This window comes from Gasterosteus aculeatus, chromosome 15 (genome assembly GCF_964276395.1).
Source record: "Gasterosteus aculeatus chromosome 15, fGasAcu3.hap1.1, whole genome shotgun sequence".
Taxonomy (NCBI): Eukaryota; Metazoa; Chordata; class Actinopteri; order Perciformes; family Gasterosteidae; genus Gasterosteus; species Gasterosteus aculeatus.
Genome location: NC_135703.1, coordinates 708,494 through 780,582, shown reverse-complemented (window position 1 = coordinate 780,582; position 72,089 = coordinate 708,494). Strand labels below are relative to the sequence as shown.

The 72,089-nt window shown below is 44.6% G+C and overlaps 1 protein-coding gene and 1 long non-coding RNA gene across 3 annotated transcripts; one reads left to right on the top strand and one right to left on the bottom strand.

Moving 5' to 3' along the window:
- Nucleotides 1-25,517: 25,517 nt before the first annotated feature.
- Nucleotides 25,518-63,436, top strand: prkd1 (protein kinase D1). Of its 2 annotated transcripts, none has more exons than XM_078089181.1 (21): nt 25,518-26,106; nt 39,304-39,442; nt 44,715-44,846; nt 44,932-45,101; nt 45,771-45,794; nt 46,151-46,358; nt 47,291-47,368; nt 47,527-47,719; nt 47,814-47,937; nt 48,356-48,433; nt 48,922-49,089; nt 49,732-49,843; nt 51,593-51,645; nt 52,969-53,041; nt 53,265-53,371; nt 53,873-54,034; nt 54,854-54,952; nt 56,792-56,952; nt 57,084-57,190; nt 60,035-60,120; nt 60,609-63,436. In XM_078089181.1, exons 1-21 carry the CDS (start codon nt 25,858-25,860, stop codon nt 60,837-60,839), a joined length of 2,754 nt encoding a protein of 917 aa, XP_077945307.1. In that variant the 5' UTR covers nt 25,518-25,857; the 3' UTR covers nt 60,840-63,436. The 2 variants fall into 2 exon arrangements, with proteins under 2 accessions (XP_077945307.1, XP_077945306.1); XM_078089180.1 differs by having other exon boundaries at nt 46,148-46,358.
- On the bottom strand, nt 35,904-37,885 carry LOC120813984 (uncharacterized). The gene is made up of 2 exons (XR_013452660.1): nt 36,844-37,885; nt 35,904-36,735 (listed from the first exon to the last, which is right to left on the bottom strand). It is a non-coding gene; the product is annotated as an uncharacterized LOC120813984 (long non-coding RNA).
- Nucleotides 63,437-72,089: the final 8,653 nt, after the last annotated feature.

Sequence of the window (72,089 nt, the reverse complement as noted above, 5' to 3'; positions counted from 1 at the left end):
AGGATCATCAGTAGATCCACGTTGTATCAATATCAGGTGAACTGAATGAAGCGTCTAAGTGCTTCTTCGTCTCCATAATTCAGATTTCACGCCACTAAACGTCTCCACTCGTTGACACCTGAGACACAAAAAGGTCTTTACACCTCAGACTCCCACCATCGCCTTCCCTCCACTAATAATCAGTCACTATTCATTAATTAATTAAGTTGGGTTCTCTAACTCGGCGCCGCTAATCTTTCTGGTGTTTGGGGGGCGCAGGTGCTAACAGCCGGAGCTAATTGGGGCGCGGAGCCAATTAGAGGCGGCGGAAGACTGACGGTATCAACGGGGATGATGCTCATAAAGATGGCGGAACCCGCAGAGAAGCAGCCTGAGCGGGAGAGGAGACAAGGACACAAGGAGGGAGGAGTCAAGGAGAGATTCAGACCTGTCAGCCGTTTGTGTGGAGTGGAGAAAAGGTGCAGAAGAGATGTGTGTTGTTTTGGTGCAGATGCCTCTGGTCACATAGACCCATCGCATCAACTTCTCTCTGGATTTATTCCCTCAGTAAACGTGTACTGATCACTGATCGTTGTTTAAAACCTCAGATGAAATGCTGGTATCGTACACTTCATATCTGACATCAGATGTAAGCATGTCTAAAAAAACATGTAGGTTCCTCCGGTTCTCTAAAGTGAAGCCAACGTTTCATGAGTTAAAGCTGCATTCTCTGTAGTGACCAGCAGGGGGCGACTCCTCTGCTCCCATAGACGTCTATGAGGAAATGACTCTACTTCTCTGTAGTGACCAGCAGGGGGCGACTCCTCTGCTCCCATAGACGTCTATGAGGAAATGACTCTACTTCTCTGTAGTGACCAGCAGGGGGCGACTCCTCTGCTCCCATAGACGTCTATGAGGAAATGACTCTACTTCTCTCTTGATTTATTCCCTCAGTAAACATTGTAAACATGAGTTTATGGTCTCAGTCTCTAGTTTCAAGTCTTCTTCAACACAACATGATGTTCATTTAGTGACTTATGGTCCATTTAGAGTCAAACAGACCATGAAGCAGGGGATGCTTTAGGGCGGGGCTACACGCTGATTGACAGGTCTCATCATGGCGGACTAGGAATATCAGAACAAATGCTACAGGTGTCACAGCCATTTAGAGGCAGAGGCCGGTCAGGACGTCCTCATGGCAGAATAATTGTTTAGATGTTGTCTTGTCGTCCATTGTCTGCTGTTACGCACCAAACGCCAAGTCGCATTGCCTTTATGTCTGACATTTTATGGCAATACATGTTTCCTGATATCTCGCCATCCATCCATCCATCCGTCCATCTGTGCATCCATCCATCCATCCATCCATCTGTGCATCCATCCATCCATTCATCCGTCCATCCACCCATCGATGCATCCATCCATCTATGTCAAAAACATAAACAACAACATTATAGCTTCCTGTTCGTTTCACCTTTCAGGTTTCACTGACTCGCCGAGAGACGACCTGTGAATCTCCCTCTGCAGACTTCTTCCTCTTCCTCCCTTTCTTAACGTTCTTCTTCCCCTTCCTCCCTTTCTTAACGTTCTTCTTCCTCTTCCTCCCATTCTTAACGTTCTTCTTCCCCTTCCTCCCTTTCTTAACGTTCTTCTTCCCCTTCCTCCCTTTCTTAACGTTCTTCTTCCCCTTCCTCCCTTTCTTAACGTTCTTCTTCCCCTTCCTCCCTTTCTTAACGTTCTTCTTCCTCTTCCTCCCTTTCTTAACGTTCTTCTTCCTCTTCCTCCTTTTCTTAACGTTCTTCTTCCTCTTCCTCCCTTTCTTAACGTTCTTCTTCCTCTTCCTCCCTTTCTTAACGTTCTTCTTCCTCTTCCTCCCTTTCTTAACGTTCTTCTTCCTCTTCCTCCTTTTCTTAACGTTCTTCTTCCTCTTCCTCCCTTTCTTAACGTTCTTCTTCCCCTTCCTCCCTTTCTTAACGTTCTTCTTCCCCTTCCTCCCTTTCTTAACGTTCTTCTTCCTCTTCATCCCTTTCTTAACGTTCTCCTTCCTCTTCCTCCCTTTCTTAACGTTCTTCTTCCCCTTCCTCCCTTTCTTAACGTTCTTCTTCCTCTTCCTCCCTTTCTTAACGTTCTCCTTCCTCTTCCTCCCTTTCTTAACGTTCTTCTTCCTCTTCCTCCCTTTCTTAACGTTCTTCTTCCTCTTCCTCCCTTTCTTAACGTTCTTCTTCCTCCCTTTCTTAACGTTCTTCTTCCTCTTCCTCCCTTTCTTAACGTTCTTCTTCCTCTTCCTCCCATTCTTAGCGTTCTTCTTCCCCTTCCTCCCTTTCTTAACGTTCTCCTTCCCCTTCCTCCCTTTCTTAACGTTCTTCTTCCCCTTCCTCCCTTTCTTAACGTTCTTCTTCCTCTTCCTCCCTTTCTTAATGTTCTTCTTCCTCTTCCTCCCTTTCTTAATGTACGTTCTTCTTCCTCTTCCTCCCTTTCTTAACGTTCTTCTTCCCCTTCCTCCCTTTCTTAACGTTCTTCTTCCTCTTCCTCCCTTTCTTAACGTTCTCCTTCCCCTTCCTCCCTTTCTTAACGTTCTTCTTCCTCTTCCTCCCTTTCTTAACGTTCTTCTTCCTCTTCCTCCCTTTCTTAACGTTCTCCTTCCTCTTCCTCCCTTTCTTAACGTTCTTCTTCCTCTTCCTCCCTTTCTTAACGTTCTTCTTCCCCTTCCTCCCTTTCTTAACGTTCTTCTTCCCCTTCCTCCCTTTCTTAACGTTCTTCTTCCTCTTCCTCCCTTTCTTAACGTTCTCCTTCCTCTTCCTCCCTTTCTTAACGTTCTTCTTCCCCTTCCTCCCTTTCTTAACGTTCTTCTTCCTCTTCCTCCCTTTCTTAACGTTCTCCTTCCTCTTCCTCCCTTTCTTAACGTTCTTCTTCCTCTTCCTCCCTTTCTTAACGTTCTTCTTCCTCTTCCTCCCTTTCTTAACGTTCTTCTTCCTCCCTTTCTTAACGTTCTTCTTCCTCTTCCTCCCTTTCTTAACGTTCTTCTTCCTCTTCCTCCCATTCTTAACGTTCTTCTTCCCCTTCCTCCCTTTCTTAACGTTCTTCTTCCCCTTCCTCCCTTTCTTAACGTTCTCCTTCCCCTTCCTCCCTTTCTTAACGTTCTTCTTCCTCTTCCTCCCTTTCTTAATGTTCTTCTTCCTCTTCCTCCCTTTCTTAATGTACGTTCTTCTTCCTCTTCCTCCCTTTCTTAACGTTCTTCTTCCCCTTCCTCCCTTTCTTAACGTTCTCCTTCCCCTTCCTCCCTTTCTTAACGTTCTTCTTCCTCTTCCTCCCTTTCTTAACGTTCTTCTTCCTCTTCCTCCCTTTCTTAACGTTCTTCTTCCTCTTCCTAACGACCTACCTGATTGCGCTCAGTGACACCTTCATGTCATCCCTGACCTTCCAATCACAAAATTCAACCTCCCCCCCTCCCTCCCTCCGTCACCCTTCCTAGTTGCTAAGCAACGGGGACCTTGTATAATTTATTTACCCGCTGCATGCAAATATGTGGACAATTAACCACTTCTGTTTGCATAATAGATTTGGGGGGCAGGGGGGAGGGGCGGGGGGGCATTTAACTCCCTGTTCATCAAATCCTACCTGATGACACAAAGCAAACCAGGGGAAGTAGAGAGACATAAAGGAGATAGAGGGTGAGAGAGATGAAAGTAGAGGGAGAGAGAAACCCAATAACTCCCCCTCCCTCTCGTTACAATCATTGCAGCCTGGATACCTTCATTCTCTGCGTGTATTCGTTCACTCGTCACATTAAGGAGGGAGGAGGAGCTACACACACACACACACACACGCACACACGCACACACACACCCTGTAATTACCGCCCTCGCTCAGCCTCCGCTCGGCAGCCATTGATGTGCAGATGAAGATGGCCGCCGTCGCTGAAAGAAAACTTGTTTTGGTTGCTCTCTGTCAACCGAACAGCTGGATTGCCATTTTTCACTCAAATTAGATTTCGGCTGAAGCACCGGCGCTGGGGGAAATTAAGCGAGAGAGCAGCCACTTTCTCTCTCTCCGCCTTTTCAACACTCCCTAATTCTGGTACAAAGGAGGGTTCAGAGCGGGGCGCCGTGGCAGCGGGAGCCATCCATCCATCCATTGATCTATCCATCCATCCATCCATCCATTGATCTATCCATCCGTGTATCTGTCCATCCATCCATTGATCTATCCATCCATCCTTCCATCCATTGATCTATCCATCCATCCTTCCATCCATTGATCTATCCATCCGTGTATCCGTCCATCCATCCATTGATCTATCCATACATCCATCCATCCATCCATTGATCTATCCATCCATGTATCCATCCATCCATTGATCTATCCATCCATCCATCCATCCATTGATCTATCCATCCATGTATCCATCCATCCATTGATCTATCCATCCGCGTATCCATCCATCCATCCATTGATCTATCCATCCGCCCATCTATGCATGCATTGATCTATCCATCTGTCTATCCATCCATCCATCCATCTATGCATCCATCCATCCATCCGTCCATCCAACCACCCATCTATTCATCCATCGATCTATCCATCCATCCATCCATCTATGCATCCATCCATTGATCTATCCATCCATCCATACATTGTTGTGTCCATTCCCTCACCCATCATTGACCCATTCATTCATTCATTCATCCACCCATCTAACCATCTAACCATCCAACCATTCTTTGTTACATCCATCCATTTAGTTATTGACACTTTTATTGGTGCTTTTTCACTTTTTAATCTTGCTAGTTGAAACACACAAAAACACGAGAATCCTGTCAAACTCTACAATGTTAAAAATGTCCTCCACGAGGAAACGAAGAAGCAGAACAGTGGTGACATTTGTGAGGATTTCAGCTGCAGGAGAAGCATTTAGTTACATTCTGACTCGTGACTGTGTGCTACATGTGCTACATGTGCTACATGTGCGCACTTTTACTAGAGGATCAATACATCAACACTGAGGGCGGGAGAGGAAAGGTCGGAGGTCAAACAGAGGAGCTCCATTGGTATTTTATTAGAGCTGAACTTGTCATTTATTAAGAGAGTCAACCAGGAAGTAACACAGCGAGTGAAGGATGGAGGTAAAGGAAAAGGAGGAACTTGACATTTACGATTAACAGAGAATCAACAAACTAAATATGGGACTTAAAAACAACAAACAAAACTCCCACCTAAATTAGAAAATAGAGTTAAGATAACAATCACAACATGATTTACAGAGATCCTCACATCTCAATCTGTATCATCAAACCAATTATTTAAAGGACATTTCCTCTTTCTGAGTTGGTTTCTGAGCATTTTATTTTTTATTTTAAAGTTGCATATGAACATACAGTATATGTATAATATACGAAAAGATTTAAACAAATCACACCATGAAGCGAAATCATATTTATATACAGTCTGAAGCGTGAACACTTTAAACGCTCGTTACAGTTCATTCCACGTATACGACGGTCATGTTTAAGAGTAATTTGTTTAAAGCCGCTTATGTTTCATTTGTGTTGATGACGTCATGTCATGGCTGTTGTTTGTATTGTTGTATCGCCGTCACCATGTGACGTGCCTTTAAAGAGCTGCAGCAGTGTATTAATATTATGTTTATTGTTATTGATTAGCGACTCAGGGCCTCACACATGTCGATGTTAGCGATTGATCTTTTTTTCAAGTCAGCATGAATCCAAACTTCCTGCGATGAGCTGAGAGATTTGTTCTCTGAGGAGAACACGTGATCAACGCGTCGTATTTATTAATAATCTGATTTTATCTGCTCTCCCGATGATAAAATCACACAGTTTGTGGAACACGTTCACAGGGAAGTAAATCCACACGAGAATCCAGATGTGTGCGTGTGTGTGTGTGTGTGTGTGTGTGTCCTGCAGTCCCGGTTGCCGCCTGTAGGTGGCAGCAGAGAACAAAGAATGACGCCTTCAGGCGCCTGTTGTTGCCTCTGTTACATTCACATAAACTATTGTTATCTGTTCTTTAATATGTGGGACAATTTTTAAGTGATGTCAAATGATGTTATGTATCTTTTGATGATTACAAACATTTCAACACGACACGCTGTATTGGTTTATCATTGACAATCACAGAATATGTATATTGAATAAATTAAGTGAAAATAAAAGAACATTTCTTTTGTTTAAAAAATGCCGTACTATAAAGAATTTTCATGAAACTTGTATGTACTATAAACATAGTATAATTACATTTAATAGTATTAATTAAGCATATTGATTGAAAAACAAAATGTTTAATTGAAAAAAATCCATTTACACAAACATGTTGTCTGTTCCTGTTATAGTAACAGTCTGTGTTTAATGAGGAAAGAAGACATGTAAAGACAAACAGTACAGAAGTACCATTTATTCTACAATAAGCAGCGTTTCAAGAATGAGATGCGTTTGATTTGTTGGGGAAGAAGAGAGCGACAGAGGGAGGGAGAGAGGGGGGGAGGGAGGGAGAGAGGAAAGGAGAGAGTCCTCAGTGGGGCTCGTGGTGTGTTTGCTGTCAGTGGGAGTAAACACCGCCGCTGTTTGTTCTCTTTACGTTTACAACAAACACGACGGAGGCTCCAGGCTGCTGCTGTCAGTGTGTTTGAGGTTCAGACGTCCAATTATTACACAGCACCAACCTTCATCCAATTATCATCCACACACACACACACACACACACACACACACACAGTCTATTATCACCGCTCTTTATGTGACGACACTGAACAACAAGAATTATACACCTTAATTAACCAGCCAACATGTCAGTGTATTTATAATAACTACTGACATGCAGAGAGAGATTCAACAACTACAACACACACACACACACACACACACACACACACACACACACACACACACTGTAAAAAGAGTTGGAGTCAAGCTGAAACTGTACAAATAAGATTTGCGTCTCTCTTTCAAAAAGTAACCGTCTCTGTCTCTTTAAATCCTTCATGGAGACGTGTGCAACATCTACTTCTTTACACTGTATACATAATATATATAACTACTAGAAATACTTAGAACTATAACTAGAATAACTAGGACGCAAGTACTACAAAAACTACAAATACTAGATAGAGGGATGGAGAGAAGAGGATATGAAGACTAAACTTTGTCTCCTTAAAAGTCTCCCTCCTCCCTCGTGCTGCCTCAGGAGTCTCTCAGCCATCTGTCTCCTCTCCACAGGGAGCCTGTGGGGGGGTAACAAGTTGCCACATGTTTCCAGGCTGGTGAAAGTGTCTCTGCTGCTTTTAATTACACCTGGACGTCCCTCATGTCTCAATGTGAGAGAAAGACAGAGAGACAGAGGCAGTCCCCTCCGGCTTTCTCTGTCTCCAATGTCCCATGAGGGGGACAGAGACACATATACGTCCACATGAAGCTTCATGACATGATAAAATACCTGTGCAAAACCTCCCTTTATCATCCCAAAACATCTACAAACTCCGCCCACTTTGACCCTGTCAGACACAGAGCAGCTCGTCCACGCCTTCTTCTCCTCAAGACTGGCCTGTAACTCACTCTTCAATGGGATCACTGGCAAGAAAATCCAGAAGATCCAGGATACAACGAACAAATAAAATATCCAAAACATCAAGAACATCAAAAACATCTCAATTTTAGATGATCTTGTTCTGGATGTTTTATATTCTAAAACATCCAGAACATCCTGAATAATAAGAACATCAAGATCATCAAGAACATCTAGAACATCCAGAACATAAAGTCCATTAAGAAACATAAAAAAAATCTAGTACATCCATAACATCAAGAAATTACAGAAACTGCTAAACGTTCCTAATGAGAAGAAGTATGAACCAATAACATTCATCCTACACACAAATGCCTTACGGCATCTTCAAATCTACAAAAGCCCCGCTGCCCAAAACCAAGCTTAACCCCAAGCTCCTCCCCAAGGGCCTCTCCAAGCTCCCCACCAAGCTCCACATAATGGTGTAGACACCAGGGTCCTCACCAAGCTCTTCCCCAACCTCCTCCCCAGGCTCCTCCCCAAGCTCCTCACCAAGCTCCTCACCAAGCTCCACATAATGGTGTAGACACCAGGGTCCTCACCAAGCTCTTCCCCAAGCTCCTCCCCAGGCTCCTCCCCAAGCTCCTCACCAAGCTCCTCACCAAGCTCCACATAATGGTGTAGACACCAGGGTCCTCACCAAGCTCTTCCCCAAGCTCCTCCCCAAGCTCCTCACCAAGCTCCTCACCAAGCTCTACATAATGGTGTAGACACCAGGGTCCTCACCAAGCTCCTCCCGAAGCTCCTCCCCAGGCTCCTCACCAAGCTCTACATAATGCTCTACACCAAGCTCCTCCCCAAGCTCCTCACCAAGCTCTACATAATGCTCTACACCAAGCTCCTCCCCAAGCTCCTCACCAAGCTCTACAAAATGCTCTACACCAGGGTCCTCCCCAAGCTCTTAACCAAGCTCCTCTCCAGGCTCCTCACCAAGCTCCACACCAAGCTCCTCACCAAGCTCCTCACCAAGCTCCACATAATGCTCTACACCAGGGTCCTCACCAAGCTCCTCACCAAGCTCCACATAATGCTCTACACCAGGGTCCTCACCAAGCTCCTCACCAAGCTCCACATAATGCTCTACACCAGGGTCCTCCCCAAGCTCCTCCCCAAGCTCCTCACCAAGCTCCACATAATGCTCTACACCAGGGTCCTTCCCAAGCTCCTCACCAAGCTCTACATAATGCTCTACACCAAGCTCCACCCGAAGCTCCACCCCAAGCTCCACCCCATGGGGGGCCTCCGTGTCCCTGACCCGGTGAACACTGGGCTCTTTAGGATGGAACTTAAAACCTTAGTTTGTTTGTTCTAACTACGTTTTATTAACATACGAACGGAAAATCCGTTAAAAGGAAACTGACAAATGAACATATCAATAATAAACATTGATACAAATATTACGCTTCCTGTTGAAGACATTATGTATTTATGTATTTACTGTTATTTCAATGGGGGGGTCAACTGGTCCCCCCTCCCCCCCCCTCCCCCGCCTCCCCCCCGTCTCTCCCCCGTCTCTCCCTCTCTAATTGGTCCTGTTGTTGTTCTGCTCGTATGCTACATTAATTATCACAGCAATCAGACCAGCAACAATATGGCTTTATTTGTTCCTGCGGGAGCGCGCGTGTGTGTGTGTGTGTGTGTGTGTGTGTGTGTGTGTGTGTGTGTGTGTGTGTGTGTGTGTGTGTGTGCTGACAGGTAATATTCACACGCATGTTAGGTGCAGTTGAGCACTTGTATGGCTCATTATAAGCTCTAACAAGGCTTCAGTAGCTGTGTGGAGCCCGCAGGGAACTGTGTGCGAACAGGGAAACACACACGATAACAACACACAACCAGGGAAACAATTACAGACAGTCCATGTGTGTGTGTGTGTGTGTGTGTGTGTGTGTCTGTGTGTGTGCGTGTGCTGGGTGTCAGAGAAAATGTTTCTTTCATTTTCTTCCTCTCAGTGCTTCATAACGTGAACTCTGATGATGAGACGCTGAGAGGAAACACAACCAGTCTCTTCATATTAACCTCCATCACGCTCTTTCACAATAAAAGCAGATCATTCCCTGCTTTTATTATGAAAGAGCCAGGAGCATCAGTGACTCGTTCAGAGGGACAAAAGTATGTGGACACAAACGCACGAAAAGATCAATAGATCCATCTCAAAATGAGACGATACATTTTTAATTGCCGCTTGAATGTCAACCAGAAGATTCGTTGAGTCAAACAGCTTAACTGCTTTTAGACCACAGACTGTTTGAGTACACGTCGTCACGGTGACGTCGTTCAGTGGCTTCTGCAACTGTTAGAGACCTGTCCATCAGTGTGTAGCCCCGCCCTGAAGCATCCCCTGCTTTATGGTGGAGGAGAAGTGGAGTCATGTTCTCATAGACTTCTTTGGGACCAGAGGAGTCGCCCCCTGCTGGTCGCTACAGAGAATGCAGCTGTCATTGCTTAAATCTGTTGCCTGGTTCTGGTGCTCATGGGCACCAGGGTTTTGACCCACTGTCATCTTAAACACCCATTAAGATATTTACAACATTTCCAAATGTCATTATTACATATTTTTAAGGATCATTGATCGTGGGCCTCACAAAAAATGACTCCTTCTTAGTCACCTCACCTCAGGTATCCAGCTCCTGAGGAGCTCCACTGCATGTTGTTACAAGTGAGAAACCTTCATTACATCACATCACATGTCATTTAGCTGACACTTTTATCTAAAGCGACTTACAATCAGAACATTTTAACCATCAGGACACAAACTCAGAAGAACAAGAAACAAGAAAGTGCAATTTCATCAAATAAGCCACTTTACAATTTGCTGTAGATAAGAACCATTATAAGTCCAGTGTAAGTGCTACAGTTAGTTAGTGTGTTAGTGGAGGTAGAGTGTGAAGACGTGTGTCTTTAGTCTGAAGATGTGAAGGCTCTCTGTGGTCCTGATGTCTTCAGAGACCTCCTTCCACCATTTAGGAGCAGGACAGCAAAGAGTGGAGATCTAGTCGAGTGTTTTGCTCTCAGTGAGGAGGAACAAGCAGTTTATCACATGCAGAGCGGAGAGTGCGGGTCGGGGTGTCGGGTTGGACCAGGTCCTGGATGTAAGCTGGATCCATTCACAGCATGGTACGTGAGCACCATGTTTAGAACTGGATGAGCCACCGGTACCAGTGAAGAGAGCGGAGGAGTGGAGGAGTGAGGGAGAACTTAGGAAGGTTAAAGACCAGTGGAGCTGCTGCATTCTGGATGAGCTGCAGAGGCTGAATGGTGGTAGCAGGAGACCTGCAGGAGAGAGTCACAGTAGTCCAGGAGGGAGACGACAAGAGCCTGAATCAGTACCTTCTGAGTGAGAAGAGGACGTGTTCTCCTCATGTTGTAGAGCGAGTATCTACAGGATGGTGTTGTCAGTGATGTTGGAGTCAGGGAGAGTCGGCTGTCGACGTCACGCCGAGGTTCCTGCAGTCAGAGTGGACGTTAACACGGAGTCTCAAAGTTAACCTTTCAGGTCCTTTATTGTCTCCTCTTGGACCTCTGTAGCTCCTGCTCATCTGTTGTACACAAAAACACACCACTCAGCTGGGAAAAGTTGCATTGTGGGTAACACACACAACAAATTGGTGGAATAAAAAAAAGATCTGATAGCTGATAGCTATGCTGTATGGATTTACATCTTCATTTCTGATGAATAAACAAGCGTTGTTTTGCACTCGACCACCAGGGTGCGCTGCCCCCCGGGTGTGTTAGCTGACACGCACACACACAAACACTGGGTCATACTCACGCGCACACTCCAACACCTGTGCTAATGAAGCCGAGCTGCAGCACACACCGTCCTCCAGTCTGTCAATCAAGTGCTGACTGATGGGACTCAACACACAGTGAGACACGTGCAAACACTCAATAACAGACACACACACACACACACACACACACACACACACAGCTGTACCTTCCTATCAAGAGGAGGGTTTCATTGAAAAGGCTGTAATCTGCCCACACAGACTCTCAACCAGCACGATAATGAGAGAGAGGGAGAGAGAGGGAGAGAGAGAGGGGGAGAGAGGGAGAGAGGGAGGGACTTGGAACCTAAACCACGGCCCTTTCCTATGGTCCGTCGCCATCTTGGTTTCCACGACCAGTGACCTTATGGACGTAGGAGGATTTAGAGAAGCTATATACGTCTCTGGTAGAGACCTGTCAATCAGCGTGTAGCCCCGCCCTAAAGCGTCCCCTGCTTCATGGTCTGTTTGACTCTAAATGGACCATAATTCACTAAATGAACATCATGTTGTGTTGAAGAAGACTTGAAACTAGAGACTGAGACATAAACTCATGTTTACAATGTTTACTGAGGGAATAAATCAAGAGAGAAGTAGAGTCATTTCCTCATAGACGTCTATGGGAGCAGAGGAGTCGCCCCCTGCTGGTCACTACAGAGAAGTAGAGTCATTTCCTCATAGACGTCTATGGGAGCAGAGGAGTCGCCCCCTGCTGGTCACTACAGAGAAGTAGAGTCATTTCCTCATAGACGTCTATGGGAGCAGAGGAGTCGCCCCCTGCTGGTCACTACAGAGAAGTAGAGTCATTTCCTCATAGACGTCTATGGGAGCAGAGGAGTCGCCCCCTGCTGGTCACTACAGAGAAGTAGAGTCATTTCCTCATAGACGTCTATGGGAGCAGAGGAGTCGCCCCCTGCTGGTCACTACAGAGAAGTAGAGTCATTTCCTCATAGACGTCTATGGGAGCAGAGGAGTCGCCCCCTGCTGGTCACTACAGAGAAGTAGAGTCATTTCCTCATAGACGTCTATGGGAGCAGAGGAGTCGCCCCCTGCTGATCACTGCACAGAATGCAGCTTTAACACATGAAGCTTTGACTCTTTTTAGACCCTTTGTCTGGTGAAGACTGAGAAGATACAATTCAATCGGTAGCATCTATTTTCATAAGAAACCACGTGTATCTGTCTTGAGTCTTTGTCATTTCTCACTTCACTAAATACAATGAAATAAAACTATTATGTATGTATATATCTAAATGTGATGTGTGAAATGAATGAGATACGGCGGCACAGGTGACTCTCTACGGCGTTCAGCCTGGAAGGATGAACTGAGGGTTGCAGAAGCCCGCAGGTGTCACAGTGTAACACTGGTGAGCATATTCTTTCTCTCAGGCTTTAATATGCGCTTTCATCCCTCTTTCTTCTACTTTGCAGTATTGATATTGGATTGTAGCCTTGTTAGTGAAGTGCTTTTGGTTATGACGTTTATTTCGATCCACGAGGAGAACAAAGCGACCGGACGTCAAGGAGAAGATGAAGGCCGAGTATGTTTTTATTAATAGAAGTGAATTTATTTCTTACATTCTAGTTGTAATATTAACAATGTAAACATCACCCACTTTGTCTCCACTGTTTTAATTCAAAAAGTAATTTAAATATGACAAAAAAGTAAACAAGTGGCGCACACGAGCAAGGCAGTGTGTGTGTGCGTGTGTGTGTGTGCGTGTGTGTGTGTGTGTGTGTGTGTGTGTGTCTGTGTGTAGTAATTGGTGTGAGGCTGTTTAGGAGGCGGATGACAGCAGAGTTAACGAGCTGAGCCTCAAGCTCCAATTAAGCAACAACCTGCAGACATGGACAGAGAGGAGCTGCTGCAATTAACACACAGACACACACAGACACACACACACACACACTCACAAAGGTCCATTTACAGCAGCAACTGTAGACGTGCTCGTGTCCCGGTGGACTCCATTACTGTGTGTTTTGTGCCGGAGACTGATGCTCTACACACACACACACACACACACACACACACACACACACACACACACACACACACAGACACACACACGCGCGCGTGCGTTTGTTAGTGCGAAGTGAGTAAACAACACAAATGGTCTGATTGTGATTGAGGCATTTCAGCTGATTTTTTCAATTAATGAAATATAAAATATTTAGTGGTAGAAGACGTGTGTCTGAGTACGCGTATTCAAGTGTATTTAAACACAAAGAAACACGATTTATAAAGTAGTGCTGATACACACAAACACACACACTCACAAACACAAACCTACACAACCAAATACAGAAATCATGATTGATGGAATCTTTTGATTATTTATCAAGTTTTCCCTCAGAGTTGTGTGCACAGTGTGTGTCTGTGTCTGTGTGTCCTCCTCTGAAGTGATACACAATCACTTTCACATTCATTATCGGCTGATTAAAGCTGCTGTTTGTTCTTATTGTCGTTTTTATGATGACAAATATTCATCAGAGCAAAATTCACCGGATCCGCCGCGGGAAAAGGTGCTTTATTTTGAAAACTGTTGTGTGTGTTGTGATTAATTTGATAAATGATTGTCAGCGGGACGATATGACACACGTATATGATTCATGAGTCATCAGCATTCGGCTCGACAACAGGAAGTTATTTTTGGTTGATGAGGTGTTTGCAACGTGCATGTGACACTTCCTGTTTGTGCTCATGACACTTCCTGTTTGTGCACGTGACACTTCCTGTTTGTGCACGTGACACTTCCTGTTTGTGCACGTGACACTTCCTGTTTACCTTGTGGGAAAGAAAAATCATACGAGAAAGTAAATAAAGGAGGACGTTATGAGAGATTTCTCCACTCAAAATATCAATATCAAAACTAATACGATACATAAAATACAAATATTTTGTAAGGCTTTTATTCGTTAACATCCTGTAGATATAAGAAGAACCAGAACCTCCTGGTCAGAAGCTGGACCTCCTCTCCACACGGACCTCGCGGGCTCATGGGAAACTATTCATAGGGCTCATAATTCCCGCCCTGGTTTGGTTGCCTGGTAACGTGACTTATGATCCACATGCAGCTCATACAGGTGAGTCTCAGGTGCAGAAGCACGTCTTTGGTGTCCAATCGTCTGAACAATGTGTAGAGATTCTGCAGGAGAGATTTGCTCCTCTGAGAGAAGTCGTTCCATGATGCCTGACAGGATCTCTTGTAGATGTTAGCGACGGGCTGCTGTCGCCTTCTGCTGCTGGAGACCTTCTCCACACACGCAGGTCCCTCAAGTCTTTTGTATGGTGAAGACGATTGTTTCAAAACACGAGGGAGGAAGTCACAACTTCATGACTCACTGTGATGGTTCCTCTGGAGGTCGCCCTTAGTTTGAGGCTGTGTTACTTTTAATGTATATTAACGAGTGGTAACAAAAGAGGAGCTCGACATATGTTCACTTTGGAATAAATTATCAGACGTCTTCATTTAATCCCCCGCTGACGGGGCTCAGTAACACATGGAGAAATGTTTAATGCATAAAGGCAACACTTCTCCAGCTTTGTGAAGATGAATATTAGCAGTTTTTCTTACTTTGATATCTGTGGAATGTTCATCCTTTTGCTTATTCTGAACATAAAGTCTGTAAAACGTGAAGCTCGACTCCTGAAATGTGATCATGGAAAAAACATTATTCATGTATATCTTAATTTTTCCCTTTGAACAAAACAACTAGGACATATTTATAATCCACTCTTTGATACATCGATATCGTATTAAGACATATTTCACTTTTTTTTTCAAAACAAATGTTTCATCCTTAAAATGTTAAAATCGTGATGTCATGATTGGCTTATTCGACCAAACAACAGTCAATATATTGTGTATTAAGTTATTGTACTATTAAAATATTATACAATTCATCTTCAGAAACCACACAAACACGACTCCAGTTTCAACCCCCCGGCCCCCCATCAAAGGAAGTGAAACGTTGACGGCTCTTCAATATTTACATACAAGTCAGCAGGGAAACAGCGACCTGACACACACAAGAGTGTGTGTGTGTGTGTGTGTGTGTGAGAGTGTGTGTGTGTGTGTGTGTATTGTTGCCGCCCCAAGGAAAAAACAACAACTGTCGTCAGTTGAGCGTGATCGAATCATCACAACAGAATCGTAACAGCTACAGAGGAGCTACGTCAATACCCATCGTTTGTTAAGTGATCAGAATAAACATCATGTAATCGCAACCCTGTGGGGAGATGTTCTCGATAAAATTACATTACATCACATCACATCACATCACATGTCATTTATCTGACACTTTTATCTAAAGCGACTTACAATCAGAACATTTCAACCATAAGGAAACAAACTCAGAAGAACAAGAAACAAGAAATTGCAATTTCATCAAATAAGCCGATGTACAACTTGCTGTAGATAAGAACCATTATAAGTCCAATGTAAGTGCTCCAGTTAGTTAGTGTGTTAGTGGAGGTAGAGTCTGAAGAGGTGTGTCTTTAGTCTGAAGATGTGAAGTTTATCACATGCAGAGCGGAGAGTGCGGGTCGGGATGTCGGGTTGGACCAGGTCCTGGATGGAAGCTGGACCCGATCCATTCACAGCCTGGTACGTGAGCACCATGTTTAGAACTGGATGAGCCACCGGTACCAGTGGAGAGAGCGGAGGAGTGGAGGAGTGAGGGAGAACTTAGGAAGGTTAAAGACCAGTGGAGCTTATGTATCATTATTATATATAATATATAATAATGATATATAATGTAAAAGCAATAAGGTACTCGAGGCAGTACTTTATTGTCAATAACGTTACAGTTAAAGGGTGTTGTTCAACCCTCAAACTGTGACATCATTGAAGATAAAATACTGCCTCTCGTACTGTGTTGCTTTTATATCACAATTACCAGCGACATTATGAATAGTGGCCTTTCAGCACAAAAACCTTGTGTATACAATGCAACACACAAACAGCACTGGGACCTTCTCGTTTGTTCGCCTGGCACCAGACGTTTGTTGATTAGCAGTTTGTTTGTGCATCGACTGAAAACGTCACAGGTCTCCTTGTAAGGTCTTGCTTTCTAACACAAAGGTTCTCAGTACGTCGCCACATGATTTCCTCTCACAGTGTTTAAGTTTCCGTCGTTCTCAAGCCGCCAAAAATATAAAGACAAATATTAAAATGCTCTTCTAGTTTCTGCAGCTCCTCCAGCTCTTCTGGCTCCTCTAACTCCTCCAGCTCTTCTAGCTCTTGATGGTTTTCTCCTGGGCTCTTTGGGTAGGCAAGCTGTCAGGTTCACTTTAAGCCAAAATTACATTCTTATTGTATTTTTTTCCAATCACACATGTTGCTGACATGAACATTGCACACGTTAGTCCGACATCAGAGATGTTGAGACGTCACACATGAGTAAGTGTGAATGAAAAACTCAATTACCAAGTAGATCACACTTGTAGAAGTGGATCAGATTTGTAGAAGTGGATCACACTTGTAGAAGTGGATCAGATTTGTAGAAGTGGATCATACTTGTGGAAGTAGATCAGATTTGTTGAAGTGGATCACACTTGTGGAAGTGGATCATACTTGTGGAAGTAGATCAGATTTGTTGAAGTGGATCACACTTGTGGAAGTGGATCATACTTGTGGAAGTAGATCAGATTTGTTGAAGTGGATCACACTTGTGGAAGTAGATCAGATTTGTAGAAGTGGATCACACTTGTGGAAGTAGATCAGATTTGTAGAAGTGGATCATACTTGTGGAAGTGGATCACACCTTTAGAAGTGGATCATACTTGTGGAAGTGGATCACACTTGTAGAAGTGGATCATACCTGTGGAAGTAGATCAGATTTGTAGAAGTGGATCACACTTATGGAAGTAGATCAGATTTGTTGAAGTGGATCACACTTGTGGAAGTAGATCAGATTTGTAGAAGTGGATCACACTTATGGAAGTAGATCAGATTTGTAGAAGTGGATCACACATGTGGAAGTAGATCAGATTTGTAGAAGTGGATCACACTTGTGGAAGTGGATCACTCTTGTAGAAATGGATCATACTTGTGGAAGTAGATTAGATTTGTTGTAGTGGATCACACTTGTGGAAGTAGATCAGATTTGTAGAAGTGGATCACACTTGTGGAAGTAGTTCAGATTTGTTGAAGTGGATCATACTTGTGGAAGTGGATCACACTTGTAGAAGTGGATCATACTTGTGGAAGTAGATCAGATTTGTAGAAGTGGATCACACTAATGGAAGTAGATCAGATTTGTAGAAGTGGATCACACTTGTGGAAGTAGATCAGATTTGTAGAAGTGGATCACACTTATGGAAGTAGATCAGCTTTGTTGAAGTGGATCACACTTGTGGAAGTAGATCAGATTTGTAGAAGTGGATCACACTTGGATCACACTTATGGAAGTAGATCAGATTTGTAAAAGTGGATCACACATGTGGAAGTAGATCAGATTTGTAGAAGTGGATCACACTTGTGGAAGTAGATCAGATTTGTAGAAGTGGATCACACATGTGGAAGTAGATCAGATTTGTAGAAGTGGATCATACTTGTGGAAGTGGATCACACTTGTGGAAGTGGATCACACTTGTAGAAGTGGATCATACTTGTGGAAGAGGATCACGGAGGGAATAACCCTCCAGCAGAGCGACACTCAATTCCTCACTGACGCGTTTCTGTTTCCTAGAAAGCGAAAGCAATTAAGCCACATGGTGGGCGTGGCCTGTGACCCTCAACTAACGCATTTTGTTGGTTTCCTGGGGCGCAGAGCTACCCCCACCCCCACCCCCACCCACCAGCTGCCCTAAAACTACTGTTGTGCTCGCCAAACTTCCCCTCAAAACATTTGCACAACAACAACACCGAGTTTACAGGAAGAGATGGCGGCTTCTTAGCACTCCACCGCGGCAACGTTCTAGCACTCTGGGGGGGGGGGGGGGGGGCTGTAAAATGTAATGACGGGTGGTGGGTGTCAAATCTGTCAGAGCGGTGCTTGTAAGAGTGTGTGTGCGAACCAACAGTGTGCGTTCTCGTTGCCGTAGCGGTGTGTGAATAACTGTGTGTGTGTGGTTGGAGGTGTCGTGCAGAGAGGAGACGAGTCCATCTTGTGTGAAAAGTCAGACATTTAAATTGCAGGTTGATTTTAACCGGATGATTTATTTTACAGGTTGTGTAACTCGTTATAACTGTGTGTGTGTGTGTGTGTGTGTGTGTGATTGGAGTTAGTCTCTGTTGTCTGTTTTCAAATGTGTTTTGTCTCCTAAAATAAAATCGATGACAAAGAAATCTGAATGTGAAATTAAGCTACAGCTGCATCTTTCTTTCTATGAGTATTCTAATACTCCATTAAAGGTACTACTATGCCCTGAAAGTACTCCATCCTGCCACCTCCTTTATCTCCTTCACTCCCTAAAGTCCCAGCTGGATTCCATTTATTAACGTGTCCACATTCTCACATCTCAGCAGAAAGATCAAATCTGTTAAAACAACAAAACTATATAATAAATTATAAAAAAGCCCCATTCGGATCATCAGTGTCGCTCCAAGTGAGTCGGTGTCTCCTCCGTGTCCTCTAAGTGTCTCATTAGCGTCCCCTTGGTGACTCCTTAGCGAGTCCTCGGTGTCCCTTCCTTATCTCCCCATCGTCCCCTGTGTGACCCCTCGGTGTCTCCTCTCTCTGTGTCCCCTCGGTGTCGGCTTGTTGTCTCCTCAGTCTCTCCTAGGTGTCCTCCCTGTGTCCCCGCTCTGAGGAATAAAGCTCGTCTCGTTTTATTGGCTGATTGACCAAACGTAATTAGTTGATTGACGTCCCTCCATGCGGCGAACATTGTGTAAAGACCATTCCAACAACGTTCTGTCTTCATGATCATTGTGCTTTCTTTCATCATCTCACGTTGTGTCTGATCACATCAGCGTTCCGATTGGCCTCCTGTCAGCGCCCGATCACCTGACTGAAACGGTCCAATCACGAGGAGGCAGCTGTTGTTGTTGGAGACAGACGTTTGAATGAAGTGCCGCCCCTGCAGGATAATAAACACTACACACACACACACACACACACAAACACACACACACACACACAACTACTGTTGTTGTTACACGGATCTCCGTGGCAACAGGTTTGCTTATTGTCTGACCTGCGATTTCTTCAGCTGAACATACTGTTCCAAGAGCTGTGACACACAAACTGACAGACACACACACACACACACACACACACACACACACACACACACACAGGAGTACCATCGTTTGTGTTACTCGTGTAACAATGTTGGTTATTCAGATTTATGAGGTGCAATAATTCAGTTTGCGTAAAGAAAGGACACCTACGTTATGGAAGCTGCCCTGAAGCCTTTGACACTAATGATTTGTAAGTAATTCGTGCAGTTTCACTGTAAAAGATTCATAAAATGCTCCCATGTCTGCCTGAAACCCAGTAAAGGTTTTACCAGGTTTAATCTAAATAATATTCAAATATGCAAATGAAGCATTATCTCACCAATGTGAACACCGTATCAGAAACGTGAACATATGATAACGTATCGTCTAATGAACCCAGGAAAAATCTTCTCAAATACAGAGCGTAGGACAACAAGAGAAGCTCATCAGACGCTTTTGCGTCTACTTTAGGCGTATTTGTTTCGCAAAGTGCACGTAAAAGCATGACGAGGTACAAACAAGCCGCACTGAGGTGAACGCGCAGACTACCCGACGCGGAAACTGAAAATGGCAAATTGTGCTTTCCATGTCATGCATATGCATTCACAGGAGGGTGAAGGGGAAAGTGGGAGTTTCCCATGAAGCGATGGGAGAGGATGCATAAAGTGCCTAATTATGTATTCCACACACTGTACAGAAACCAGCCGTGGGAGCAGTGAAAATTCTACGCCTCTTAAAATCAGTTTTCATAACGAGCTACAGATGAAGCAGCCATGCAATATTACAATGTTACTGGAAGAAATCAAAGATCGCATCTATCGCTCCTGACCTTCTTCCTTTCCTCTGCTGTCTCATCAACGATGCTCTGTTTTCTGGCTGTTTTCCCAATTCTCTGAAGGAGGCAAGAGTTAACCAGGCCGTTCCACAGAGACTGCTCTCCTTGCTGTCTAAGAGCAGCTCCACACTGCTAGAGCTCCTCTCTGTCCTCTGTCCTCATCCTTCTGGACGTCTCTGCTGCATTTGACACAGTCAACCAGCAGATCCTCGTCTCCTCCCTTCAGGAACTTGGTGTCTCAGGCTCTGCTCTCTCCCTTCTCTCGTCCTACCTCGACGGACGCTCCTACCGGGTAACCTGGAGAGGATCTGTGTTGGAACCTTGTCCTCTTACTACTGGAGTTCCTCAGGGTTCCGTCCTGGGTCCCCTCCTCTTCTCGCTCTACACCAACTCTCTCTGCGCTCTCATTCGCTCGCATGGCTTCTCCTACCACAGCGATGCTGATGACACCCAACTAATTCTCTCCTTCCCTCACTCGGATCTCTGCCTGTCTGACTGACATCTCTCAGTGGATCCGCCCACCACCTCAAAATCAACCCCGACAAGACGGAACTATTTCTCTTTCTGGGAAAAGATTCTCCTTCACAGGACATGACTGTCAACTTTGAGACTCACTTTGACTGCAGGAACCTCGGCGTGACACTCGACAGCCGACTCTAGTCAATGCACACATTTCCCCACTGATGCACAAACAACACATCAACTTTGTCGTCACTGAATCTTTGTTTTCGCTGTTTTAATTTTGGCAGATCCATGATGGAAAGAGAGAAGGAAGTCCGTTCACTTGCGCGTTAAAGAATGCTCACAACGTGCGGTATAATGGGCGGAGAAAGGCGCTGATTACACAATGAGCTGCAGGTGTGTAAATACGAGGTAAGCTGAAGAACCACAGTGACTGCAGGTTGACCGTGGGGCTGATAACGCTTCCTTATGTACCTCCTCCAGCCACTGAACATTTGTGTCAGGGGGTGCGGGTGGACGGCAGGACTCAGATGCAGACTTCTCCGAAACAAAAGACTTTAATAGTTACTAGATCCAAAATCCAAAAGGCCAAGGGGCAAAAACACACAGGCATGAACCTACGGACATCCACAACAGGAGACAAGAACATGCGTGGCGAAAGACAATGACGCGACAAGTGACACAAGAGACACATGGCTTAAATACACAAGGGAGGTGCAGGTGATTGGACACAGGTGGAAACTATGAGACGATCACAGGGGATGACGGGACAAGGCAGGAAGTGAAGTTACCCGGGGACACGAGTGGCAGAAAACTACAAAATACAACAGGAAGTGAACCACACCGTGACAATTTGCACCAGAATGTTTTTTTTTACTGTGTCAATCGTACTTATACCCACAATACCTCTTACTGTTCATATCGCATATCTATTTCTTATTGTTCATTTATTCACTTATTACACTTTACATATGCACACACTCTGCACTTTTTGCTATTTTGCACTTCTGGTTGGATGCTAAACTGCATTTCGTTGCCTCAGTACTTGTACTCGGTGCAATGACAATAAAGTTGAATCTAATCTAATCCAAACATGAGGGCCTCAGTGTTTTGTTTTTAGATTTTCTGAAAAAATATATATTAAAGGGAAAAAAATGTTTAATTGCACCAGAGCTGAAAAACCATGTATGTAAAAATACAAGGATGGATGGTGAGGATGTAAGGATAAATGTAAGGATTGATGGATGGATGTAAGAATGGATGGATGGTGAGGTTGTTGGTGTAACAGCAGGATTCTGGAGACTCCAGCAGCGTGTTTGTCTAACATCAGTCAGCTGTGTGGAGCTGTGTGACTCAGCGGTTCAGCTGCCTTCAGGAAATCCAGACTCCCTGCTATAAAAAAACACCACTTCACACCTCCACCAGTGCTTTGGGAGGATTATTGGATCAACACCAGCGGTGTTCTTGGTGGTCTTCAGGTTCTACCTTCAGGCGGTGGATGAACAGCCCTGTGTCGTATGACATCATGATTCCATTCAACTAGCTGAACTCCCACCAACGCTTCATATGATACGTCATGAAAATATGTTACTCCTTATTGACTAAAAGGAGCACGTGTCCACTTCCTCTCGCTACACAAATACAATCATTTCAAAATAACTTTATTTCTTCACTGGAAACAATTCAGTTTAGAATGAACAGTGGGTTGAAGGATGGATGAATGGAAGGAATAAAGGAAGTAAGGAAGGAATGACAGCTCGGAATGCGAAGATTAAGAGATGTCAGCGCTTCTTCTGATGACATCACATCTGACGGCCCCGCCCCTTTGGCCTCGGACTAAAAGCATAATCCCTCAGACTGGAGCAAATCCCTTCCTGCTGGTTAATCCTTCGGCACCTGGATTAATCCTAAAGAGGATCTCTTTATAGAAACACTCGATAATACACACAGTTATGCTTCAATGTCAACCTCCTCTGATTCAGCGTGAAAAGCCGCTGCCTCTGATTTGATGGTTCAAAGCAGATGAAATCCTCAAAAGCTAAATGAAGGCGTTTTGACGTTTTTTAAAGCAGGTAGAGCATGTATGGATGACAAGATTAATGAATAATGGCAGGATGGAGGAATGCGAAAAAACGATCGTGGACGAACAGATTCATGTATTGGTTGACGCAAAAAAGGAAGCCAATGTATGGAAGGCTGGATAATGTGTGGAAAGATAGATACTATGTGGAAGGATGGATGAAAATGGATAATCATCATCATTATTATTATTTTAAATATTAATCATATTGCTATACTGTCATCATAAACCAACATTATCCTTTCCTAAAGTCTTTGTGCTTTACCTCCTCACAGGCTTCTGTGGATGGAGGTTCTACCTGATGGTGGTTGTCCCTGCAGTGGTGCAATTGAATGAGGATGGTGATATATGGAACGATGGATGAGGATGGATAATGTGTGGAAGGATGGATGGTATATGAAAGGATGGATGAGGATGGATAATGTGTGGAAGGATGGATAAGGATGATGATATATGAAAGGATGGATGAGGATGGATAATGTGTGGAAGGATGTATCATGTGTGGAAGGAAGGATGAGGATGGATGAAATATGACAGGATGGATAATGTGTGGAAGGAAGGATGAGGATGGATGATATATGACAGGATGGATAATGTGTGGAAGGAAGGATGAGGATGGATGATATATGACAGGATGGATAATGTGTGAAAGGAAGGGTGAGGATGGATGATATATGACAGGATGGATAATGTGTGGAAGGAAGGATGAGGATGGATGATATATGACAGGATGGATAATGTGTGGAAGGAAGGATGAAGATGGATGATATATGACAGGATGGATAATGTGTGGAAGGATGGTTGATGGACCGATGCAGGTGTGGGTGAAAGGAAGGAGGGATCAGATGAATGGATGGATATCGGATGGATGGAAGGATGGATGGAGCAGAGGATGGAAGTGAGGAAGGAAGGAAGGACAGACGGACCTGGTGTGAACATCATCACTTCTTTTTCTCTCCTCTCACTGTTTCTGCGGCTCTGACGCAGTAAGATGTTGTCTTTCAGATCTTTGAAAATGAAGAACCAGCCTGAACATTTACATGCTGGAGGAAACCGTCTGTGATTAAAGACGTTTAGAACGTGTGATTCTGTGGCAACAAACTAGTATCATTGCCTCTCATTGTAATTATTTAAGTATTAATTAAGTCATTAGGAATATGAGTTATAATCAAGGAATTCAAAACCTCAGTCCCAATATTTAATAATTATAATAAAATGAGTTAGTCTTACCTAATGCCATGACAAGACGCACACACACACACACACACACGCACACACACACACACACACACACACACACACACTCACAATATACCAGGGTTGTGGTATCGTCCTTGGTGATAAAAGAGGTAAATGGAGGCGGAGCTGACGCGTGGGAGGGCTGCTGTGTCTTTGTGTTTATATATCTGTCTGCGTCTCCTAGCAACCAACATAGATAGATGGAAGGAAAGCAGGTAGGAAGGACGGAAGGATGGAAGGATGGAAGGCGTTAGGAAATGACAGATAACATGTTCAGTGTCACAGGTCTGCAATGAGTTTCTTTGAAGCAACGAGGATGCAGGAAACATCAGACACATTAATAATAAGTTCATTCCACAGTTTAACTTGTGAAACCCTGAAGGTCATTTATTATAATAAACATCAGTATTTAAACCAATCATCATGAACACGTTTCCCTGCTTATTGAACCAAACGCATCATGAATATCAGTATTTACGTGTTTGAGTGGAACTGAAACATGAAACGTGAAACACACACCAGGAGGCTTCCTGCCATCCTCCTCTCCTCCTCTCCCCACCTCCTCCACCTCCTCTCCCCATCCTCCTCTCCCCATCCTCCTCTCCTCCTCTCCCCATCCTCCTCCTCCTCCTCTCCCCACCTCCTCTCCTCCTCTCCCCACCTCCTCCACCTCCTCTCCCCATCCTCCTCCACCTCCTCTCCCCACCTCCTCTCCCCATCCTCCTCTCCTCTTCTCCCCATCCTCCTCTCCTCTTCTCCCCATCCTCCTCTCCTCCTCTCCCCATCCTCCTCTCCTCCTCTCCTCCTCTCCCCATCCTCCTCTCCTCCTCTCCCCATCCTCCTCTCCTCCTCTCCCCAACTCCTCTCCTCCTCTCCCCATCCTCCTCTCCTCCTCTCCCCAACTCCTCTCCTCCTCTCCCCACCTCCTCTCCTCCTCTCCCCATCCTCCTCTCCTCTTCTCCCCATCCTCCTCTCCTCTTCTCCCCACCTCCTCTCCTCCTCTCCCCATCCTCCTCTCCTCTTCTCCCCATCCTCCTCTCCTCTTCTCCCCACCTCCTCTCCTCCTCTCCCCACCTCCTGTCCTCTTCTCTTCATCCTCCTCTCCTCCTCTCCCCATCCTCCTCTCCTCTTCTCCCCATCCACCTCTCCTCCTCCTCTCCTCTCTTCTCCATCCTTCTCTCCTCCCTCCACCTCCTCTCCCTCTCCTCCTCTCCTCCTTCTCCCCCAACCTCCTTTCATCCCTCCTCCCACCCTCTCCTCTTCCCCCTCTCCTCCTCCTCCTCCTCCTCTCCTCCTTCTCCCCCAACCTCCTTTCATCCCTCCTCCCACCCTCTCCTCTTCCCCCTCTCCTCCTCCTCCCTTGTCCTCTCCTCCTCCCCCTCCTCCCCTCTCCAGCCCCTGTTGACGTGCATGGCTGTGCGGCGCATCACGGGTGTGCACGTTGTTCTCAGGTCCAGTCATGTAGTCATTCTGTCTCTCCTCCTCGCGTCTGTCCTCGCGTCCCGTCTCTGTCTGTCTTCTCTTGCACTTCCTGTCGGACTTCTGTTCTACTTCCTCGGTCGTCGGTTTCTGTCGGAAACTCTTTTTTCGCTTGGAGGAGTTCCAGCATCCCGCGCCTCAGCAGCCGCCCCCCCCCCCCCCCGTCCTGCGGCGCCTCCACCGGGGACCCCCCGCTGCCGCGCCGCTCGCCGTCGTCGTGACTCTTAATTGTGTCCCGGCAGCGTGGAGACCACCGGGGAAAAGGCTCACATGAGCGCGCCTCCGCTGATCCGTGCGCCCAGCCCGCTCCCGTTCTCAGGGGGGGCGAACAACACCGCCGCCGGCCCCGGGGGAGGAGGAGGTGGAGGAGGAGGAGGAGGTGGAGGAGCTGGAGGAGCTGGCGATGTGATCTCCTTCCACATTCAGATCGGGCTGAGCCGGGAGCCGGTGCTGCTGGACGCCGCGGAGCTCAGCCTCAGTCAGGTCCGGGAGGTGGCGTGCTCCATCGTGGACCAGAAGGTAACGCAGACTGGGCCGAGTCCTCCACGGAGCCTCCAACTGCGCGCAGCTTATAAGAATGTGACAAAGTAGAGCAGCAGCGCGTCGAAGGGAGTTTCTCTACAGGTGGATCCAGATGTGAAGCTAATTCAAGGGTCTTATTTCGTTAAATGTCCAAAAGTAGTTATATAGTTACAGACACAGACCCCGAACAGTCAGCAAAGAACAGTGGACCTGAAGGAAATAAGAAGCATCACTTTCATCACAGTTCGGAATTTTGAATTAACCCGATAATGGAACCAAACAAAGAACCGAGGAGGTTCAGAACCACGTGAAACAAATGATGATTTAAAGGGTCATTTCTGCTGTGTGTGTCTGTGTGTGTGTGTCTGTGTGTGTGTGTGTCTGTGTCTGTGTGTGTGTGTCTGTGTGTGTGTGTGTCTGTGTCTGTGTGTGTGTGTGTGTGTCTGTGTGTGTGTGTGTGTGTCTGTGTGTGTCTGTGTGTGTGTCTGTGTGTGTGTGTGTGTGTCTGTGTGTGTGTGTGTGTGTGTGTGTCTGTGTGTCTGTGTGTGTGTGTCTGTGTGTCTGTCTGTGTGTGTGAGTGTCTGTGTGTGTGTCTGTCTGTCTGTGTGTGTGTCTGTGTGTGTGTGTGTGTGTGCGTCTGTTTGTGTCTGTGTGTGTGTGTGTGTGCGTGTGTGTGTGTGCGTCTGTTTGTGTCTGTGTGTGTGTGTGTGTCTGTGTGTGTGTGTGTGTGTGTGTGTGCGTGTGTGTGCGTCTGTGTGTGTGTGTGTGTCTGTGTGTGTGTGTGTGTGTCTGTGTGCCTGCGGCATCATGGTACCAGGTACATTAAAGTCATAATGACATTAAATGCTACATGAAGCACAAATACACGAACTGCAGATATATAAATATATTCAAACTATTGTAACGAACTCAGTGAAGAGCAAACTCACCAATCGCATTTATTTACAACAAAACATGACAAAACAATCCATCAAAACTGATGCACTTAAACACTTGAGAGCACGAGCCATTCAGATATTATTTACATCACAGTGAACAACATGAAGTATTGAATAAAAACAACACGATAGACAAATTAACAGCTACTGCACGTGTAACAACACAAAAACTGTCCACTTATTAAACGCTGTTCACTATTTGCAGACAAAGTTCATCCTGGACTGAAAACTACGATCTGCTAGCCTGGTCACGCTGGCATCAGAGACATCAGAGCGCACGCTTATGCTACGCTGCACGCTAATGCGTGCCTGCTACTCTGTACGTTGATGCTACGCTACACGTTGATGCTACGCTATATGCTGATGCTATGCTGTATGTTGCTCTGCTCCGCTTTGATGCTGTAACACACGTCAGACTAAAGATCTGATTGGTTGAAGACGATTAACAACATCCTCCCCGTAGATGTTGATGTGCAAAGGCTGCCTGGAGGACCCGGCGTCTCTCTCAATCTGGTTGGATAAAAGCTTTATTTAAAACAAACAAAATGACGAGGTTTGCAATGAGAAAAGAAGTCATAATTAAAGCTGCAAGCGGCGATGAACGGGCCTTCGCCTGCCCATGTCGGGGGGCCGCGGTCAGTGTCTGGTGTGGGCCGCTGCTCCACAGCGAGGGCGGCTTTACCAGGACAGAGACAGGAACTCGTAAAGCATAAAGGACATTTTAATATTCAAGGACAGACAGCAGGGACGCCTGAGGCTTCAGGTGTGAAGAGAGGTTGCCTCACATCAGCACTGACACGCTGGAGGGGGTCGCGTGCAGGCGACGGAGTCTCTGCAGGCTGAACCACAACGGGGACTGAAGCGAGTTGCTCCCCAGTCTCCAGCGTTTCCTTTTCTCCTTCCGCGTCCCAGGATCTGACAGCATCGGCTTTCCAGCAACCCAAAGATGTAGACGCAGAGAAAGAAGATATGACACATGACCTTCTCTGCTGATATGGAGGAGAAATCTGCACAGCTGGATCAAAGCAGTTTCTGGGGCTGCTTTATGATCACATGTCATTTATCCAAGCGACTGACAATAAGTGCATTTCAAGCCGATTTACAACTTGCTATAGCTAAGAGCCATTAGAAGTACGATGAAGTTGTACAATTCATTAAGCGTTTTTAGTCAAGGTATAGACTGAAGAGGTGTGTCTTTAGTGTGCGGCAGAAGATGAGAAGACTCTCTGCGGTCCTGATGTCATCAAAGAGCTCATTCCATCATTTAGGAGCAGGACAGCAAAGGGTGGTGATCTTGTTGAGTGCTTTGCTCTCAGTGGGGCAGTGGGGCAGTGGGATGCAGAGCGGAGTTTGCAGGTTAGGATGTCGGGTTGGACCAGGTCCTGGATGTAGACCTGAATCGATCCTTTCCCAGCATGGTGCGTGAGATAGAATGTTTTGAAGTGCATGCGGGCAGCCGCTGGTAGCCAGTGAAGAGAGCGGAGGAGTGTGGGAGTATTTAGGAAGGTTAAAGACCAGTCGAGCTGCTGCATTCTGGATGAGCTGCAAAATGCCGTTTGGAAGCATTGAAATCATATGAAGTAACTACATCTTTAACTATAAATGTATTTTCCAAGTTTAGTAAAGATTGGAGCATATTTAGTCCCTCAAAAGGACTTCTGCTTTGACCTTGAACATCAGGTTCCCACAGCAACAGTGTAGCACAAAAAGGTTTTAATAACTTTTAATCACCAAGGCCTTAAGACTGTTTGGTCAAAATGTGAAGTGGCTGTGACAAAGTCGCAGCGATTGGAGGCGATTGAGCATTTTTGAGTCAAAACTCCACATCAGCTCTTTAATGTCATCACATAGGACACTGACAGACGTTTTCAAGATTTTTTGAGTTTGCCAAAGCACCGAACTATCTGCTTGAACTTTCATGCAAAGACAGTGTCCTCACAGGCAAACGGTTTTTCAAAAACTCCCAATATTCACTGTGAACTATTGATCGGATGAAATGTCTGGGAGATACACATTAAAGTGTAAAAGCTTTGCATTTAGCTAAGCCAATAGGTGGCACTATAACTTTTTGAAAATCACTGCATAGGAATACTTTAAGGCGTACAACAGCATCATGAATTAGAAATTTCGGCCAGAAATAAAAATGTTCCTTGGAGTTATAACATTTTAAGTTTTCAAGAAAATCGACCGAAATCGACCAAATTGGACGAGAGGTCACGCCCTGGTAGTTTCACGAAAACTCTTGATTTTATTAACTTTAACCCATTTGACCATAAGGACTTTTTGACCATAAGGATCCATTTTCCCGAAAATGAAGTGGATTGGGTTTAAACTCTTGGAGGAGTTCGTTTCGTTCGTTTGTAAAACCAAAATACGATGGAAATTGCAAAAAACGAGCAAAACTTCAGAGAACAACTGCAGCGTCCCCTGAAGTTCAAATGTTCTGAAAGAATCTGGGTATGCTCAGGGACTCAATGTGAACATGTTGTAGAAATTTGGTGAGGACAAGCCACATTTTTGAAGTTATAGGTCTTTCACGTTTAGGCCACACCCCCTACAAAATGCATAGGTCCATAACTTCGAAACCCAATGAGATATCAATACGTTTTTAATAACTTCTGATGGCAGTCACCCAATAAGGATTTCATGAAAATTTCCTGAAAATCCGACCTAGCGTCTAGGAGGAGTTCGCAAAAACGTGTTTTTCATAAAATTCAAAATGGCGGAAAATCTAGTTAGGCGCATTTGCATACCATTATTGACTTTTTTGTAGAGCATATCCAAGAGCACCTGTGTGCAAAATTTCAGGTCAATTATCAAATTCTTTCGCACTTCTGATGCAACGCAAAATTTCAAGAGTTTTTGAATACGATGAAGGCCTCAAAAGTGCGATTGAATCGGTAAAATAATAAGAATAATTCTTCAAAACACAATAAATAAATAAATGAATAAATAAATACAACTTTGTGATTCTGTGTAGGCAGCCCACCACTAGTGTGTGTTTGTGTGTGTGCGTGTGTGTAGGTGAGTGAGTGAGGCAGGAATACTCAATAACACGTATGAATCATGTGCAGTCACACAATAATGTGACCTCCTATAACACGTCATCTGCCTTAACGATTTATTCGGAGTGGGACTCTTCCTCTACTCTAAAATAAACATAACGATAGAACGAAATGTCAGGAACAACTTTTCTTTTTTTCAGAGTCATTGAAGATCTGACCAATAATTGATTTGAAAAGCGACATATTTGGTTTAAGCTGTAATTTCTTCGATGCAATAAGAACAGCGTTTGTCTTTAGACGTGCCGTACAATGTAGAACCTTCCCGACCCACATTTACTTTGGTTTTCTGTTTGCTCGGTTTGGTCGAGGACGAGATCCCGGAGACGACGGCGAGCTGCTCCGGCGTTAGTCAGCGCGGTGACTCACTTGCCGGTCGGACACCACATGAGTCCTGCCTTTGTTCGCCCTCTTTCTCTGCAGGGGTTTGTCTGTTTTTCTGGCTTTTTGCTACATGAACCGAAGCTGTTGCCAAGCATTCACAATTAAACAACACGCACAGACACACAAACAGCGTTGGCTTATTTATGAATGTGGTAGATCCACGTTGTCACAAACACATCGGAGGAGGCGGAAGAAATCTGCAACGAGTTTGTGAATGTGAGCTTCTGCTGAATGGATTTCTCTCTCGCCAACGACACGGAACAAAATCCTCTCGTGATTTACATCGCAAAGGAAAATGAAGCTTCTTCACGTGTCTCCCTGTGAGACGTGAGAGAGAGGAGAGGACAAGAGATCTGGATGGTAATGTGATGACAGCAGATGGGAGGGATCCAATCTGAGGACGGGATGGGATCAGTAGAAGGACCAGTGCAGACTGGGATCGGGCCAGAAGTCCTAAAAACAGGAGCGTGTGATGGAGACTGCGTTTCTGGGATGGGAGGACCGTGGTTTTGGGAGTCGGGTCCCAACGGGGCCGAGACGAGACACGTTGTGGTTGAAGGGATGGTGAGTGGAACGGAAAAGGACCAATGTGCAAAGGTTCTGGGATGAGAAGCGGTGGGACACCAGACCGGATCAAGACCCGACAGGCGAAGGCTTGGAAAAGGTCCCGGAGGATACAACAAATAGAATAATGGATGGAAACAACTCAGGGTGGATGCAAAAATACTCAGTTTATAGACCTACCAAATCAAAACTACAAGGGCTTTATAAAAAGAGGAGAAATTAATGATCAAATTAAACTAAATTTTAAAAAAACCCTGTTTTTAAAAAAAACGTTTCTGGGCAAATCAAGTCAAAGACAAAAACAAGCTGAGAGATTCCCACAAGCACCAACACACACACACAGACACACACACACACACACACACTGTGACGTGTCCATTATCTCTGTTCATATTCACTAATCGTCTAATTTCAGGTGAAAATCACCTCATTTCCCCACAGTGAGACTTTCACACCTAAACGCAACACACCTGAAACCTGAGAGCCAGGACCCCAACGGCGTGACACACACACACACACACACACAGACACACACACACACACACACACACAGACACACACACACGCGTTGTTGTTTACTAGCAGCTTGTTTATTTCATAGAGGAATATAAAGTACAGCAGGTCAACACGGCACCTTTTCACACAGCTGCAGCTGAGGGACGCCGCTCGCAGCGCGACACTTAACACTTCCCAGCAGCTCGGGAGTGACTGATTAACTAGAGGTGTGCGTGTGCGTCTGTGTGCGTGAAAACAGGGTGAAATTCATTTTTAGCATTCTTCTCACAGAGACTGTTTCTCTAATAGAAACTTAATTAAATCCCACTTCCTCTTCGTCTACGCAGGCGGATCTGACATCTGCCGATCTGGACACCGATTGTTTCGTCTTCATCTGTTCTGGATGAACTGAAGTTATTTCTTAATCAATGGAAGCAACATGAAAATATGTTGGTGACGGAAGTGTTTGTAGTCCGAGTAGTATCGACCAATCATGAGCAGGCCTTGGTTGGATGCATGTCAATGGCCCATGAGGAAAGGGGAGGAGCCTAATGGCTCGAGCTTAATCTGGTTATCCGGCCATCGTTCTTTTGATTGGTCTAGAAGGAGCTCGTGATCGGTCACATGGGAAGTGGCTAACTCTCAATTAGAGGGTCTCAGCCCGGATGTCTGGAAATAAAGACCCTCACCCCCCCGAGACCCACATAGCGATCATCCATCAGACCGACAGACGACGCTTCACACGTCCATGATCTTCACCTCCAGCAGAGCAAATTGAACCAACAGCGTATTCAACGTATTCTGTACGTAGTCTGGGGGGGGTCACAGCTATCGAACCCTGTTGCAAACCAAACATCTGGAGCTCGTCTCGGCCTGCTGACTCTGGTCACTGTATGAAGATAAATACATCTTCGATCAGATTGATCGTGTGTGTGTGTGTGTGTGTGTGTGTGTTACCAAGCACCTTAATAACAATCCGTTCATCAGTCTGAATCAGGTGAAGAGGAGCTTCTGAATGAAACCTCAGCTCAGCTCCCCGGAGTGAAAAACAGGGACTTTTGTTCCCAATAACGACCCAAACAATGTCCAACAGTGTGGTGTCACCGGGCCGCTTTCCTCTCTCTCACACACACACACACACACACACACACACACACACACACACATCTGCCACTCTGCAACAGTAATAATAAAGGCGGATGCGTGTGCTGAGTTTCTGTCGATAGCGGTTTTCTCCTTGTTGCCTGGCAACCAATGATGATGGCGGCTGTGAAGTGTCCTTCCGAGGGCCATTATGAGACCGACACACACACACACACACACACACATCTGTTCTCTCCTGTTTCATGCAGCGTGTGTCATTGTTGCCTCTCTTTCATCTCTTTTTTTATCCATTCAGGTCTCTTGATTCTCTCCGTCTTGTTTTTCACATCATTGCTTAAATTCTGCTGTTTTTTTAAATCTGTCTTCACGTCCACATGTTGACACGGTGAATGCTCTCACTAAGAACAGGTCGGCGTGTACCACACACTGATACCTCGCCTTTGACCAGCAACGATAAAAACACATTTCCACCGTTTCAATGCACTGAATAATCTTTTCTTTTCTCTCACTCCCCAAATAACTGATATTCCTTCTAAGCCTTTTTCTCCACGGCCTTTTTCGAAAGCTTCTCGTTCTACTCGCCTGAAAGTGAGTCCCTCTCAGGCCCGTCCATCTAGCAGGTCCAGCAGTGCAAGAAGATCTTCTCCTGGGGGACGAGAAGGAGAAGACGCTGCTGGATCTGGATCTGTCCTTGGTAACTGGTCTCTGCTGGAGAATCTGGGTCTGTCCAGGGTGGACTGGTCTCAGCTAGAGGATCTGGGTCTGTACACAGTGGACTGGTCTCTGCTGGAGGATCTGGTCTGTCCACGGTGGACTGGTCTCTGCTGGAGGATCTGGGTCTGTACACGGTGTACTGGTCTCTGCTGGAGGATCTGGGTCTGTCCACGGTGGACTGGTCTCTGCTGGAGGATCTGGTCTGTCCACGGTGGACTGGTCTCCGCTGGAGGACTGAACGGGAACTGGTTCAGAACCAGTTAAAAGTAGAGGGTCCACTGGATGAAAACATAACTACAGGTGAAAGCAGCATGACTAAGTCTCAGTGTCCCGTCAGTATTTGAGTAACATACCAACGTATTTATTCATGCACACACAATTAAACACAGGTGAACAGAGTCTAAATATTGATCACACACACTTCCATCCTGCTGCGTGTCCTGTTGTCATGGCGACAGCCTCCTTAGGGATTCTAAGTGATTTCTACGTTGAAGTCAAATGACTTTGCTGCTTTCAGAGCCTTTGTTGAATATTTGTCTTCGATCTGACGCTTTGTTTACGGCGAGATGATGCTTGTCTAGACTCGGGGCGGCGGATGGATCCCTTCCTTTGGCTCCCGGCGGGCGGGAGGAGCGCAGGTGGAGCTAATGACGCTAACCGCGGCTCGGCTCGATCAGGTGTCCCAGCCAGAGCCGCCATTCACGACAAAGGCCGCGACCTGGAACGGGATAATCGGAGTCGATGTTATTGATTACGCCAGCGCTTTTTCCTGCAGAGCGAGAGAGAAACTGGTCAGCGGTCTTTGATCCGTGCTCCAGCTTCTGTGGAACCACCACACTTATTTCTCTAAAGAGTCAGTAATGTTTGTTCTCTGGTTCCCTCTGTTAACGTCGTCTTTCTGCTGCCTGTCCACAGTACCGGTGTGGTCTGGAAATGGGTCGGTCAACGGTTACTACGGCAACAGGTGTCACTGCTAAGAAAATCACCCTGTGGAAAATGGGGTCTGTCCCCTGGGTGGTGATTTGAAAAAAAGAAACTAATTCATCCAACATTTTGAAATTCATTCACTTCTTATCATGTTTGTTGGGCCCAACAACGGTTACTGGAACTGTGACGTTATTGGACGATAAAGCACAGCCTCTCGTAGCTTATTGGTTTAACGATGTACATCTCGTGTCTCACTCTCAACCAATCAGAACGCTGGATTCCATCTACCCGCGTTATAAATATACTTACAGAATGCATCGGACCAGTTTGGGGCCTGGAACATTGACTTCACACAGAATACATATAGATGTCTTTATCCGCATCGCACACAGCGCCCCGGTTTGCAGAAGCTAGTGGAACTAAGGAAAGGATCTCAGATGTCTATCAAGCGTCGGGCGCCGTGCCTTCAATACCCACAACGCCTTGCGGTCAGGGGGCCGCAGCTCAATAAACGCTACAGTACATTCTGTACAGAAGGCAGTGAGCTGACTTGAAGGGGGGAGACAGAGGAGAAGAATCAGCCTTGAGTTCTTGCTGCCATGACAACAGGACTTTCACTGCTGCTATGGTGACACCAAACACACTCACACACTTATGAAGATGCCTCCATGAAGTCCATTGTTGAGGATCTCATTGAGAGAGAGAGAGGTGAAGGCCTAATGAGTGAGAACAATGAAAAGCTGCTCCTCTTCGTCATGTTTGATGTTCCTCCTCTTCAGTGATCCTCTCTCCTTCCACTTCCACATCAGTGGCTGTTTCAGACGCTGCCGTTAGACAAACGTAGCACGTTTTATTTAGTATAAGAACGAGCATCTTCCCCTCTGGTATCTAGTATGCTTTCGACAAGTTCACCTCGCTTACCGTGTCCCACAATGCAAAGTGCTTCTACATGGTTCTTTTTATAATTGTTCATTGCCATTTTAAAAATGAAGTTTACTTTACACTAAACCTTAAGGGACTGAAATCTATTGTGTACATTTTTAATTTTTCAACTTTTACATAAAGTTGTTGAGAATCATATTCTAGCTGTTAGATGTTTGGTGTTGGATTCTCTCGAAACCGCTACAATATGAAGCTAGCGCTGGCTGGCTAGCTGGCTAGCTGCGCTAAAAGCAGCTTAAGCTGATATCTTTTAATCGTATGAAGCAAACTGCATGTTACAAAATGCTGTAATTTGTGGCATAGTGGAAAGAATTACAGTTTTTTTCGATTGCTAAACGTCAGTGGGCACAACTGGAGTCACATGTGCAAAACTCTAACTACAGTCTGCACTACCAACAGTCACCTGAGCTAAACAGTTCACGTCACGTGCAAAACTCATTCCAAGCAACACAACTCTTAACACACGGCTCAAAACAGGCTCAGTGCAGCAAACACTGTGCACAAGCCTCACTGACAGAACACACACTGTCACTCAGAACACACTGAGTGTAAAAACACTAGCATCAAACACCAATACAGAAAATACTAAATTTTCATCTTTACAGTTTGAACAATTTCAGTGACTTCATAGAAAGTAATATTTTCTTCAATGAAAAGATTGACATTCTTTCACATGATTTATTTTATTTACATTTTTAGAACATAACAATTCTTTAAGGTAAATGAAAATTAGCAGTTTGCTTCAATAGTCTGTACTGTAATTTACAGAATTACAGTAATGAGAAAAAAAAGGTAGAAACTAAAAGTACATACTTTAATTCTAACAAATAATTGAGGGGCTAATCCTGCCTCTCTCTAGCATCAGGCCACAGGTTTTCGTCAACATCACATCTAATGTTCTCTCTTGCCATGCACCTGGGGAAGAACCTTCTGGAGTGCCTTATCCATCCCTGGCAGTCCTCTGGACTTGTGGCCTCACATCCGGCACGCATGGCTTCCAAAAGAGACATTTGGTCATGTGGGTGGTGATCAAACACTTTCCACCTCCAGGCAGAGAAAAACTCCTCTATTGGGTTGAGGAAGGATGAATATGCAGGCAGGTACAAAACTATAAATCTGCAATGTGCTGCAAACCAATCTGTGACAGCTGCAGAGTGGTGAAAAGCAACGTTATCGCAAACTATGACAAAAACTTGGGGGTTTCTTACTGGCTCCCCCTGTTCTGCTGGCACTAGCTGAGCATAGAGCTGTTCTAGGAAAGCTATAAGCCTTTCTGTGTTGTATGAGCCAATGAGTGGTGTGTTGAGAAGCAAACCATCATTGGCCATTGCAGCACACATGGTTATATTTCCCCCCCTTTGGCCTGGAACCTCCACAGTGGCCCTTTGACCTATAACATTCCTTCCTCTGCGCCGTGTTTTGGCAAGGTTAAATCCAGCTTCATCGATAAATACAAATGAATGTGGTGTTTCCAGTGCTTCCACCTCCATTACTCTCTGAAAAACAGTAAGTGCACAGTTTACGTAACTGTAGTAATGCTAGTGGTTTTTTTACTGTAAATATTTTTACAGTAATAGCTGTGTATGTAACCTCAGACGTCTTACCTGGACATATTGGTATCTTTGCTCTTTTACCCGTTCACTGTTCCTCTCGAACGGTACAGTGTATAACTGTTTCATTGTAACTTGGTGTTTCTGTAGGACTCGAGCAATAGTTGTTGTGCTGACAGAATTAACATTTTCAAATATATCATTATCAGCCAGCACTCTATCTTGAATCTCCCGCAGTTTTATTGCATTGTTGACAACAACCATGTCAACAATAGCATTTTCCTGCGCATCTGAAAATATTTTTGCTCTTCCTCCTGTTGGGGGCAGCCTTTGGGTCCTGTTGTAAAAATATATTTTACAGTCAAACTTACTGTAATATATATTTGTGTAAATATTCCATAATTGCAATACAAAATAAATTCCTGTAATGTTTTCATTTACTATAAGGATGTAACTCTCACCTGTTTGTATGATGGAAAATTCGCATTACAGATGCCACTGTGGATCTTTGCAGATTGGGTTGCACCCTCAACCCTGCCTCTCTCAATGAGAGACCATGGTTCACGACATGGTCTATAAGTGTAGCCCTTATTTCATCTGAAATAACAGCTCTTTGTCTTCTTTGTCTCCCTCCACAAACCCGCCCTCTCCCTGCCACCCTTCTCCCTCCACGAACCCGTCTTCCTTGTTCCATTTCCAAAATTAGTCTTTCTGAGCTTTACCTGTGTATATATATATATTTTGTGTGTGTTCACTAACAAGTCTAAAACAAGACACCTGCTTAGCCTTTCAGCTGAAATTGCAATCAGCAGTGTTTGAAAGGCACAAGGCTGAAATCTATTCCGTTTTGAATGTGTGGTTCACAGTTTTGACAGCAGTGTGTTAGCATTTGAACAAAGTGCTGTAAATCCACAGTGTTGTGCAGGTTGTGGTTAAAGTCATGGGATAAGTGTGTAGAGTTTTGAAAACTGTGTTCAAGCAATGAAAAATGAACTAGAGTTTGGTCCACATGAGCTGCTGCTGTGCAGACTGTAGTTAGAGTTTTGCACATGTAGTTCCAGTTGTGCTCACTGTCGTTTAGCAATCGAAAAAAACTGTAAGATGAGCTGTTGGTCTGATCTCTTCCTGGAGACGCTTGTCGTCCTGATGTTGTTCCCTCGGGACACAACTGGGAACCGTACATGTGGAGTTTGCAGATTCTTTCTGTTCGCTGGTGCACTTTTTATTTTTTTACATATTTTTAACTTTAACTTTTATTCCTTTATTTTAAACTAACCCATAGCATTATATTTTATTTTATTCCTCTTGAACTGTTGTCTTGTCTTCTATTGTCTGCTGTCACGCACCAACCGCCAAGTCGCGTTCCTTGTGTGTGACGAATGACGCATAATTGTTCCTGGTTGTTTATTATTTATAGGAAAACTGTTCACACACATATGACTCTTCATTAGTAACGAAGGACATCCTTCTTTGTCCGTTTAATGTTCCACTGGTAGTGTGTGTGTTTCTGTAGTTGTGTGCGTGCTGCTCTGCTGTTGGTCGATGTGTTGCTCATTTTAGCGTCTCTTCATTGATCCGCAACACAACAGCGAGCTTCACCTTCCTGTGGTTTCACTGCAGTGTGTGTGTGTGTGTGTGTGTGTGTGTGAGCGTGTGTGTGTGTGTGTGTGTGTGTGCGTGTGTGTGTGAGCGTGTGTGTGTGTGTGTGTGTGTGTGTGTGTGTGTGTGTGTGTGCGTGCGTGTGTGTGTGTGTGTGTGTGTGTGTGTGAGCGTGTGTGTGTGTGTGTGTGTGTGTGTGTGTGTGTGTGTGTGTGTGTGTGTGTGTGAGCGCACTCACTCTCTTATCCAACAAGGGATCTTCGCCTTTTGGCATCTGATTGAAAAAACAAACAAAGAACAATCACAATAATATTCAAAATAAAAAACGTATTTGTACATTTTACATTTCTTTCTAAATGACCAGAATAAAGTCTCGTCTTGGTTGAATATTTCATGTATGAATGTGTGTTTGTTCTTTTATATGTATTTTACATAATGAGCTTTAACGTGAGTCACTTTTAAGACATTACGTTATAATCTCTGTATGAAAAGCATCAAACCTCCATTAAATGACTTGAACCATCAAACCTTTCACACATTTGTAAATTGCATTAGATCCTATCAATATAATTGATTTCTTCATTTAATTCCTTTGATTGGATGATCGCAGGTGGATGACACGGACATGGAACAATTCCCTCTCTCTTATATTTACCATGTTAGCATATTCATATATTCTGTCCTGATGATAGTTTAATAGATTTATTCGTCCACTGATGGAGATCCACTCGTTGTTTATTCCCTTCTCATCTTTCCCTTTCTTTAAATTTGCTTCACTGGCATTACTAGAACTAAAGGATCTTAATATTCACGAAAGAAAGAGAGAAACAGAAACTACTCGGGTGTGTAGAACCACCCCAACCCGTAGATGTGGAAAGAACCCAACGTTGGTGTTCTCTGTTGTTTCTTCATCAGATACCAGAGTGTGTCTTCTACGGGATGTACGAGAAGATCCTCCTGTTCCGTCATGACCAGACGTCCGACAACGTGCTGCAGCTGCTGCGCTCGGCCTCCCAGATCCAGGAGGGCGACCTGGTGGAGGCCGTGCTGTCAGGTAGGAGGAGCCTAGATACCTCGACCCCTTCCAAGCACGTCCACGACGTCTTATTTCCATTTCTGAAATCCCGATTAACAACTGAAGGAATCCAGATGTGAACATCTTGGTGATTTTACATGTCTTGTTTGTTCTGGCGGGAATCCAGCTCAGGACCTCAGGTGTTCGCCAACGGCCGACAGCTGCTGCTTCTAAATATCCTGCCTCTCTGTACACAGCCAGTGAAACGTGTGTGTGTCTGTGTGTGTGTGTGCGTGTGTTGATTCATGTGTTACGTATTTCGAGAGTCTGTTCCTCTTACTGACGGACGATTCTGGTTAATTACAGTTTGGTTTTATTTATATTCGTCTGCTGGAGTTCACATCAATATTTCTTTTAAAAAGTTTTGTTTGAACTTTGATTGATGTGATCTGCTTATTGTTGTGGAGATAATATTAGACCGCTCGCTCTGATAAAAACAAGATGTATTTTGAGGAGTTTGTTGAAATATTAGAGAAATACAAAAGAATGAGTTCATTTGGGTCCATTTGCTGATTCATGGACAGAAATGTTTCAAGTGTGTTTCCGTTGTAAATATAATTATTATCATAGTTTTACAAATTTTAACTTTAAACTTTTAACAAAAACATGTCTGGTGAAGCTCGTACATCTTTAATAAGAAACACCAACATTCGTAATACGTCGGTGGAGTTTGACTGGAGTAAGACGAGGTTCATTGTTTCCATTCTAACGGTCTGACATCTTGATAAAAAGGGTCCACACGTTTAATACGATACACTCATATTAATGCATTTGTAAAATCTTGTTGTGATACATTTCTCTCTTTAGCTTTAGCTTAGCACAGCAGTAAACAACAACAAGCCGCTCTGCTCACTGCTGGCAGAGGATTAAAAACATACGAAAAGGAGTTGAAGTGGAATTTTATGTATTGAATGAAGTTAAAGTCTGAATCGATTGTGCTGACGGGGCTCATTTATATACAGCGCCGGTTGATGGAGGTTGAGAGTAACCCCCACCCACCCCCACCTTACCTCCTCCCTCCTCCACCCACCACCACCTTACCTCCTCCACCTCCCCCCCACCCACCACCTTACCTCCTCCCTCCTCCACCAAAACCACCACCTTACCTCCTCCCTCCTCCACCCACCCACCACCACCTTACCTCCTCCCTCCTCCACCCACCACCACCTTACCTCCTCCACCTCCCCCCCACCCACCACCTTACCTCCTCCACCCAACCACCACCTTACCTCCTCCCTCCTCCACCCCCTCCTCCCACCACCACCTTACCTTCTCCACCTCCCCCCCACCCACCACCTTACCTCCCCCCCTCCTCCACCCTACACCCCACACCACCTTCCCTCCTCCACCTTCCTTCCTCCCTCCTCCACCCCCCCTCCTTCACCCCCCACCACCTTACCTCCTCCCTCCTCCACCCACCCACCACCACCTTACCTCCTCCCTCCTCCACCCACCACCACCTTACCTCCTCCACCCAACCACCACCTTACCTCCTCCCTCCTCCACCACCTTACCTTCTCCACCTCCCCCCCACCCACCTCCACCCCCCCCACCCACCACCACCTTACCTCCTCCACCTCCCCCCACCCACCACCTTACCTCCCCCCTCCTCCACCCGCCACCACCTTACCTCCTCTCTCCTCCACCCCCCTCCTCGACCACCCCACCACATTACCTCCTCCACCCCTCCTCCACCCCCCTCCTACACCCCACACCACCTTCTCTCCTCCACCTTCCTTCCTCCCTCCTCCACCCCCCCTCCTTACCTCCTCCCTCCTCCACCCCCTCCTCCCACCACCACCTTACCTTCTCCACCTCCCCCCCACCCACCACCTTACCTCCTCACTCCTCCACCACCCCCCCACCCACCACCACCTTACCTCCTCCACCTCCCCCCCTCCTCCACCCGCCACCACCTTACCGCCTCTCTCCTCCACCTCCCCCCCTCCTCGACCACCCCACCACATTACCTCCTCCACCCCCCTCCTACACCCCACACCACCTTCCCTCCTCCACCTTCCTTCCTCCCTCCTCCACCCCCCCTCCTTCACCCCCCACCACCTTACCTCCTCCCTCCTGTGACGCTCCGTAAAACACTTTTGTTAACAGCTCCACGTGTGGAGGAAACAAACAGGAAATTGACTGTGTGGTGTAACAGGGATCTTCAGCCAAAAGAGCTGATTGGTCACAAAAAAACAGGAACCAACATGTCGATAATTACCGAACACACCAACAGGTTTCTATCGGCTGTGACTTCAACCACAGAACTCCTTAACGAACCGGCGTGTTTGCTTTTGGCTTCAGCTTCACCTTTCCTTTCCTTTACTGGTTTATTTAAGTTTGTTATGAAGTTAAACGCTGAAATTCAATTGTAGGCAAATTCAAAAACACTAAAAACCATAAAGGTAATTATCATATGTACACAGTGAAGTTGTCCATTTCAAATTATAAACAGTGGTCATACAAACATCCAGATTATAATCATAACTGTGAATAACCGTATTTTTTTACTCTCAATAATAAACGTCTGAAACAATCATGGACGCCTCATGACAGCCAGAGTTCATCATTCTGATTAAACCCCAAATAAATGGACCCCTCGTTCTCACGGTAACGACACCCGGCGTTTCCTTGGTAACGTAGAGCCCACGTTCATCTCCGGCGCTCCACCCAACCGTCTACTTCCCATCCACATACGTCACAAACTCTGAAGAAGTTCCAGAAGAGGGATGACGATTACCGTTTTAACCCAAACCGTGATTCTTTTTCTTTCCTGATCATATGTAGCCTAAACTTGAATGGTCGAATCTTTTAAAATGTGTTAAAATGAGATATTGAATGTGTCGTTAGGAGCTTGTGGTTGTATTTCAGTCGCACACATAAGCGATAACAGGCATGTATGTCACATTGGAAATATTGTCAGTTCCCGTATTCAGGCGTCTTGATTATAAAGAAAATGAATTAAATATAAATGTTGGCGGGAATAGCAGCTAAAATATTCACTGTGCTTGTGAGCTTCATGAACTGTGTGACTCAAATTGACTCTTTGTGTATTTATTGTGGCGGCTGGTTTACGGCGTTACAGCCGTGTTGTTTGTTTTCCGGTCGCACGTTAAGAAGCAACCGGCAAGCGCTCCTTCACGCATTTAATTCCATCACGCAGAACACACATAAACACATGCTTCTACATTCAGACAAGGACTACCTAGCAAACACACACACACGAGTCATTTTCTGAAGCATATAATAACAGTTTGGGAGCTCGTTCAGACTTCCAGACGTATGTTGGCCCTCTAAACAAAAGGCATAAACAATAATTTGAATAAATGGAGGTAATTTCCTGCAGCAGAATGTCTAATCAGAGCCGTATTCTACTGGAGGACCACAGCGCAGGGCGAGTGTGAGTGTGTGTGAAGGAAAAAGGCGAGAGAGATTTCAGGAATTCATGCAGAGACACGTAAAAAAAACCACATCCCAAACTACCCATCATGCCTTGCCAAGCCTGCTGGCCGACCAAACGAACACCGGGTCCATCTGCGCCCGCCAAGAGCCTCTCGTACCTCCAAAACATTTACCAAAAACCCGCTAACAACCCTTCATTACTCTGTTTGCCCCCCTTTCCCCCGACTGGGCGAGGTAAAGGATCTCAGGAGACTTTTCTCCAGACTCAACAGGAACCGTGTGAGATAAATGACGTCCACGAGCGTCAACGGTTAACGCGTCCACCTTTAACAGACATCCAATGATCGGTTACTCCTCATGTAAGTTTAACAGCTACAGTCAATATCAATGAGTCGATTTCTGCTCGTGACACGAGGGAAATAACTAATTTGGCTTCAGCTAATGATGAAATGTAATGATCAGGATCATAGACGTCACTCTTTGTTTGTGCTGTATCTTTTTTTGCACACACGTCCAGTGCTTCACAAAAGGTGGGGACATGGTTTGGACATATAGGCGGACAGATTCCCTCCCCCACACCAGTTCACAGGTGTTCTCACTTACTCCCATTGATTAGACCTCCGCCCAGGTGGAGCCGGATCCATTCGGATTATGAGAAGTCTGTAAAGTACATGTGAGAAACAAGAAACGGTCCCTGCAGAGTGTGAGGAGCCGTGTTCATGAATCCAACTCAACGGTCCCCGAACAACCAAATTAATAAAGGATAATAAAAAATGAAACTCTAATTAGGATTGACAGTCATCGGTCACCAAGTCTTATTTTGAAACTCCGCTTGGAAAAAAAGGCGCCTGTCATTAAAACCAGTTTTCTTTTACTTTGTCTTTATTGCTGGTGAAAACGTTGGTAAAGGTAAAAGATATATAGGTATAGAAAAAGAATAAATAAATAAATATTATTATTATTTGTATTTTTATTATTAATAGTTCCATTCCTTTGTTTATCAACAAGAAAAAATATAATGATTAACATGTATTATTCTAATTGTAATCAAAAAATAATTGTAACAATTAGACCTTTTTTCAGCTACAGGAGCATTTATAAATGCAGGTAAAACATTTCAGAAATAAATATAAAATGTGTTAACACACACTGCTTACAGAAGATTAGTCGGCGGGAGTTCTGGTCGCTGCCACAGCGACCTGCCGGGCTTTTGTGAAAACAGCTGGAGAATGTTTTTGGGCCCAACTTCCAGACCATTTGAAAATATCTATTTATTTTTCACTTCAGAATAATACATCATATTATTCTAATTGGAAGGGGTCATTGCTGTACTGTTATTTGTTTTTAATATTGTTTTCAGTGTGTGTCGCGAATGACCAAAAATAAAAATATAAGTCAATAATATCATTTCACAGGAAGAGGCAGAATGTCCACTAGATTAATAATAATATATTTATTCATAATGCACTCTTAATCAACAGATCAGAGTATGCATTCTTAAATTACATTACATACAATTTTATTCTATTTCAAATCTTTTAATGTCTTTTTTTATGAAGCACTTTGAATTTCCTTGTTGTTGAAATGTGCTGTACAAATAAAATTGTCTTGCCTTAAAATCTTAAGTCTCAAGATAATTCTGGATTAAACCACTTCAACTTCCTTTGGCATCTCATTGGTACGACTTCTTTAAGTGCCTGCAGTTTGTTTTAGAAATCCATTAAAAACTCATATTTTCAAGACTTTTAATCAGATTCATACTTTAATGCCAGCGACGACCGAAATGATTCCTCATCTCTGCCCCGCTGGTTGTCGGCACTTATTTGTCCTCAATCGTCTTACTTTGCAGCTTCAGCCACAGTCGAGGACTTCCAGATCCGTCCCCACTGTCTGTTCGTCCACTCGTACCGAGCTCCGGCCTTCTGCGACCACTGCGGAGAGATGCTGTGGGGACTCGTTCGTCAGGGACTCAAATGTGAAGGTAGGAAACTCCCCAACGAAGCACAAGGAAGAGAAGTCAGGTTTTCGACGGCGTGTTGATTCACCTTCTTCCTGTTTGTGATCAGGCTGCGGTCTGAACTATCACAAGCGCTGTGCCTTTAAGATCCCCAACAACTGCAGCGGAGTGAGGCGGCGCCGCTCATCCAACGTCTCCCTGACGGGGGGGCTGATAAATCTGGGTCGACCCCTCTCTGCCGAGCCCTCGCCCCCCCTCTACACTGATGAGGCTTTACTGGTCAGTCGACTTCATGAATGCCCTGAAATTTCCCTCTGGGGCCTCTGGTCCACACTGACGAGTTCTTAATTAAGTCTTCGGCCTACGGCGCATTTGTTCCTGGCGGTGATTTATCGACGCTACAAGATGGAGGCTGCAGGTCCCAGACTAAAGTCCAACTGCCACACCTGTTGAGGACAATGCAGAGTAGGGAGACACAATAGTTCATCTCATTCAGGCCAGAGAGTTTCATTATAGATCCGTCTGCCAAGTAAATATCCAAATGCTAAATCACAGTTGCTTTGTTCTGACCTACATGTGTTAGACAAAGAATAGGAAATATCTGCTCCACGGAAGTCTGGACATCTATCACCTTTGTTTTTAGGGTGCACTCACGTAGATTTTTAGAAACTTTCTTACTACATTTACACTTGATTGGCGCTCTGGTGCCAGAACCCAATCAGGAGACGGTTTTGGTCCTTATGACTTTCATAAGGTTTGACTTTACAGCTACTTGTGTCAAACAAATACCTAAAAAAGTTCCTCTTATAATAGTGTCTAAATGCAATACAATTCTGGACTTGAGATGCTTAAATGAGCCCTGTAGTTTTAATGGAAAAGGTGATGATATCTGTAGATTATTATATTTGGTACCGACTCTAATGATCATTATTTTGTTCTCATTTCCAGTCTCCAGTCAGTCCCAGCATGGAGGTAAAATCCACCACTTTTGTTCAGAAATGTAATCCCTGGGGTATAGTACTTGTATAGTACTTTGTGAGGCCTTTTTACATACAGAATTTAAATGTTGTTTAAAGTGGGGCACTTGGCTAAAAAACAAATCTGGAAACTGTTCCAGATGATAGTTTGTTCCCCAATAAAATGAATGAACGGACTAAATTTTCCCTGGTAAAAAACCATCACCTGGAATACTTTCTAAGTCTATCTATATATACTATATATATCCAAGTGTTTTGTGAATAAATCTACCTTGTTGGTTGAAATGTTCATGGAAAGTCACAGCCACTCGTCCACACTGCTCTCCTGATCTTTGCCTCTCTTCTCAGCAGAAGAACCAATTAGATTATTTCCCCGGTCGAGAGCGGCGTTCCAGCTCCCAGTCGTATATCGGACGTCCCATCGAACTCGACAAGATCTTTTTGTCGAAGGTCAAAGTTCCTCACACCTTTCTGATCCACTCGTACACCCGACCCACCGTGTGCCAACACTGCAAGAAGCTGCTGAAAGGCCTCTTCAGACAGGGCCTGCAGTGCAAAGGTGAGCACTTCAATTAGAAATTATTCCTGGGTGGTTAGACTCTGCAGTAAGCCTAAAATTACAAAAGTATTTAGACAAAAGAAACATCATCCTGATGATTTATCTTGTTACAAGCCACAAAGTTAGAGTCAAATTTCCATGTGTTAAAGCTCCTCTGCTCCCATAGACGTCTATGAGGAAATGACTCTACTTCTCTGTAGTGACCAGCAGGGGGCGACTCCTCTGCTCCCATAGACGTCTATGAGGAAATGACTCTACTTCTCTGTAGTGACCAGCAGGGGGCGACTCCTCTGCTCCCATAGACGTCTATGAGGAAATGACTCTACTTCTCTGTAGTGACCAGCAGGGGGCGACTCCTCTGCTCCCATAGACGTCTATGAGGAAATGACTCTACTTCTCTGTAGTGACCAGCAGGGGGCGACTCCTCTGCTCCCATAGACGTCTATGAGGAAATGACTCTACTTCTCTGTAGTGACCAGCAGGGGGCGACTCCTCTGCTCCCATAGACGTCTATGAGGAAATGACTCTACTTCTCTGTAGTGACCAGCAGGGGGCGACTCCTCTGCTCCCATAGACGTCTATGAGGAAATGACTCTACTTCTCTCTGGATTTATTCCCTCAGTAAACATTGTAAACATGAGTTTATGGTCTCAGTCTCTAGTTTCAAGTCTTCTTCAACACAACACGATGTTTATTTAGTGAATTATGGTCCATTTAGAGTCAAGCAGACCATGAAGAGGGGGACGCTTTAGGGCGGGGCTACATGCTGATAGGTTTCTACCATTGAAGTATTTGGCGTCTCCATATCGTCTTTAGTCCAGACATGGCTGCTTATATTTGGTGCTAACAAAATGAATGTTATTTTGTCCACCAAATGTCTGACTAAAACCTTCTGGGTTCTAATGGCTGTTCTGTTCTTGTTCCTCCCTCAGATTGTAAATTTAACTGTCATAAACGATGTGCTCCTAAAGTACCAAACAACTGCCTGGGAGAAGTTTCCAAAAACGGAGGCAAGTTTCATCACATTCTTCGATAAATAGCTACCTTACAACTACATAAACAAACCTTGTCTTCTTGTCCTGACAGTGATGGCTTAGAACATCTGGTCCTCACAACAATAGAAACATCATTACAAACTCAGGTGAATGTCTGTTTGTTTGTTTCACAGAGCTCCTCAGCCCGGGGGCGGAGTCAGACGTCGTCCTGGTGGAGGGTTGCCTTGACGACCATGATGTCGACCGAGTTGGCGGTATGTTGGACGATATGGATGAAGCTATGACATTAGAGGGTGGCCTCTCGAGGGAGGCGGGGCCAGGCGACCTCTGCGACCCCGACCTGGACGAGTCCAACCGGGCCATCAGGTAACTGCATCACACACACACAACGCGAACAAGAAAGAAAGAAACACACACGCGATGATGAGATGAGGTTGACTTTGGTCCCGCCCCCCTGCAGCCCGTCCACCAGTAACAACATCCCTCTCATGCGAGTCGTTCAGTCCGTCAAAAACACAAAGAGGAAAACAAGCAACGTAATGAAGGAGGGCTGGATGGTCCACTACACCAGCAAGGACACCCTGGTATGTCTACCGTTTACCTGTTGACCTGGGTACCTGTTGACCTGACCAACTTTCTACATGTTGACCTGTTTATTTTCACGATTGTTTTCATTATGAATCATAATTTATAATTTATTTTATTAAATTATCTTTTTGCTTTAGCTTTTTGTTCATAAATTCAACAGGACGAGATATTTAGTGGGAAACAAAGAACTAAAGATGAATCTGAAATGATCCACCACATTAATATGAGCTAGTTTATGGAATTATTAATAACACTAAACAAAAAAACAAAAAATGAACAGTCAGGTATCATATTTTCCGAATTAGTCCTAGACGTCTCTCATTAACTAAAACACTTTCATGAGAGTTTTTTATAATTCAAGGGTAATAAAGTATGTACATTTGTTCACCCCTCCTCTTCCTCCCCTTGTTTCAGAGAAAGAGGCACTACTGGCGGCTGGACAGTAAATGCATCACGCTGTTTCAGAGTGACACAGGAAGTAAATACTACAAGGTAAGAAGAGCTCCGTCACCGACCTCCATCAACCTGTTGTCAGAGTCTCAGTCGTCTTATTAAGAATCTCCTTGTTGTGTGGATCTTCCTCTTGAGGCGTTGGAATGCTCATGCCTTGACTGGAAGACAGCAGAAAACTACCAGCATCCTTTTAGCTTTGCCAACAAAAATGATACGCATCTCCTCGGGTCTGTTGGTCCAATCAAGTTCAATTGGAAAACAATTTGCTTCACTTTTACACAAGATGAAGCTGTGAGAATAAAAAGTTCCACAGTGGGAATAATAAAGGATTATCTTCTCTTAACTTGTTTTTTGTCCGTGCTGGGAAGCTGGTGAGCGATGGTCTACTTTGGTTTCATTCAGATTTGAAAACCAATCAAAAGAAAGATGCTCTTTACGGCGATTCGTTTGTGTTTTCCGTGTCAGATGAAAGCACTTTTGCAGCTACACATACACAACGAGTGCGATGCCCCACCGTCTCTCTGCAGGAAATCCCTCTGTCGGAGATCTTGTGTCTGGAGCCGGCTCAGACCTTGTCTCTCCTCCCCGATGGGGCCAATCCTCACTGCTTTGAAATCACCACGGCAACACTGGTTTACTACGTGGGAGAACACCTGCAGCGGGCCGAGACGTCCAAGAGCAGCAGCAGCATTGTGGTGAATAACCGACGATCACCTTGTTTTCTGTGCTAAAGCCTTGATGTGTCCAGTGGTACAAGAAGTATGTAGATGCTTCCATCAGGTAAAAAGTACCACATCATAAGGGAAAGTACAGATGTATTATTTTCAACATGGTCCTCTATTCTACTGAAGATGATTCATTAGGAATCTAATAATTCAGTGATTCCCAATTTAAGGGTGGGGCCCATCTGAAGATTCCCAGAGTAAATCTCAGGGGTCATGAGAGTATTAATGTTACCGGAAAGAAAAAAAGATTACGTACATACATTTTATATTATTGAATGCTTGAATGTTCTATTTTCAGTGAGGTATTTGTTCATTTGATCTCTTTTCGTAAACAAAAAGGAAACTCATCAATTACCAACATACATCTAAGACGTTACTATGCCGGAACCTGTTCTAATCTTTAATAAATTCTATTTTCAATGTATATGGATAAAGATTATTGTATATTTAATGTGGAAGTTAGTACAGTATCGCAAAATTGTCCTTACATATATTACTTGAGTAAAAGCGCTTACGTCACACTGCTGCTTATGTCATCACATTTGTGATTCCTCTTAATCACGGATGTGCGGTACTTTCTACTTTCTGACGGATTTTATTGGCTGGCCTCAGATCAGCGGCGTGGGACAGGATGTGGCCCGCATGTGGGAGATGGCCATCCAGCACGCCCTGATGCCGGCCGTCTCCACAGGAGTGTCCCACAGCTCCCACCGCAGCGGACACAGTAAGACAACACAAATATTATTTTATTTTAGTTGTGCTATTGGTAAATACCACATTGCCTTGAGCTGCATTGATGATATTGCTTTACTCTGATAGGTTAGAAATGAGTTGGGCGTGAAGTCGCATATTTATTATCTCGATTGAAAAGTTGTCATTGGAGTCAAAGTAAGGATGAACATTATAACTGAGTGCCACAAGGCTCTATTCTGGTTCTGTTACATTTGGGCCTTTGTGGTGCAGGCGATGAGCTTATTGTTGATGTTCAATGCTATGCAGACGACACCCAGTTCTACGTGGCTGTTAGTTCTGCCCTGTCCGACATGTTAATGCATATTTTTGTGCTATCGAACATTAAGGATAATGATTTCTTCTGTTTAGACCCAGGGACTCAAATCAGCCGCTGATTTTCTTTTAATAACCACAGATTTTTATTCATAATTGCTCTGAAGATTCTGAATTTTCCAACAAAACAATAATTTTAGTCCAAGCTCAACTTAAAGGGACATTTTTGGAATTCTATGTATCTCCAAAACAAATCTCACAAATAGATGAATAAGATAAAAATGTATTTCACAAATAAGATTAACATTTTAAAATAGAAGAACTGATAGCTAGACAATGTAACAAATAAACTATATCTATTACTATATCAGTAGGATTGTCAATGTTTGTGTGAGTTTCCAAAACTGACAAAACCGACTCATGCAACAGTTTTTTTTAATATAAAAAATTACAGACAGGTACTCAGAATAACTGTACATAAAAAAATATTCATCAAGAATCAATAGAACTTGAATATTTATTCATAATTTACATTATTGGGATGAATAATGTAAAAAAAAGTAAAAATAATGTGTTTATACGTTTAAGGGTCTTAATGTCTTTTCTTTGCATCCATGGATGCCAAAAAAACATTAAGACTATATACTAAAAATTACATATAAATGTAATATTTAGTGTATATATTATAATTAATTAATTTAATCGGAATTCATGCTATTTTTGCAGTGCTGGATGACAGAAAGCCTGAGAGGTTAATTCAGAGTCTCGTATTAAAAACAAATCCATCGATGACGTCGTTGCAAAATACAAAACGGGTTAAAAACAACTTGAAGAATTACGAATTAAGAGTAAGTAGAATTTAAGTATTTAAAACCAATTGGCTTTCTATAAGGCGCAATATCTCTAAAATGTACTTTATTTCTAAATGTTAGAGAATACATCAGCTGGGGAAATATCTGTAAATGAATCCATCTTAAATATTTCAAATGACGGAAGGTTTTATCCATCGGAATGATGCATTCTGGGGTTTCAGTGTTCAACATAAATCTTATCATGATACATATTATTTGCGTCGTGATACTCTCACGGCAGATATTTTGGAATAAACCGATTCGACTGGACTAAAATATGAATGTTATTATGTCGCCGGTAAAAGGACACAGATTCCATTCCAGGTTTTAATGTCCCCTAAGGACCGTTGACTCCCACACAAAAGCCCATCAGCGGTGTTTCTCAGCTGCGCTGACGTCACGCCGATGAGGAGTAACGCTCCATGCTCACCTGAGGGGGAAACACACATCAATGATTCAATGATAGAACATCTATAACTCCCCCGGTGCACTTCCCTGCAAAGGAGAAGAAGTCTGAAATAACGTTTCTGTCCTTCACAGTTCGATTCTTATTCGGGTTTTTATTATTTCCTTTAAACATGCAGATTTATTTGTCTTTGGTTTTATCTCGTCAACAGAGGAAATCTCCGTCAGTATTTCTGTCTCCAACTGCCAGATCCAGGAGAACGTGGTGAGAAGACACACACACTATCACACAAGCACACATACACACACAGATACACACACTATTCAAATACATACAAACTGTGATCTGACCAGAGGGCCGCACAAAGACACGCAAGGACACACAAAGAGACGCAAAGATGTCACTCTGACTTTTAGTGAAGTTTAGAATTTACGTCTACTTTGAGTAGACGAAGGTCTCAAACTGGCAGCTATTGTTTACATCTCCATTCATTTCATTCAACCCCCCCAACCCCACATCCTCAGCATTAACACCATGAAGATCATCCTTAAGAATGTCTGCAAACTATTCATGCAAAGACGCAGATGCCCCCCCCCCCACCTCCCCTCCCGCAAAGGTGAGCGGCGTCTTGGAGCACCTCGGATGGAGATTACTGTGATTACTCACTCAGCCGAGCGGTTTCCACGGCGACGCCGGATGGTAATTAGGCACGAAGGCTTCTGTGGGTGGAGGGGGGAGGTGGGGGGGGGGGGGGGGTTATGATATTGTATTTCTGTCCTCTCCACCCGAGGTGTGATATTAAGCTGTCAGCTGACGGGGGAGAAAAAGGGAGACGTGATTGCAGACAGGGAGAAAATATTTAGCGGCTTTGGTGTCAAAGCTGTGGCGGATCGGTGGCGCTGCGGAACCCCCCCCCTCCCCCACCCCCACCCCCCCACCACACATACACAAATAAATAAGAGAAGAAGGAGCTTTTCTGGAAGAACTCCACCAGGTGACGGCGCGCTCCTCCACTTCAGATGCTTTCATGTCTCCCCCGGGGAGAAGCAGAGCTTCTACCGCCTGTTAAATACAACCTGCAACACAACTAATGCAGTGATGGAGTGGTGAAGTTTCACGTTGATATCTACTCTTTAATCCTTTGACCCTCTTCATCTGTAGTGTCTCCATCATGTCGGCCATGTGAGTCTTCTTCAGGAGCTTCATCACGTAACTTCTTCACTCCTCTCTGGATTGTGGAGGTTCTACAGACGGGTTTATTAACACGTCATTAAAAGACGCATTTTAATACATATATTAATAAGAATATGGAGGAAATATTTTAAAATGTTCTCCATACGACAGAATTTCAGGTCTATGAAAGCTTTGACTCTTATGTGTCAACCACATGAAACTAAAATAATGCCTTATTTGATATAGACGCTGCATCAAACATCTTTCGATGCAGACGCCACCTCTCACTTTATTATCTGCATTCCTACACTTTTCAGTAAAAGTTCCAAAAGCTCTTTTGAAGTCATCTCGCAGGCTTCCTGTTATTCTTCTTCTCCTCTTCAGATTGTGAACTTTCTTCTTCTGTTCCCGCAGGACATCAACTCGGTGTATCAGATCTTCCCGGACGAGGTCCTGGGCTCGGGTCAGTTCGGCATCGTGTACGGAGGTAAAAGACTGAGAGAGACCACCTTCAGACCCTCAGACCTTCAGACCCTCAGACCTTCAGACCCTCAGACCTTCAGACCCTCAGACTTTTAGACCTTTAGACCCCAAGTGGAGGTCCTGTGGGGAGAGGGTCAAGGTGGACGGATCAGTAGATGAAACCTGTACCTGGAGTATGAAAGACGATCAATAAGAAGAAGAAGAGTGATCGTTATCTTCTTCTTCAGGTAAACACAGAAAGTCCGGCCGAGACGTCGCCATCAAGATCATCGACAAACTCCGTTTCCCCACCAAGCAGGAGAGCCAGCTACGCAACGAGGTGGCCATCCTGCAGGTACACACTCACACACGCACACACACACACACACACACACTCACTCACAGCGGAGCCTGTCGGCCGCGAGCGAGACTTCCTGTCGTGAACGACTTCATTACCGTGGCAACGTCGTGGGGGTGTGACATCCTGTAATATTCCAGCGCTGTTCAACCTGCAGACGCAGACACACACACACACACACACACACACACACACACTCCTCGGGTCTCTGGTATTTACTCCATTATTGCTTCGTTATTCAGAGACACCTGAAAGAAAATCCCAAATAACGAAGCAGTCGTGACCGTTACGACTCATCAGGAGAAATGTCGTTATTTGAGTTGATGACACAAATCTGACTGATAAAAAGTTTCCACTAGTCATTTGAGTTGATAAAAGGCTCCATTCTGATTGGTTCCCGGATTATGACTTGAAAAGCGTAATGTGACATCGTCCGTGCGTCCAGATGGTTAATGGGTATGACGCTCTTTGAATCGTCTGGACTCCTCCGCCCTGCAGAGTCTGCACCACCTGGGCGTCGTCAACCTGGACTGCATGTTCGAGACCCCGGAGCGGGTGTTCGTGGTCATGGAGAAGCTCCACGGAGACATGCTGGAGATGATCCTCTCCAGTGAGAAAGGACGACTGCCCGAGAGGATCACCAAGTTCATGGTCGCCCAGGTAACGACATCCGTCCTCCTCCTCGTCCTCCTCAGGGGACATGAATTAAGGTGGTTTTGCTGACCGACAGGAACACCATGCGAAGAGCTTCAGGTTGATTTGAGAACATTTTAAAGAGCTTTAGTCTGCTTTCACTGTGCGTAGGACCAGGGGGCGGGCAGGAAGGGCTGAGTGGCAGGAAACAGGATATGCAGTAGGATGTGTGGTTTGTGGCGCTATGAAGGGTTCCGGTTGCGGTCTCAGCCAATCGCTGAGCGCGGAATCGATGACTTGCGGAGAGTCTCTGTGGGAACGCGTCGAGCAGGAGAACAAAATGGCAGGAACGGCGGTTCAATCCCGCTGAGGCTCTATTCAATTCAATGTTGGTGTGTGAGTCCCACTGTGACTGAACTGGGTTCTGTTCTAAACAATATAATACGATACAAGTTATAGAATAAATATTGAGTTGATTATAATTGAACCATCTTTTCGGCTTTATTTTGACGACAGACCTCCAGAGAGGAGCCTGCCTCACGAGGCCGACCGGGCACAGATTCCTTAAACTCCCCAGTCCGTCTCCAACGCTCCCTTGGTGCTTTAGAACGGAGCTGTAGCTCAGGACCAATACGAGAAGAGCCTCCGTGTCACGTGGTCGCCTTGGTTACGCCCATCGTCTTCAGTCAGAAAACTCGTAGTGGAGTTAATCCACCGTGTTAATCCACTCTCTTGTTGAATTATTAAAGTGCTGTGTGTGTGTGTATGTGTGTGTGTGTGTGTGTGTGTGTGTGTGTGTGTGTGTGTGTGTGTGTGCGTGTGTGCCTCTGCATGTGTCACCCTCAGATCCTCGTGGCTCTGCGTCACCTCCACCTCAAAAACATCGTCCACTGTGACCTGAAACCTGAAAACGTGCTGCTGGCTTCTGCAGACGCATTTCCACAGGTAGTGTGTGTGTGTGTGTGTGTGTGTGTGTGTGAGACCCTTTATAATACTATTACATGTCATTTAGCTGACGTCTTCATCCAAAGCGACTTACAATAAGTGCATTTCAACCATAAGAATACAAACACAAAAGAACAAAGTGCAATTTCATTAAATGAGCCGATTTCAATTTAAGAGGTAATAAGTCAAATTTAAGTGGTAATATTTCTTAGTGTTTTTAGTCGAGGTTCAGTCTGAAGAGGTGTGTCTTTAGTTTGCAGTGGATGATGTATTGTTATTATTAACGAGGATTAAATAAGTATCAGGATCAATCTTTTATACAGCAAATACATTAAAACCATTTCCTACAATTTGCTTAATTTAGTTTTGACAATTCAGCTGTTATTTTTCACATTAACCCTATTTTCTTACATTTAACGTAATATTTTAGGGTGATTCCTATGTTCAATGTGAACATATTTTAGAGATTTGGTTGGGGCAGGCCAATTACTTTTGACGTTAAAGGTCTTTATTTATTAGGCCACACCCCTAACAAATTCATTGGTCCATAACTTCTAAACAAAATGAGGTATCAAAAAATGTTACTTGGTGTTTAAAGGCATTGAGCCGATAATCATTCCCTGAAGATTTCAGGACAATCGGACCCTGCGTCTGGGAGGAGTTTGCAAAAATGTGTTTTTCACAAAATTCTAAATGGTGGTAAATCTGAATATGTGCATTTGCATACCATGATTGACTTTTATTGTAGAGCACGTCCAAGAGCACCTGTGTGAAGTCTATTGGTGATCAGGGGGGGAAGTAAGCTAATTGGCCAAAATAAAACATGTAAAGGGGGCGCTAGAGAGCCATTTTTTATACCCAAATACGCAAAATGTTCCTTGGAATTTTACATTTTTAAGAAAATCAACGAAAATCGACCAAAATGGATGCCAGACCACGCCCAGGTAGTTGCAGGAAACTGATCTTGATCACTCTCGACCACTGAGGTGTCAGGATCAATTTGTTTGAATTTGAAATCAATCGGGTTTTAACTCTCGGAGGAGTTAGTTCATTTATAAATCAAAAATACGATGGAAATAGGAAACAACAAGCAAAAATTCAGAGAATGACTGCTAATGTTGAAATATTCTGAGAATGAGGTTATTCTCACGGACTTAATGTGAACATATCCTAGAGATTTGGTGAGGACAGGCCGATTAAGTTATAAGTCTTCAATTCACACCCTTTACAAACGTCATCGGTCCATAACTTCTAAACAAAATGAGATATCAGAATGTTTAAAGGCGCCCAATAATCGAAAACGCAAAAAAACGTTTTTCACAAAAATTCAAAAGGGCGGAAAATCTAGTTCGGTGCATTTGCATACCACGATTGATGTTTTCCTGGAGCAAAATTACAAGTCAATCGGTGAGACTGGGAAAAAATCTCCCCAGAGGGAGCCCTCTCTAGCAGAGGGGGCGCTAGAGAGCCATTTTTTCACAGCCAAATGCGCGACCCCGAAACGTCTCCAAATTTTTTGCACTTCTGATGCGCATGCCAAAATTCAAGAGTTTTTGAATACGATAAAGGCCTCAAAAGTGCGATTAAAGTGGTAAAAGAATAATAATAATCTTTCGAAACACAATAGACTCTCAGTCAGCTTGGACCCTAATGACAAAGTCATTGTCGTTACACTTTTTCTCTTTTTTTAATTGTTCTCAAAATTGTCGCCAGACTTTTAATTTGACACCAGAAGGATTTTACATTTCTTCATTCACAACAGCCAACAGATATTTATTGTCTAAGGCGAGCAAGTTGTGTCTCCATTTGGCTTCACCAAGCTCCGCCCCCTCGTTCCAGGTAAAGCTCTGTGACTTTGGCTTCGCCCGGATCATCGGCGAGAAGTCATTCCGGCGCTCGGTGGTGGGAACGCCGGCGTACCTCGCCCCCGAGGTCCTGAGGAACAAGGGCTACAACCGCTCTCTGGACATGTGGTCGGTGGGCGTCATCATCTACGTCAGGTGGGAGCCTCACCTGTTTGTGTGTTCTCTTTATTTCTTTTCAACATGAAAGCAAACTATAATATCTGAGACGAAATGTGCGTGAGTTTCAAAATTGTGGATTGCGATATGTTTTTTGTCGTGTTCTTCAGTCTCAGCGGAACGTTCCCGTTCAACGAGGACGAAGACATCAACGATCAGATCCAGAACGCCGCCTTTATGTACCCTCCTCATCCCTGGAAGAAGGTCTCCCAGGAAGGTATGTAGGTTCTCGCTGGGAGAACCCGATGTCCAATCGCGTTCAGATCAGACCCATACGAAGCTCCGCCCCCAATTCTCAAGCGACTTTCTTTGCTCCTGAGCTGTTAACCTGTAAACTTTAAGGTTCTGGATGATCCTGATAACCTGGACTCTGGGTGGTGTAACATCTTGTTCAGGTTCATTATCATGGTGGGGTGGAGGTCTGGAAGCTTCTAGGGGTTTGAAGTGTCAATCAAGGGACGCCTGAAGGTCCAGGAGCACAAGCGAGGATTAGAAGGAAGTGTTGAATGTTCTTCTGATCCAACGGAAAGAGCGCCGGTACAACGCTGCCGAGGGTCCTTGATCAGCTTTTCCTCAGAGAGCAGCCACAGCAAACCCGGCCAACGCTTCCTGCTGTGACTCAGTGGTTGTTCTTCTCCAGTTCGTCAGTCCTCCCGTATCGTATCCCCTCATGTTGTTGTTGTCGTCACTATTTCTAAATGCGCCCGCCCCCATCAACCTATGCCAGCCGGATTCGTCTTTAAATCAGCCTGACTCACTCGGGTCGGATGCACCGGAGGGCCGAGTCCTCTCAGGAGAGCCCCCCACCCGGCCGTCGGGGGGATGCATGTCAGAGAAAAGTATGTAGTGCGTCACCAACTCTGCTTTTCCCTTTAAATAGATTCTGTGGCCAGTTTATTTGTCTGCCCACAAACACGATTAATCTTTTAGAATGTTGTGTAATGACACTTTGTGTTGATATGTTGAGCAAGAAGTGAGTAATATGCAGCTTCCTGCACAGGAAGATGTTACGCTTTAATAAGAGTGAAATAGAGATACGCTTTCAGTTGTGTCTATTATAACTTCAAATGGTGCGTTTAGGGGAAGTTTGATGTCTCAGAGGACTGCGTCATACGTCTCTATGTCTCTGAAGCTTTCATCTTGTACAAACTCTTAATCTAAAACACACAGGACAAAACTGTTGGTTCAACAAGACTGAGGAATGAAAGCGACAAACCTGATGTCTTAGAAAAATGACTGTTTTCATTCTCTAGTCAAGCAACACATTTAAGCCTTTTCACAATAAAAACCTAAACATTTTGGCAACAATCTGTTACAAGTACTTTAAAGGTGTCCTAAACCCTCACTGAGTCGATTCCAGTTTCTCACCATGGAAACATGTGTACACACATATGTGATTTAACTTACTTATCTGTTATCTGTTTATGTTGTTTTAATTCTGCAGCTTATTTTATTTTTATATCTCACCAATCACCAAGAGGAATTCCTCCTTGTGTCACATATGACACATGATCGGGAGAGAAGTTGATTTTAAAAGATTTTTGTGTAGGAAAGAGCACAAAAGTAGGAGTAATCTTAAGATATCACACACAATGTACTTGAAGTGAATGTATTGATTTGTTGCAACCAGTGAACCTTGGAATGATCCATATTTAGACTGAGGACAGTTTCAAGTTGCGTATACGCCTGTCAATCAGCGTGTAGCCCCGCCCTAAAGCGTGCCCTGCTTCATGGTCTGTTTGACTCTGAATGGACCATAATTCACTAAATGAACATCATGTTGTGTTGAAGAAGACTTGAAACTAGAGACTGAGACATAAACTCATGTTTACAATGTTTACTGAGGGAATAAATCAAGAGAGAAGTAGAGTCATTTCCTCATAGACGTCTATGGGAGCAGAGGAGTTGCCCCCTGCTGGTCACTACAGAGAAGTAGAGTCATTTCCTCATAGACGTCTATGGGAGCAGAGGAGTCGCCCCCTGCTGGTCACTACAGAGAAGTAGAGTCATTTCCTCATAGACGTCTATGGGAGCAGAGGAGTCGCCCCCTGCTGGTCACTACAGAGAAGTAGAGTCATTTCCTCATAGACGTCTATGGGAGCAGAGGAGTCGCCCCTGCTGGTCACTACAGAGAAGTACAGTCATTTCCTCATAGACGTCTATGGGAGCAGAGGAGTCGCCCCCTGCTGGTCACTACAGAGAAGTAGAGTCATTTCCTCATAGACGTCTATGGGAGCAGAGGAGTCGCCCCCTGCTGGTCACCACACAGAATGCAGCTTTGAGACATAAAGCTTTGACTTCACTTTCAGAGGCGTAGTTTTTTGTGTTGTTTATTAAGATTATTGCAGGGTTAGCACACTAACAGCTAAACACTAAATGTATGTTTTATTGATAATTTAATTCACTATTTAAAATGTATATAAAACATTTGGTCACTGACACTACTTTTTTTCAGTTTGATATTGTGAGTCTCAGTCAATCAGGCACTCTGGAGGACAACGTCCTAGAGAGATTTATAAAGATTAATAAACGAAATAAAAGCCGTTAATGGTAATAGCGATGGAATGTGTGTGAGGGCTGTAGACCTGCTCCTCCGAGCGGCTGGTCGGACGTCGCCCTCCTTCGGCTCCGCTCTTACAGAAATGCGGATTAACTGGCTGGTCATGTGACTCAGCTGAGAGAAAAAAGAGGAATGAGGCAGTGCTGGAAAAAAAGCCTTGAAAGGCAGCGAGAGTCCGGGCGGTTCCTGGAAAGAGAGCGAGACGGACAGGTTCGGGGGGGTATTCATGGGCCAATCTATTCATGTGCATAATGCAGAGCGATGGAGGCCTCCGGAGACCTGAGGGGCCCCAGGGTCCTCGAGCTGTTCAGACTGCTGACCCCTGAAGAAATGTTAACATCATGTTAGCTTTGCTCATTAGCCCCGACTGGCCCCTCACCACGGGGGGCGGGGGAGCTGTACGTCCTCGTCCCCCTCCTCATCCCTCCCTCCGCTGGACACTTGCTTCACCTCATCATTGCTCTGGCTCACCGCCTCGTTTCTTTCCTTCCCCCCCTGCAGCGATCGACCTGATTAACAACCTGCTGCAGGTGAAGATGAGGAAGAGGTACAGCGTGGACAAGACCCTCAGTCACCCCTGGTTACAGGTAACCAGGTTCTGCCTCGCTGTTGCTTCTGAATGCATTAGAGCAAGAATGGTCGTCCACCTTCCTTCTCACTGAAAACTCACTGAATAATAAAAATAAATAATTAAGGCTAAGGCTTTAACTTTTAACAATGAACATCAGACTAAAGTACATTTTTACCGAGTAATTCAATTGAATTCAATATTTTCCAAAATCACAAATACACCTCAGCCGGCCCTGACTATAAACCCATGAGCAAAGTAGATGGTGCAGTGGGGTGAAATAGTGCAATGGAGGTGGTGCCATTTAGGTCTTCATGGTTTTACGACTAGAAAGAGATTTTATCTCCTTAAAGTAACGGAGTAAGTAAGGAGTTCTTCATGAATCTAGTGTTCTGTAATCCGGCACAAAGGAAAACCATCAAGTCGACATTTTTTGGTGGCGTTAAAAGAAAAAACAGGCACAAATGGCACTAGTCTGTCTGAGGGTGCACTTGCTTTCCCCACCAGGACTACCAGATGTGGCTGGACCTGAGGAACCTGGAGTCCCGGATGAACGAGCGCTACATCACCCACGAGAGCGACGACCTGCGCTGGCATCACCACGCCCAGCTCAGCGGCCTCGACTACCCCGCCCACCTGGCCAACGGGCCCCGCGGCGCCGGCGGGCCGCTGTTGGAGCGTTACCAGGAGCGTGAGGAGGAGCTGGAGACCCTCAGCGAGAGGGTCAGTGAACTGTGAGGACGGAGCTCCCGACACCAAAGGAGAAGCAGCGGCTGTCAGAAGGAAGAAAGAAAAAAGCACAAATCAGATGGAAGAAGGAGACGATTGAAAAAGACCAAACGTAATGATGTAATAATAAATCTCAGATTCAAATACGTTATTAGTAAGATATTAAGGAAGCACATTGCTTTCACTACAAGACTAAATATCCCACTTCAGATATTATTATTATTATTATGAGAGATCTCTGCAGCCGTTTTCTACTCAATGAAATTAAGATCATTCTTTTTTTAATCTCGCAGTAGGGATTCTTGAAAGGATTTATTTTGTCATCATGTACCTGTTGCCTGGTAACAAGGTGATGATTTATTTAAGATCCCTGTTGATTATCGGTAACAGTAGTGATTTCATCCCGTCCTCTTTTCAGCGCAGACATCTCTTCATGTCACTTCTAGAGGAGGAATGTTATTTAGCTTTCAACAGATTCTTCCTCTGGGATCCCAAAGTGGGGATTTCTTTATATTTTATGTCTTTATTCGGAGATCCTTCTTTCGTTGACGTTTTGTGATTATTTTCTTGTGGTCGTTAGATCAGTTTTGGGATAAAAATCAAGTTGTGTTGACTATTATAAAAGAAGAAACTTGACACGTGGTCCCTGTTTAATACAGTTGAATAAGACAAACGATCGTACCTGGTCATTGGGTTGGAAATGATGGAGATCGCAACGCACAAAACTAGAAGATCTCTCTGTATAACAAAACATTCTGTGGTTTTATGATGAGTGAAATCATCGATCTGTGAACTGAGAGTCATAGTACCTATTCGCTCTTTGGGGAATGGAAAGCACAGTTTACATCATTTGGGGAGAAACTAAAAGCAGCACTTTTTGGGTCAGACGATCAGAAACAGACGCAGCTTTTATCAACGCAGAAAACACGAAGGTTTCCACCGAGTATTTTCCTCTTAATGACCTCTATACATGCAGGATGATCCTCATCAGACCAAGAAGCAGAACCAAATCAACGGGTAGAAAGACGCCAATGACACATTTCACCAGATGTCGGCTGCTGGTTCATTTCATGATTGTTTCCTCAGATTCTAAACTTCATTCAGATGAAGATAAACGATGAAGAACCTCAATGAAAAGCTCCTGCTGGGTTTGACCTGATCACAACCCATTGAATGTTATTAAGAGTCACAGCTGAATTCACAGAAAGCATGAAAGCGTCGTCAGTGTTGGTGTGATGTAACTATTTAAAGCTATGAATGTCTTCTCTTTGGAGAAATCAAACGCCTCTGAAGAACGCTGAGGATGCAGACCAGAGGGGGGCGCTCCAAACGGAAACCCACCCAAAATCCTCAACATGCACCAATACCACAAAACTACCAGGTTGAACGCTTCTAAATATATTTAGTCTTGTTTAGGTTCATGTTTTCACTTTTCAGGTGTGAGTCCAGTGTGGACGTAGACAATAAAAACAAAGCTGGACTAACAGGGAGAGAAAAGCCATGTAAACAGTGAGAACCGCGCTCTTCGCCCCGTTGGTCCGATGTCGCCATGGCAGTGAGACGTGTGCGCTTCACGAAGGGTTCTGTGGCGTCCACGCGCCGACAACTGAGGGCATTTCAACTTGTGCTCCTCATGAAACAAGACGTCCGCCGCAAAGCGCTTGATACTTTGGCACTCAAGCATTCAGACGGACATTTTTTCCTCCTGCAGCCTTTTTCCCAGCGAGCGCGCGGTGGGCGGCGCGGCGATCAGCGCTAATCCCCCAGTCGACAGTTTACCGCCGTACGGTTGAGAAAAGGCCCCCCGGGGAGACGCCTGTTTACCGATAAGCAGGACGGCGTCTCCAAGTCCCAAAGGAGAGCAACTTGTATCAGGGTTGTTACGCTGTTGTTACCCTGTTATTACCCTGTTATTACACAGCTAACCAGTAAGGGCTGTTCCTCTGAAGCCTCTGTGGCCTTGTCTTCTAAATTGTATATTCATCATACTCGTCACCAAACGGCATGCGCTACTCTGAGACTGCTAAGTGTCCTACATGAATGCATATTCATTCATACAGATGCAGAGATATCTTTAAATATAAAGAGCCACACGCAAAGAAAATGAGAATATTCCACATTTTATTTTACTTTAGTCGTATTTTGAAATACTGCATATATCAGAGTGAATAACTAAAAGGCTGCTCCTATGGGATTGTGTACCTGTAGATATACACTTGCCTTTAAAGAACCATTCTTTGCTGCCCCCCACAAGCCTCCGACCTTGTGCTAAGCTAAGCTAACCATACTGCTCTATGAAAGCCATCACGTTTACACACCCAGCCTAATTGTTCCTCCACAGATTGCACAAAGTAAGATTACTTCCTCAGCACTTCTATTTGAGTGGAGATCACCTGTTCTGAGGAGTTGAATCCCACCTTTAGTGGACATCTGGTTTTCTTTTAATGAGGACCGTGGCCCGGCCACCCGCCCTGTGGGTGAAAGGTCACAGGTCTGATGCTGCCAGCGGGGAGACGCGTCTCAGCTCAGCGTCCTCTGAGTCCACTTCAGTGGCTTCACTCCTCCTGCTTCTCTGGATCATGTTTCAATAAAGATATTTTAAAATCTACCTGGAGATGTTGTTCTTTATTTGGTTTGCAAGATAACACTTTAATAAAGAACCTTCATGATGATCATTCTCTTTCATTTCTCTCATGTATCTAATCTATAGTCCTTTTTTAGAATTGGCAGTTTGTACCAAACAAACCTCAACCTCTAATTCTGAATTCCTCACGTGTTAAAGCTGCATTCTGTGTAGTGACCAGCAGGGGGCGACTCCTCTGCTCCCATAGACGTCTATGAGGAAATGACTCTACTTCTCTGTAGTGACCAGCAGGGGGCGACTCCTCTGCTCCCATAGACGTCTATGAGGAAATGACTCTACTTCTCTGTAGTGACCAGCAGGGGGCGACTCCTCTGCTCCCATAGACGTCTATGAGGAAATGACTCTACTTCTCTGTAGTGACCAGCAGGGGGCGACTCCTCTGCTCCCATAGACGTCTATGAGGAAATGACTCTACTTCTCTGTAGTGACCAGCAGGGGGCGACTCCTCTGCTCCCATAGACGTCTATGAGGAAATGACTCTACTTCTCTGTAGTGACCAGCAGGGGGCGACTCCTCTGCTCCCATAGACGTCTATGAGGAAATGACTCTACTTCTCTCTTGATTTATTCCCTCAGTAAACATTGTAAACATGAGTTTATGTCTCAGTCTCTAATTTCAAGTCTTCTTCAACACAACATGATGTTCATTTAGTGAATTATGGTCCATTCAGAGTCAAACAGACCATAAAGCAGGGGACGCTTTAGGGCGGGGCTACTGGGATTGACAGGTGTCATATAGCGCGTCTCTTTGTCCTCCCAATCCTTATATGGTCACTTCCGGTTTTCTGGTTCATTGATGACGTGAAACATTAAGAGAAGAAATCAGGGTACAAATATTAAACATCAAATGAACTAACGCTCGATACTTTCACTATTAAACTTATACTACTGCTTCTGTAACTACTTTTACAATTAGTACAACGTTTAATATCACTGCCGATGTCACTGCAGTACAACTGTGAATGTACATAAATACCAAGTACTACAAGTACTTTTACTAACATCACTAGTTATTCAAATGTTTTCATCACGGTCAAATGTAAAAAATTATCTTTAGATTCGACATATTTATTATTTTTACAATTAGATTGTTGGTGTTGAAACTGATGAGTCATACCGTTATTTTAACGAATTAAAGTTTGTTAATTCTCAAAACGTAATCGAAAGTAATGTTATATTTCATGGTTTTTATTCATCACATCGCAAACTGAACTGTTAGGAACAAGTTGATGATTTTAAAGAGACGCTGAGCTGCAACCCGCCGCTAGATGGCGCTCAACGAGAAGACACCGCGGACCACTGCTGCGACTTTTGTGTATTTGTTGTCTTTGTGGGTTTATGTGTGTCATCCGTTTTTCGTCTGCTGCAATTCCTCGCCTGTGTGTGTGTGTGTGTGTGTGTGTGTGTGTGTGTGTGTGTGTGTGTGTGTGTGTGTGTGTGTGTGTGTGTGTGTGTGTCGCAGAATGCGCCTCCCAACATCCGCCGCGGTGCTTGTTGGGACACCGGGGGCCACATGAACACGAACACACACATTTAAGAAACAGCAGACAACAAAAACAAACAAGCCTCCCTATATGCCAATTAAAAAACAGAGAGAGAGCGAGAGAGGGGGAGACAGTGGGAGGTATGGAGGGAGATAAAGAGAGGGAGGGGGAGATAAAGAGGGAGAGAGGGCAAAGAGAGATAAGCGAGAGGCAAAATAAGTTTTCAGCTTCTTCTTCTTCTTCTTCTTCTTCTTCTTCTTCTTCTTCTTCTTCTTCTTCTTCTTCTTCTTCTTCTTCTTCTTCCGCGGCTCAAATCCTCTTCGTTTCAAACCAAAACCACAAGAACCACCGCAGAAGAAGAAGAGGAGGAAGAAGAGGAAGAGGAGGAAGAGGAAGAAGAAGGAGTTGTTTCTGGTTTCTCTACAGCTGACCCCCCCCCCCCCCACACACACACACGCACACACAAAACACACTCTCTCACACGCACGCGCACGCTGTGAAAGCCGTCACGCGCGTGTAAATGAGCAGCTGCATAGATCTGTGTTCATGATAAAAACTATATTATAATCACGTTATTACTCAAATGTAATAACAACCCGTTTGCACTTATTGTGTGTAACAGTTTTAACATTTAATTCTTAGATCAGGTTCGTTTGCTGGTTTTGAAATAAATGTTTTCTTTATTTGTTTAATACAAACAGTATTTATTTTGTCGACTTTCAAAAGGCCAAAATGATCAATCAAGACTTCTTAAATACATATATGTGTGGAATAAATACGAAATGTGTGTGTGTATATATATATATATATATATATATATATATATATATATATATATATATATATATATATATATATATATATATATATATATATGTCATTATTAAAAACAAAAACAAATTGGGAGCAATAATTCTTATTGTTTGAACTGAATGTCAAGTTATTTTAAACTGTTAAAGATGATTATATTTCTATTTTGAACAATCTATCAATGCTATTTAAATAAACACATGTCGATAATAACAGTTAATAGTTTGAAATGTGAATACTTGAAATGTGTAGCACAAATAAACCATTGAGATCATGTTCTTCATAAAAATAAAAAATATAAAAAAATAACAATGCAAATATGTAATAATAATAAAATTATTTTAAAAATATCTACATTTATCTAAGTTCTCTTATTTTTTTATGGTGAGGTTTTAATAATATGTTTGAATTCGAAGTTCAGCACTTTTACACGTTTGTTTTAAATGTGACGATTGTTTCCCAAATAAAATAAGTACAATGTATTTTTAAAAAGCAGGTAAAATACTATAATTTAGAAGAAGTAGAATTTGATCCACATGAGTTGTTGTGTATTGAAATAGAATCGAAGTAAATATTCCACCGTGCATTATTTGTGCCCGTATCACATTTGAAGTGTTGTTTGTCATTCTCTCATTTGGAGCCGCTCGCTTCTTCTCGTTGTGCCCGGTGAGAAGCTCCGGCGCGCCGGCCTGCAGGAGGAGGAGGAGGAGGAGGAGGAGGAGGAGGAGGAGGAGGAGGAGGAGGAAGGAGGCGCTGAGGCGATCCCCGGACCACAAAGCCGCCTCCGTGTGACACCTCTCCGGCTCCTCGTGGCGGCCTCACAGGGGCCCCGCGGGGGGGCCGAGCCGCCGCATGAGAACCTCCGGGTCAGCAGAACCATCGGGACGCTTCGTATTTGTGTTGCTGTTTTAATATCACAGCCAGGAGTTTATTCCATGACGGAACGAGTCAAAGAGGAACTACGAAGAGTGGAAATATTACCTTTCACTTCATATGTATTTCATTTAGCAGTTATATTTTAAGGTATGTTTGACGTGGTTATTCATTATTTTTCATCTTTAATATATTGTGTAATTCATGAAATAAATTCAACCTCATCTTTCTTTTAAATTATCGTATTTTTTTGTCTAAAGAAATTCTCTAATTATTTCTATAATATTCATTATTGCAGAAACAAGCACCCACACATGTATTTATTCATTATTTAACAGAGCTCAAAATCTGCTTATTATTATTATTATCATTTTTATTTTAAACGTTATTACAAATGCATTATTGACTGATTTACATTATTTCTTCATTTACGATCGTTTGTATTTATTAGCTTAACGGCCCTATTTATGTGGTTATGTGTCAACCTAACAACAACAACAACAACAACAACAACAATAGGATTCCATTTCACGTCTCCTCAGATTTAACGTAGTTTGCCTTTTTAAACAATGCTCGACATATAAAGAGAAAAGCCGGAGACGTGAGACACGTGAGCTCATTTTATTTATTAATTCGCGTTGTTGTTTGATCCCGTTTACTCTGTTTGTGTGTATTTATACACATTATCAGTTAATGGCGCATTAATCTCTCACAGCTCCTCGTCTCGTGTCTGAGCCTCGTGGAACTTATCGTCCATATGTCAACACGTCACGTGAGCGCACGCGGAGAAAGGTCGCGCGCGCGCGCGCGTCTCTCTGCACCGCCTCTGTTGTCTCTACCTTTTATTTCTATTTGAACACGTCTGAGAGGAAGAGAAGAGGAAGAGGAAGATAAAAAGACGGCGAGGGGAGGAAGAGGAGGTCTCTCTCTGTCCTGCCTCTCTGTGGGAACCAGTCTCACTTAAGTCCTGGTCCAAGATCATCGGCAAGATGATTCTGGTGAAACCAGATGAGCTCAAGCAACTCCACCAGAACCTTCTTCTCCTCAGACTCCAGCGGAGACCAGTCCACTGTGGACAGACCCAGATCCTCCAGCAGAGACCAGTCCACTGTGGACAGACCCAGATCCTCCAGCAGAGACCAGTCCACTGTGGACAGACCCAGATTCTCCAGCAGAGACCAGTCCACTGTGGACAGACCCAGATCCTCCAGCAGAGACCAGTCCACTGTGGACAGACCCAGACCCTCCAGCAGAGACCAGTCCACCGAGGACAGACCCAGATCCTCCAGCAGAGACGAGTCCACTGTGGACAGACCCAGATCCTCCAGCAGAGACCAGTCCACTGAGGACAGACCCAGATCCTCCAGCAGAGATGAGTCCACTGTGGACAGACCCAGATCCTCCAGCAGAGACCATTCCACCAAGGACAGACCCAGATCCTCCAGCAGAGACCAGTCCACCAAGGACAGACCCAGATCCTCCAGCAGAGACCAGTCCACCAAGGACAGACCCAGATCCGGCTGGCCCGCATCTTTGGACCAACAGTCGGAGCTCCAGTGGGAGAAGGAGGGCAACAGAACCAGAACCAGGACCCAAACCGATGGTCAGCCTGTGAGACCCTGCGGTAGAACGAGAGGTTCTCCCAAGGGACGCTGGTGGTGGAGACACTACGATCCGCTACTCGGTAGATCGCCATGAGTTGCAGTGTGGGGGCCCCGGGTCTGCGTCAGACCTTTTAGACTACGGCGTTAAGGCTGACGTCTGCGTCTTCTCACGCTGACGTCTGCGTCTTCTCACGCAGACACAAGAGTTCTGCGTGTGTTGCAGAGCGATTCACCTCCAACAGGTGGAGTCACGTGTTTTGTTGAAGACGACCTAGAGAGTCACGTCTTTGTGTGTGGAAGTCGTTGGTGGCTTTATTTATTTATCATAGACTTTATTGGTCTATGTCTAGTCTACAAAAATGGCTCGACGCACGCAAGGGACACGCAGACGCAAGGGACTCTTGCGTCTGCGTGTCCCTTGCGTCTCTGAAAACGCAGAAGCGTAAACTACTCAAGGCACCAGCAGCCGCTTGAAAATTGCCCCCCCCCTTCATCCTCCACCCTCAGTCCTTCGTCCTCCACCCCCAGTCCTTCGTCCTCCACCCTCAGATGCACCATTCCCCATCTTTCATCCTTTACCATCAGTCCTCCACCCTCCAACCTCTGTCCGCCACCCTCAATCTTCTGCCCCCCCCTTCCTCCTCCACCCTCTCTCACATGTTGACGAGACACAGCTTACAGAACACATTCATCTTACGATTGTTGTTTGTTGTTGTTTTTCACATCTCAGAGCTTCTGTTTGTTGATGGTCGAAGATGAAGACATGAAACGATAATTGATTGTTTGAGGACAGAGGAAGACAACGATGATGAAGATGATCTGAGTATAACTGAGAGCACGACAAGATGCAGATTCCTCAAGACAACACGTCTCACTCCTACGTGCTGTCTTCACCTCCTACCTCCTGTCCTCATCAAGACCTAAATCCTGTCCTTGTCCTATGTCCTATTTCCTTTCCTCATCTTACATGTCCTGTCTTTGTTCAAACTGTCCTGTCTTCGAGAAGGGGGGTTGTGCTTCATCCGTCCATGCAAGCATCCAAAATCGTCTTCATCCGGTTTTTATCTCCTAGGTCCTGTCTTTCATTGGTCCTGTCCTCACCTCCTATACGTCCTGTCTTCCTCTTCGTCTTCCCCTCATCTCCTGAATGATCAGGACGTTGTCAAACAAATGATCTCTTTATTTCAGGGGACAATAAGAAACATTTTGTTTTCTAAAAAGATGAATCCTACGTTCTTTCCCTTCGTCTCAAGAGCCCAGAATGCTTTGCAGCATGAGGACGGGGCGTTTGTCCCTGAAGTGAGCAGAGAAAAATGTGACATTAAGTGTGACACAAGATGGCCAGTTATTCCTCACACCTGAGGCTTGTTGTAGGGGGGGGGGCGGAGCGAGAGCACGTAAATACACTACAAACATACACACACGTGTGTTTGTACATATGGATATTTAACGCGTCGAGGTCATCCTCCCCCTGGATCTCCTCCGTCCTGATTGGTTGGTGCACAGGTGGGTCATTTGGTTCACCTGGCGCTTCCTGTTCACCTCTTTGCATTCCTGTGGGCGTGGCTTTTGGATCGATCATGTGTCATGTGTAGAGTCAAGTATTGATCCTCGCGCTGGAATCAGAAGTGAAGTGAGGAGCAGGAACGGAGCTGGTGTGGAACAACATGGCCGACATGTGGAACAAGACGCCACGGTTTTCTCCTCCTGAGCTCCGTTTTAAAACAAAGCCCCCCCCCCCCCGGCTTCACGTCAATCACCCGGTAATAGCGGGCGAGGATCCTGCTCGCGAGCCGATTGGATGAATTAGCGGCGGCGGTCGTTAGCGCGCCTCAGACAGGCCTCTTAATGTCTGCGTATTAGCACTAATGGAATGCAATTTCATCTCTCCCCTCCACCCGCTCCCTCTCTCCGTCAGCCCCACCCGCCCCTGATCCCGGGGCCGCCGCCGGACCGTCGCCTAGGCAACCCCCATCACACGACGACGCCCCGGTCCTCCTTTTCTCCTCCACCTCCTCCACCTCCTCGCGTGGACCCCTCGGAGAGACGGAGACAGAATTAGAGATGTCTCTTAATAAGAGTCCCGGTGCTAAAAGAAAATGACCGATATTCTTCTTCAGGCAGGAAGTGATTTGAACTGCGGACAGTTTTCTTTTTTGTGGGAAACCAGCGGGGGAGATTAGCTCGATTAAGGCCGAATCAGACCTGCTTCCAATCTGATGAGGGAAGAAGAAGATAATGGTTCCTCATGCGGCTCGAGGGAATTAAAGCGCGCTTTGTCTCTCCGTCTCTCCGGGTGACTCCGGCCCCACAGCCAATCACAGAGGAGGAAGCTAATGTCACGTTTCCTCCTGTGAATTACCTTCATGTCCAACATCGTTTCATTAGGTGATTTCTTTTTAATGGGGGGGGGGGGGGGGGGGTCATAGTCAGGACTGTATTAAATAGTTGGGTAGAAAATGTGTGTAAATAACTCGTTTACACAGAGCTGTAGATGTGCAGCAGCAATAACTAATGTCATTTTGTGTTATATTTTCATGCACTTGTTTGTTTATTGATTATTGTGCAACTTAATCAAGGAATATAGATATTTTTGGTTTAATTTGCACTGTGTAGATGGTGTGAGGCAGAGATTTCCATCAGTGGAATAAATCCATCAGTAACGTGGTTTATTTATCCTACATTGTGTGTAAATATTTATCATGGTTATTGATTGTGTATATCTTAATATAAAGACATTTTCAAAAGGACAAAACTGTCTAAATGTCTAACTGATGAGAACCTTAATCTCTTGTCAAGGTTCGTTATCAGGTTTTATTTCGAGGACGAGATGATGAGTGATCTTTATGAGAAAAGTCAACTGGTGTCAGAAGGTTTCAGCTTTTACGCTTTTATCGAAAATTACTTTGAAAAGTAATTTCAACTTTAGATGTGAGAAGTATAAACAAGAATGAACTAAAAACATGGCTGGTGGAAATTACTAAAAAGTAATTACACCGACTTTAAAGCATGTAAACAATATTTCATATGAATCTATTCTTCCTAAATAAACTACATATATAGTTTCTACACAAGATTCAGCGTCTCTGGAAAATAACACACAAATGTGTCGTTGAAACTTGGAATGAGTTTGATCTGCAGTGGAGGTCAGAATCATGAAAACTACAGCTTCATATTTTAATGACTTTAACTCCTGAAATAGAGTTTATGTCTGTTTATTTACTACAAACTATCCGTTAGTTTGTCTCCACGCGTGCAGGAAGAGAAGAGCAGTCTGTCTGCTTCCTGTCTGTCTGCTTCCTGTCTTCCTGTCTGTCTGCTTCCTGTCTTTCTTCTTCCTGTCTGTCTGCTTCCAGTCTTCCTGTTTCCTGTCTCTCTCTCTCTGCTCAAACACACACACACTCCAGATTGAAAGTCTGGTGGCACTGAGGTGGGCGGGGCTAAGCACAGTCACATGTACGCGACAGGGCGAGATGGGGGGGGCGAGGTCGTGTTTGCCCCACACCAAACCGTCGATTGGAGGATGCGACGGGGCCTCCACCCCCCCATCCTGACCCCGCCTGGCATAAGTACAACTTTTTGATTGACACGTACTGTTCCTTGTTTACAATAAAATGATGTTCTATAACGGACCCCGCCGCGCTGACTTGGTACAGTCCAGCGTGGCGTTCAGGTACCAGACGTCTGTTCATTAGTGTGAAATAATAAATAATGTGGGCTGTCATCTCGTCGGGGTGGGGGGGAGTTGAAGCGTTGCCGCTGGTGATACTGGTGCTGATGGTGGAGCGGGGAGGAGGAGGAGGGGGGGGGTTGTGCTTCATCCATCCATGCAAGCATCCATCCGC

What these genes read in the sequence shown, in the direction of transcription:
- prkd1 (XM_078089180.1), top strand. Translation starts at nt 25,858, where the DNA reads ATGAGCGCGCCTCCGCTGATCCGTGCGCCCAGCCCGCTCCCGTTCTCA. An exon ending in GCTCCATCGTGGACCAGAAG is followed by an intron (nt 26,107 to 39,303) that starts GTAACGCAGACT and finishes TTTCTTCATCAG; the next exon opens with ATACCAGAGTGTGTCTTCTA. An exon ending in GTTCGGCATCGTGTACGGAG is followed by an intron (nt 53,042 to 53,264) that starts GTAAAAGACTGA and finishes CTTCTTCTTCAG; the next exon opens with GTAAACACAGAAAGTCCGGC.